This window comes from Branchiostoma belcheri, unplaced genomic scaffold (assembly GCF_001625305.1).
Source record: "Branchiostoma belcheri isolate BF01 breed outbred unplaced genomic scaffold, Haploidv18h27 scaffold162, whole genome shotgun sequence".
In the NCBI taxonomy this organism is placed as follows: Eukaryota; Metazoa; Chordata; class Leptocardii; order Amphioxiformes; family Branchiostomatidae; genus Branchiostoma; species Branchiostoma belcheri.
Genome location: NW_017803069.1, coordinates 153,585 through 225,673, shown reverse-complemented (window position 1 = coordinate 225,673; position 72,089 = coordinate 153,585). Strand labels below are relative to the sequence as shown.

Genomic DNA, 72,089 nt, shown 5'->3' with positions numbered 1-72,089 from the left:
TTCTGTAAGTTCTGTGCGCCCATTTCTGGTGTAAACTGGACTTTTGTAAGTCGGTCATTTTTGCCCCGTTCTCTGGACATTTTCCATGTGTGGAGTTCTTGTTGAGTATTAAATGTATGCGTATATGTTATTTATCAACAATACAACGTTTTGAGTTTATATTGTAAAGAAAGAATACCTTAACAAAAAGAAAACTGTATTTTGTTTGTATCCACGTGGTTAAAAATCACCCTTTGGAATGTGCACGTGTGTATTATTGAATCAGTCACAGACTTGCATATAACAAAGCTTGATGATGCTCCAAGTTTATTTCTATTGCACATATATACAACATGATGAAGTGGTTTCATTTTTAATTGTTGTTTTTATCCTGGTTTTACGTCACTTGGTGCAGTTTTTTGGTGCAGTTCGTGAGTTTTGAAGTGAAGAGATTTTTAAGAAAATAATGTTCAATTAATATATAGTTAATCCCAGATTTCAAACCTCTTGTCACTAAGTTTGATCAATTTAAATGTCATCTGTGTCGTTGTCAATGTTAATGCTGTCCTGCATGCTTGGTCATTACTGGCCAACTCATGACCTGGAGTTCTTGCATATTTCTTGTTCACTGAATAAAGAATGATTTACACACAGGTTTGAAACCTTAAATTTTGTGTTGCTAGCCTTGGTGTGACAAACCTTATGTTTTGTACAGTCTTAAGTTAGAAATCACTAGTAGGGCATAAAACGCTAGCCTAACGCAAACGGAGAAATGCGTTTCCAGATTATCGCTTCTCAGGAAGCATTGTTCTACAAATTACGCCTTGCTATCGCTTTAGAAATGCTTCATTACCGCTACCTTAACGCTACTGGCCTATCAAACTCGCGGCAACGCAAACATCAACGGAAGGCCATTTCATTTTATAGTTTGCAGCAGGTGGCATCATGAAGTATTCTTTGCATGGGCTGTTGGGGGAAGACCAGCGGACGGCACTATTCAAACTCTGCGACGTGATTGGAGCATTGACTCACCCCGTCATCCGGCCAGAGATGGTTCCTCGCATCCATGCTGCTTTAGACGAGTGTCTATGTCTCGTGGAGAGGTACCTCCCCAGTCACGTCATGGTAAGATACCAACAAATCAATGTTGTGTGGCCATTTGATCCGCAATTCACCTTATTGTATTATTTAACCCGTGAAGGAGGTCATGACCTCCGGATGGCTGGAGTATTGTGGCCGGTTGAGTTAGGCCATGTTGATTTGATTATATGGATGACATCCTCCGGGAACCCCAAAATTGATGCGCGCGTGCGATTAAAAAAAAAGTTTTGCAAAAAAAAAAAAAGTTGTTTTCATTATGAAATCTACGTGGTCATGAGGGTTGAACAAATGGGACAGAATATGCTTTGGCGAATAATCTAGTCTTCAAGTTCATTTCTTTACAATTTCGTCTTTTTTCGTTTGATTTTGCCATTCTACGACATTGGTTTTTTTTTTTTGTAACTTACGGTATATTTTTTGCTCATTTTGCAACTATTTTGTATGATTTACAGTATGGTTGAAAACTTTTTTTTTGTTGAAACGGCCGAAAATTCATGCGCGCGCGGATGTCATCCATATAATCAAATCAACATGGCCTTATCTACATTACAAATTTACCTCTTTTACCTGTAGGTAATGGTACTTCACCAGCTAACTCATCTGCCCGAGTACCTCGCGAGATACAGACCCCGTACGGGACTATTGGATGTTTGTATTAGAACAGCTCATGCATATGCATCTGGTCACTAACCGAGTAACCAACAACAGGTACCCTGAGGCCTCAGCCATGAAAGCTTACTTGGTGAGTCTCTGTTTTTATCAATATTTTACCGTGTGTATTTGAATCCCATCATGTTAGGCTTACGTATACTTATTATTACTTCTCGATCAACAAATTGCAATACAAAAGATAATGGCACATTGGAAATCAATGTGTCGAGAGTTTCCATCATAAATAGTTGATATCAGGGGCATTGTAACCTTTTCTTATTGCTTATTGATATGCACGGTCCAACCACAGTGTGACTATTGTCTCCAAATGCAAATCACGACATCCTATTCAATACGACTAAATACGACTCGCGGGCCCGGTGTTTGGTTGTTTCTGCACTCTGAATAATTACTAATTATTTCATAGAAATTGAAGGAAATGCTAAAATACTGGTAACTAAACGAGTACCTATATTATACCTAAACAATGACTTTCACCACACGATTAAAGCTCCTTGACCTAATAGTGTTGTTTTAATCCTTTTTATTTATCACTCAGCTATCCAAGTTCTGCCAAGCGATGAACCTTTCTCAGCACTTACCCGACGGGGCCATTCCCACAACCTTGGCAATCAGTACTCTGAGAGGGCCTCAGCCAACAGAAACCGTCAACTCGTGCATCCTCCTCACAGAGAAGAAACGAAAACCAGAATCCTGTGAGTTGTCAGAGCAGCAGCGCGAGGACCTGGCCAAACACTTAACGTATCCACCAACCCCAGCTTCACAGCGATACTAAGGTAAAGTCTTCCTACAACTATACTTGTATAGTATGTGAATATTCTATGCCTTTATAATGATATTGTTGCAAAGTAACTTCACGCATTTTTTTTCTTTACTAAGGCCATGTTGATTTATGTGGATGACAGACGCTCGCATTAATTTTTGTCACACATAAAGTTTCTGACCATACTGTACATCAACCCATGCAAATTCAGGGTAATTGGGACGTCAACGTGAACTTGAAACGTCACACGAGTGGAACATTGAAACGACTGAGCAATTGTGTGGGGGGGACATCTTCCATGGTTTACAAAAGTGTCAAGCCAACCCCTTCCAGACGGTTGCTTTTACATGCGTATTAGCCGCTTTTATACTTATATTGTTTCACTGTTTTTTACCCATGTTATCTGGAAGCCTTTGGGCATGAACTTTTCAGAATGTTCGTATGGAGTTTTCCTATTACGTGTGTAAACATATTTATGACAGGTAATGAAATGCTGCGATTATTTTCCGTAGATCACTACAGAAAGAAAGAAGGCAGACTGGAAGTCACCTACCCCTAAAGTCCTGGAGACCAGACAGAACACTGTCAGCCAAGTAGCAGGAGACACTGCAGGGGCCATCCAGTCAGAGTACTAAGTATTTCGTGGCCCAGAGGATCACCGAAGGCAGGACAGCAGAGTGTAGGTAAGGTCATGGTGACAAACTCTAAATACCTGTACATCAACCCACAAATTTATGTCACCTGCTTATGTTACATTAATGATCACCGCAGGGTTCTCAGTGGAAAACAAAAGGCTATCTAAGGATGCTAACTTTGATCATGGAGGCATGGTCTTAGAGACTACCGGTAACTACGCTGGCAATAGAAGAATATACTAGTAATAAATTGCCAAGGAAGTTTGACCGCCTTGGGGTTTGATTGGCCACACAAAAGGGGAGAACTATAGTAAACTCTCTCACAGACTGACTCTCCTGGCCAAACATTTCCCTTTTTTACCGTTTTGCGTCTCCACCCCGTTTTAATTAAGTACAACTGTACTCTAGATCTCTAGTAAGTAAGTTCTGTGTTTTTTTTTTTCTTACAGGTGCAAAGCGGTGGAGGAAAAGTCGTGGGAGCACTCCTCCTTTGTGGCGAAGGACTGGGAAGGATTTGGTCCGTGCTTCGGCCGGATCCAGTTCTTCGGCCGTCACCGCTTCCTGGGTGTGGATTCAGACTTTGCGTACATCAAGAGAACCAACAAATTAACTTGGTGTGGCCTATTAGCTTTTCGGTCATGACAATTTATTATTTTGTTTTTTGGACATCACACTAATCATTCTTTGCAACATTAGGTTTGTTCCTGTCCTGACTGGGAGAAACCTGTGATGACGGGTGACTTCTGTACAAACCAGACCAGACAAACAGTCAGCAAACCAGTTGACTTGAAGACACCTGTGAGATGAAAAGTTAATGTACAGGTGAGACATTGCTCTCAGATATTACCTTATGATGTGTATTACTCTGATATGTTCTAGAGCCTAACATATTCCTATGTCTATCTAAGCAATGTTTTTTCAAAAATCTTTTTTTGTCCTTAAGTGTTGTTTGTAGAATAATTTTGCATCACTAAGTATAATGATTATTGTTTCATATTTAGGCGTGTCCTGATGTTCCTGTCTTGACTGGGAGAAACCTGTGATGATGAGAAACTCCTGTCCAAACAAGATGAGACAAACCAGTTGACTTGAAGACACCTAAGGGGAATCAAACTCTTTCTACAAGTAAGTTTGTACATGTATATCACTTCTTTACTTAACAAGGTATATCCAAAGTACCATGGCATAAGGAAGATTTATAGTTTTAAGTTTTGTCAGACTCTGTAGACAGTGAATACTCAGGCGTATTCCTTATTCTAAAGTTTGTAGTCACTTTGTTTTTTCAGATTTCAATTTGGAAATTTCTGTAGGAGTCGTATATTTTTCAGTTTTGACTGGAGAAAATGGATGTATGATGGGTGTATTTCTATTTCCACCTGTTTAAGTTTTCTGTGGTTAGGTTTTGAAGTTCATTTGAATGTGGAACAGCTCACTATTTTCTTTGGACAAGGTTGATGCAGGTGCAAAATTGTTCTGTTTGTTTTGCATCCAGTAGTTTATCATTCATGATGTATTTTATACTTCATGGCCACCAAAGTGGACAATCCATTATTGTCACTCACAACTGCTTCTGTCACTCATACTCAACTTATAAATAGAAATTTGGAATCTTTGTACATTGCCTTTTGTACATATTTTGGATGTTAATGTTGGGATCACAAAGGTTGAAAGATTTTATCAACATAATTTTTGGTGCAAGGCCACTGACTTTTGTTTCTCTATAATCTTAAGATGTGAACCTGGAGACCGGACTGAGTGGGAGGGAGAGCTAGACTTTTATTGGCAGAGCTGTGTGAAAGAAGATGGGGAGGTGTGAGTATGTTTTCTTCATTTACACGAGGCAACACTCCACATGCACACATACACTTGCATTTCTCTCTTCTTTTGCCCATTTCACTCTACTCTCAGGGTCGGCATGCCTTTTTTCTGTGAGGAGCCATTAAACGTTAATTCATAGCTGGCGACACAAAAAAAATCCTTTGTATCGTTAAGTTGACTGCCAAATTGAAAAAATCACTTTGGACCTTTACACTTAAATTCTCCGAACCCGTAGTTGATTGAAATTTTCCCTCCAAAAAAGTCACTGCTTAGATTCCATGTTGTTATCCTGAATTGTCAGTGAATGGTCAAAATCGCCCCAAAATTGTCGCTTGGACATTTACGCTTAAAATCTCCTGACACATACATTTTCCTATCAAAAAACTAGTATCTTAGCCGGCTGCTTTAATTCCACGTCACTGAAAAATTCTTCATATTGTGTAGTTGAATATGCCAAATTGCCCCAAATTGTCACTTTGAACCTTTACACTTAGATTCCCCCGCCAAAAACCTTATTATGCCGGCTGCTATGAGTCCACGTTGTAATCCTCTTATCGTCTAATTGAATGCCAAATTACTAGTACTCTAAAATTCGCTTTGGACTTAAATTTCGCCGCCAAAAAACTTGATATCTTAGCTGGCCACATGAATTTCACCCTGATTCCTTTTTAAGTTAATTTTCCCGCCAAAAAAAAGCTAATTGGGACCCTCACCTGTTTAATTAATTGGATTAAATTTTCCCGCCAAAAAACTTAGTATATACACCACTCTAACCTTGAACTTGTGCACCACTCTTCCTGACCACACCTACCTTCTCCCACCTCCCACAGTAGTTACACTCAGTTCCAACACTTCAGACTTCTTTGGACATGTCATGCACTTCTCCAAACATGTAGTCACCACACTCGAGCTCTGCTACCCCCATTTAACACCTACTTCATCGAGTGTAGTTTTTCAGTCACAGACTTCAGAATGATCTCTCGCTCTCCTCCCGTGTCAATTGCACTGGTATACTGATGTTTCGAAGCATCAATGTCTCCCAAAAAGACATCCCCCGGGGAGTACACTTAGTGCATTAACCGACAAGGAGAGCAAGAGATCATTCTTAATTCTAATGTGACTGAAAAACTACACTCGATGAAGTAAGTGTTTGGGTAGCAGAGTGTGGTGACTACATGTTTGGAGAAGTGACATGTCCAAAGAAGTCTGAAGTGTTGGAACTGTGTAACTACTGTGGGAGAAGGTAGGTGTGGGCAGGAAGAGTGGGGAGGGGGGTGCACAAGTTCAAGGTTAGAGTGGTGTATATACTAAGTTTTTTGGCGGGAAAACCTAATCCAATTAATTAACCAGGTGAGGGTGCCAATTGGCTTTTTTTTGGCGGGAAAATTTACATGAAAAAGAATCTGATTCAGCAAAACTTAACACAAGAATGTTTGGGGCATAAATTTCACTTGATTATCCAAAGCAAAACTTTGTGGGCAGTCTGGCATTGAAGAACAAGAAGAATCTTGTGATGGCAATTTTTGGCTGGAAATTTAACTCAGTTAAATGTTTGGGAAGGTTGGCCTTATATAGCTGATGAGTGTTAAGTGTAAGGGTGGTGGAAAAGTGTGACAAACACACAAGTAGAAAGAGAGGAATAAATTGTGTTTTGTCATGTAGTGATAGAAACTGTTATTTACAAACTTTGTTATCACTGTGAACAATTCAACTCTCCTGTTCCAAAATCCAGGCCGTCTCAACATTAACCTCATGAAATAAAGTCTGTCAGTATTACATCACTGTCAAACTGTATGAGATCAACATGAGACAAGCCAGCCCTAAATTTTGCATCAGGAGGTTTAAGTTACAAGTCCATAAACAGTGATAACAAAGTTTGGAATCTACATGACTTCACAAGGAATCAGCAAAACAAAACTACACCCATTTTTTTCCTTACAATATTAACTTTGTACAAGTTCTAAACTTCATTCTATGAAGATAAACTACCTATTATATGTTTAAGTTACAAGTCCATAAACAATGATAACATTAAGTTTGGAATCTACATGACTTCATAAGGAATCAGCAAAAGTCCCATTTTTTTCCTTACAATGTTTGTACAAGTTCTAAACTTCATTCTATGAAGAATAAACTACCTATTATATATTATATATAACTTCCGCAACTTACAATTAGTTACATGCGGGCTACATTTCATATGCAAGCTTTTACATAATGTGTCAACCTATCACTGAATGTTTAAGTTACACTAACTTGCTACAATTCACTGCAACTGTTTTCAGTTACATAATTATACTACATATCACCTAATACAGTGTAGTAATAAATGACAAAAATTTTAAGCCACTTGAGAGTATGCAATTCTCTTAAAAACAAGGCTTGGTGGTCTCATTCAATTTGTGAAAAATGCTGTTGCCACTCTTTACAACTAGATATGTCCCAAATCAGAGACCGCATCATTGCTTTCTTCACTATCCCACTTCACTTACTAATTGTTTCACCCAAAATGTACTGCAACGTTTGGTGATGACTTGGAAGGAATTGCAGTTGCGGGTTTTGAGGTTCTGTAACTTGTTACAGTAACTACACTGTGAAGTAAGACGATCATAAAGTTTAGATGCAGCCGCATGTTGTGCCAATAAAGTTCAATCATTATAAAAGACAAGAAATTGTCATTTTGACGATGTTTTGACAATTTTTCTGGGCTTCTAATGGAACACAAAATGAGTGTTTGCGGCCATTTTATTGCTGAACAAAATGTTTTATTAGAGTCATGACTTTAGTAAAATTCACCTGGTATAACAAAGTTGCACACTTTTAAAATATCTGTACTTTAAAATGCTCCCTTGCTCCTAGAACATGAACTTCAAGGTAAAAGCTGTAGATCTTTTGGGAGAAAACAAGCCAAAGTGAGATGTTGATTTAAATGTTTTGGAATTTGGTCATCTTTTGCAGAGACCATGAAGTGTAGGGGAAGGAGATCCACCTCACCATCATGGCCGTGCCTGCTGGACACTGGAATTTCATCAACCCTCACTGGAACTTAAGAGACCTGTCTACGGTTTTGTTTATTGTTAAACTACATTAAAGTAAAGCCAACTTAACTGTATTTTAATCCTTGCAAAATAAACAGAATGCAATTTTATCTGCTGATTCCTAGTATTACTCAATTCCTCTCTTTCAAACATCACACACAGCTTACCTGTAGTACATTCATTTTACAGAAAGAAAGCACTGTCAACATTTGCCCTCTACATTTTCTGTAAGGAAATGGCACATATTTCTAGCAATCATTACGCAACCAATGTATTTTCCCCGAAATCCACTCCATCATGGACAAAATTGGACTGATGATATACAATGTATTGTGTGCATCACTCACAATATTGTTCCCACATTGTCTAAAATGTTTGTGGAATATCTTGTGCTTTTGTAAATTATGTTGATATACGTAAAAATATCTTGCTTTTTTATTGTGCTTAACCTATATTTCAGAAATGGTTTTAAAAAGGGTGCATGGATGTGGATCATGATGAAGAGGGTATCAGGGAAAGCAATTTGATCACAAATGCTGCTGAAAAATATCCCATTGCTATACAGAATGAGACAACAGACAATATTGAAAGTGCAGACTCTTCAATAGGAAAATGTACTGTGTTCACCAGCATATCAAGCAGCAATAAAATGTTAGTCACAACCTTAACCTAGATTTAGTAAATGTGAACTCTTTCAGAAATGACAATAAATAGCAGGGATGGTCAGTTTCAACAATGCTGTTTTGAACTAAAAATTCAGAGGATCGCAAACATGCCATTTCCCAACATCTTTCATTGTCATTTTTAGGGGTCATGGCAGGTCCCGATCATGCTTTGCCCTCAGTTCAGGGAAGGCAGCAACCACGATTTACTCTTCATTCATTCATGCATTTGTTGTTAAATCAGAGTTGTTTGACTTTGAATTATGCAAAATCAAAATGACAAGGAGCAAAATTCTGCAAAGCATCGACGCTTCACTTCTATACTGACTGGACATTTTGCACAGATTACGTTTAACATTATTCAGAACAACCCGGCTTCGCATCATGCAAAACTTCCTAACGACTGATTACGCATTGCGGCATGCAGACCCCATTTTTGAAAGAGTTCTATAAAGAAAGCACACTCACATTTATAGTCTGATGTTCTCTTTTCTCATAGCTTGATGATAGGTCCCTCATCAGAAACGCCATCTGAACATGCTACCTTCCAGGATATTGGACAGGATTGTGTAGAGGTACACAGGATAGCTGACAGGTCCCACAGCACACACAGGAGCATGGACAGGTCCCACATCCACCAGTATTAGCTTCCCAAGCCTAGGGCATAAACGAAATTCATAAAAATCACAGGCCAGACTTACATACATATACATCAAGTCATAGAACATGCATGTTATATAATAAGATACATGTACGTATTCATACATTCTAAATTTGTTAAAAGAATATCCTGACCAAACAAAAATCACATAACATACATAATCTTTTTATCACATAACTATCACATCAAAACAATCCATATGACAAGTTTTCAAAACACATCTACTGTGGCACATCAAGAAAAATATGAATAATACATAAGGGAGCAAAAATGCTTCACTCCTCGGGAATGGGAGCGTAGCCACGGGAGCTCGCTCTCAACAGGGATGACGTCATCCTCTGCCCCTCCGCATACTTCCCCCAGTACTTGAAGAGCTTCCCCTGCACACTGGCGTGCCGGGGCTCGTTGGTACCTCTTCAGCTTCTTGAAGCTGACTTGCTGGACCTGGAGAGTCACAAAGTCGGCTTCTCTCTGAACCAGCAGGTACAGCGGTAGGTGGGGATGGGGGGACGGGGGTTACCACTCACCAGGCGGTAAATTTTTCCTTTTTTCATATGACATATAGTGTACTTGGCCACCAGTCACGAGCCATCGGACATAATCAGTTGCAGAGTACACTAAGTTGCTACATAGTTTTCATCAGCCCCCCATGTATGAACAAGACAATCAAATATTTCATTTATAATAGGTTTATACTCATTTTCACAACACCTTGATACCGTCTACAGTCGAGTAAGGCTTCTTCCCGCCAGTGTTGTGGACTGATCTTAGACGCCTTCTTCGTACTTCAGATGCTCCCAGTGTCGATCCAATCTTGTTTTAAACTGGTTGACTGTTTCACTGGATACTACAGTCGACGGCAGCGAATTCCAGTCTTTGATGACCCTCACACTGAATACATGTTGTCTACTCCTTGACTTCGCCAATGGTACCTTCAACTTGAAGTTGTGGCCTCTGCTAACTCGAAGAAGTTGTCTGCTTGTACCCTTTCTTGCCCAGTCAGGAACTTGAACACCTGAATCATATCTCCCCTTCTTCTTCTATACCCCAGGGACGGTAGTCTAAGCCTCTTTAGTCTCTCACTGTAGGGGAGCTCCCTGAGCCCAGACACTAGTTTTGTAGCTCTTCTCTGCACCGCCTCCACTTTGTGCTGGTCGAGGGAGTAGTGGGGTCCCCAGATTACATTCCCATATTCCGTGTGGGGGCGTACCATGGTCTTGAAGAGTGTGGGGACTGTGTCTTTATCCAAGTTGTAAAAAGTCCTCTTAATCAAACCCAAGACTTGGTTTCCTTTGTTTGCCGCTTTTGCTGTGTGTGAATGGAATGAGAGCTGGTTGTCTATTGTTACGCCAAGATCTTTCTCCTCCACCGTTTCTTCAATGGTTTGTCCTCCCAGACTGTAGCTGTTTTTCTGGTTGGTTCTCCCTAAGTGGAGTACTTTGCACTTGGTAACGTTAAAAAGTAACTGCCATGTCACTGTTTGTTTATTTCATTAAGGCTTAAAAAGTGTTTTAAATTTGCCTCATCATTGAACACATATTCGTTGTCTTTTATTCCTCTAAAGCACTGCAATGGGGTAGCTGTTCTAAAGGTTTCTATAACTTCTTTTGCCATTGTCTCCATGTTTTTATAATAATCTGTAGAATAATCTTCTGCATCTTTAGGTCAGACAAATAATTTTGATTCCATCACTATTTTCTACTGCATGCACTCTTTCTACATAATTTCGTTTACTATGGTATTCAGCAAATGATTTATGGACAACTTTGTCTATGTTAAGAAACTTTACGAGCCTAATATCCCACATCTGGCACAGCTCACTTGCTGGTGCTTCCGCAGGCCCATTATCGACAAGAAATGTAAACATTGATTGACTTCAATAAACCAGTTTTAGGATTCCTGAAAAATCTATCTAAAGCTGGGATTCTCATTAACAGATTAACAATTCATTATAAGCTCTAAAAGTTTTGCTGGGTTCTGTTGCTGAGATTGATTAATGTTACTGCTGACCCTGATCTTGAGATGTGCAAAACTGATTCTTCTGTAATCGGCATGTCTATGTTGTTCAGAGAATGTTCTAATATTGATTTCTTTACTAATTTTGTTTCTACAAACAAATGTGTCATAGGCCTTTCGGCGTATGTGCGGCTTTGATCCCAGTCATAATCAGGAGGAACTACATCCGACCTCCAAGTGTCCTAGTGTTGGCTATGTTCGCGACTATAATTTTTTAGCATCTTTTGAATCTATCATGTATTCTGCTGGATTTTCTGCTGCTAGATCTGCAGGGAAATTGGCATTTGCAGTGGCCCAATGTAAATTAACAACAAATTGCGGTACGCCTAGCCTAGGTGGTGCATGGAGTGATACACATTAACGTTAGCGTTTACCCCCCTACCATGATGGTGATATTTTGCACGGCGGCTATTAACTCTATAGTTTTGGATATAATTATAGCAGCAAGAAAGAGAAATATCAAAATCACGTGGAGAACATGCAAGTAGTTAATTCTCTGCACTGGATCATTGTTGTGGTGTTGTCCGCCCTCGTGTATGCCGCGCCACATGCTCATAATTTTCTGTGGTGTTACGGCGTCTTTCCACGCAAGACTGCTCAAAAGTGGTCACAAGGATACAGAGAACAAAATTACGCACTACTTACCAACTAAAACAGTCGTTTGTCGTCTTCCAGAGACGACGTTTTAGCAGAAGTTTCTCCCGCTCCACGTTCTGCCGCCATCTTGGAACTTGTGAGTTCCCATGGCCTCATGGGTACTTCCCACCTGTTGGTCCTCAGCTGATAATTTGAATATTTGAATAAAAATAATGCAATCATTTCTGGGTAGAAGCGCACATTTTTTCTTTATTTCTGTAACGTTTAAACAGAAACTGTGGCGTGCCACTGGGTAGAACATTGATGCCAACACTCTCATGGAAGGGGAATACAAGGACACGTCAAAAGTGTGGCAGTTATAACTTAACGTTAACCAGTAACCAAGTTAACGTTATTAAGTTAAGTAGTTAAGTTATGCAGTGCCAGTCCTTGGTGCTGAACGCCATCCACACATAAAGCCAAACATTCCTGTTCCTGAATATACATGTATTTGGCTACAAATAGCCAAACAGTCTTGTCCCTGGTCACCATATCTAGATGGTTAACATGGTAAATACCTGTCCTTGGTGCTGAATGACATCCAAGCACAGCAAACATTAATATTTTGGCAACTCGCCTTCCTGAATGGTAATTACTCGTTTGGGAATGTTTGCAACGGAGTAGGGTTGATTCAACTTACTTTGTAAAAAGAATTACCAGAAAATTGATGTTTTTGTATCGTCGCAATGTTACATGATTAGCTTTAATAACGTTATATCAGCACCATGCGGATGTTCCCTCGCCTGGTATCCAGTCTAATCGTGGTTGGGGTATAGTAGTTGGGGCAGGCTGTGTCTTCGGGGCTCTAATAGTTTCCGCCCGATCAGCAATACGACAGGCCACCCGGTAGGAGTGCAACGTTACCCCGCTAATAGTGAGGGCACGCTGGGGAGTTGACTTGCCCCACCACCGCAAAATACCTACCGGGAAACCTATAGCTGTGGCGGGCGGGAAAGAGCTCCTGCAGCCCCGAGGAAAACCCGACCCAACCCCGAGGAGACTTGATACTGGGCTAGATGTTCCCTGGTTGGCGGATAGAAAAGGCAATATGTGTAGAACAGATAAAATAGAAAAAAATAGAAAAAAATCAGAAAAATAGAATAAAAGAAAAAAAAATAAAATGAATTGAAATAAAATAAAATAAAATAAAATAAAATGAAATAAAATGAAAAAGAACATCTATGTAGTGGTTACTTAGTATTCTGCATTTAATTTAGTATTTAGTAATGATCTTGTAGCAAAAATTACTCAGTACTGGTACAACGTAAATTATATGCTACTGGTACTCCTGTACAGAATCAGGCACAGGTCCCGACCTGGCCCTGATCCTCTGGACCTGGACCTGAATTAGCCGGACAGGTACTCACCCATAATTTGTTGGATTACTTTGGAAAAAAAGTGAACCCCTACCTACCGACCCTATTTTTTCTGAACCGTAATAGGAAACACAACATTTATTTTCCTAGCTATAGGCCTTATACCGCCTGCACACAACCCAACCATCGCACACGTCACGGGATCTCGTTTAGAAAACATACCTGACCTTTCCATAGCTCTGCGTGCAGGCAGATGGAAAATTATACCCATCGATTTTCATCCGTAACGAGTGGGTTACTAAAATATTTTTATAACATGTAGTTCTGATCAAGTTGTTATTATCAAACACCATGTCCGGATTGTCCACGCTAGAGAGCTTATAGCTGAGAAATTGTTACATATCGATATCGTTCTCACTCCACCAGCTAGCGACCCAACCGACTGACAACCAAAAAGCACACTCATATATAGACACGCATGCACACATAAACACACACACACACACACACACACACACACACACACACACACACACACACACACACACACACACACACACACACACACACACACACAGAGATAGACACACAGACACACACACACACACACACACACACACACACACACACACACACACACACACACACACACACACACACACACACACACACAGAAACACGCACACACACACACACACACACACACACACACACACACACACACACACACACACACACACACACACACACACACCAAAAACAAAACCTCCATTATTCATGGAGGTAACAAACGTTTTGAACTGCCAATGATTTTATTAAACTCAGTAGTTTTCTTTTGCGCGGTAATATTACATAGTCTGTTCTAAACCGAGCTGTATATCATAACAGTTATTATCGTAAATTGCAGTGATTATGATGACATTTTAAAAGCAATTTCATAGGCATCATAATGGTGACTTTAACTACTGTACTAAGAGGATCTGCCGTGTGTAAAAGAGCTGCCTTGTTTACAACGTTAGATATAAAATAACGTAATGGCGATATTTTACAACTTGTCACTTGTTTGTCGCGTGACTTTAACTATAGCTAGGCCACAGCAAGTAATTTTTGGATGGCATCTGAGCGCGCTTTCGATTTTGAAAAATAAACCCAAGAAATTTTGTTGCCCTCTGACAGTAGTCAACATGCCGAAAATGGGCAAAGATGTCTGTTGCCATGCCGGAACGTGGATGGCAGATAGATATGAAGAGAGGAGACAAGAAAAGGCTCTGATTTATTATTCACATTGTCTTTTACTTTCATGTAGTGAACTATTTCTTTCCTTTTATATGTGATGACATTTGTGCAATGATTGAAAACTTGTTTTTCAAAGTTTTTTTAGTGACAAATGGATGTTGTTACAGTAATGGTTGGCAGTAAACTTACCACAATATATGCATCATTTAATTTCTTATGATGCCAAAATTTGAAACTGTAGGAATCTTGTTTTTTTCGCCCTATCGCATTAGATTTCATCCATAGAATTTACATGCTGCGGCCCTATGCATAAATATGCGTTTAACTGGGTGCATGGGTACCGAGATAAACGTACTTCATCTCATGGCAGACAAGCACGCTGCGTTTTTGCCCATCCATAGTTACGATAAAGGTAAAGACGAACGTACTGGCACGCGTGAGCCTCTCAGTATAATAATAATTCTTTCTTTGCAAAATAATGCCCACAGGCTAATTGCACGTAGGGTCAAAGAAGTATGGTAGTTACTAGAAAGGTAACATTTGCAAAATAAACATTAACGCATAATGTTCACCGGTACCTTCGCATATGGCTTGTTCTGTTAATTCTCAACATGATGTAATCGAACACTAGTTACCATGGTGACAGACGTCTGGTACAGGTCATTGACCTCATTTGTTTGGAGCAGAAGAAGAAGATGAAACAGAGCAAAACGATATGTTTTTCGGCTTCGGCCGGTAAACATGCTAGTAATAAGCAAGAGAACACACAACTACATGACTATTGTATAGTCTGATCAACCTGTATAATAGTTAATACTACCATGTTTTCTATTATGAAGTTTGACTTCTTTAAAGGCATTACGTGGATAATAAATAGCCCCGCGTTCTGCATAACGAGTGGGTTTTGTGATCTTAGTACATTTTTAGTAACTTAGTACTTAGTAGTTTTTGGTGATCTTCTAGATGGTAAAAGGATCCTGGCAGAACAGAATCTTTACAGTATTCACGGTTACAGACTACACCTAGCGGGTTAACTAGGTGTTGTATAATCAAACCTTTCTTCAAGCCGAGTGTTGGCAGATGTTGGGTTGGGTGGCCAATAGATACAGTCTGGCCAATGGATACGGTCTTTTGCGGCCACCTAAACATCTGCTTGGAGATTAGGTCTTACTCAAACTCAAGCAATGCAGTAGCGCCTCCCTTTGATAAGACTACCAACTGCAGACTCCCTATTTTAACGCGGTCAAGGGTCAACGCGCGTCCAGGATGCTGACGCCATAGATTTACTCCGCCTGATCCAGCCTGGAGAGTTTCTTCTCTCCCCACCAGTCCACAAGCCGCTAGCTTCAAACCCACACCAACATCTGTGCCAGTGTCATGACGACTTCAGCCCGCAAAGTTTACCGAGCGGTTCAGCTGTGTTAAACCCTGGTCTGTGGAGGCCGAAAGTTCGACAGTCGAGTGCCGAGATTTGTGGCGTTTTAGTTGCCACGTCAGGGATTTTGTTTGGGGTGTAAAAAAAACTTGGTAGCGTCGTGAGTGTTACAGCGATTCCGTCCCGGGACCGGAGCTGTTGTGCTACCATGCCGTCTGCTGTCCTTGCGCTTTTCGCTGCCGCTCTTTGTGCGGTAAGCCTGCGGACTGTGGCCGCGGAGGGCCCGAGGGTTTACCGGAACGAGTGGGCCCTTCACGTGGAGGGCGGGACTGAGGCGGCGAACAGGCTTGCCTTCAAGCACGGATTCATCAACAAAGGACAGGTATTAAAAGACTTCTTTGTACTTACTTTATCTAAGAGCTTTCATCTCAATTTACATTGATTGAATGTATCTCGTATTTCTGGAATATTTACCTGATAGTTATGGTCAGTGACCGTAACCGTAACTTTATGTAGGAAGTTCAGGTACCAAAATGTGCGACGTAACTTGATACAAAAGCAAGGGTGAAGTTTATTTATACAACGTTATGTACCTTATTCACTTGAGGTAGGCCGCATACTTCCAGGTCTGGTACCTGGGGACTTAGCGGGTGGGGGGAGGTCAGGGTCAGGCAGAGTTAGACGCTCAATTAGGTACTCTCAGGGATTATAAACATTCAGATAGGCGGTCTGTTGGTAAGGAAAATAATTATGAAAATCCCTGAAAAAACTTTTGTCACATATTGCTCAGGAAGAATGTGTTTATGTTTAAAACACTCCCCAAACATCAAAGTTTAGAGCAGATTATATTCAACTAGAGTTCCACGATCTCATACCTTCGCCAAATGATGTTAGCCTTTATGACTAAGAAATAATAGATTAATCCCCCTGATTGTGCAAATAGGATCCTATATTGCATCAATTATATCTGCTGATCATATTCTATACCAGAAGACAGTCTTATCTTATCAATGCATGCCATTATAGCATGTCCTCATAAATTATGCAAATGAGGTCCTTATTTGAATAAGTTATGTTTAATTATGTTCACCTTCACATAACTTTAAAATATCCCAAGTATGAAATTCCAGACATTACCAATATGTAATTATAACATTTTCTCACTAAATTATGCAAATTAAGTCTTCATTTGCATAATCAATATCTTCCTGTATTTCTGACGTTCTGAATTACATATGTCACAAGCTTGAATAGTCCTATCATGGAATGCAGCTGATTTATAGAATTTCCTCATTAATTATGCAAATTACATTAATATTTGCATAATTGTAATATTATTATGTCATGCATCACTTCAGCTACCTACATGCCAAAACTCAGGACGATCCATCAATCGGTTCTTGAATTATCCGCCTTTAAACAGTTTTCAACTAACACCCCTGCAGTTCCAGAGCAAGCAGCTAGGGAGCCCAAACTCACGTCACTTCTTCCCTATCACAAGAGCTACCTACCATCCAAATTTCGTCAGCCTAGCATGTCTAGATCACAAGATATCAAAACCGGAAGTTCAGCTGCAGTACCATAACAAACCGCTAGGTGGCCCAAAATCTAATCAGTTCCACGTCTCATCAAGACCTACCCACCTACTAAATATCAAGACAATCCATCCAGGCGTTCTCGAGTTATCGTGCTCACACACACACACACACACACACACACAGACACACGAACGCCTCTGAAAACATAACCTTCTTGGCGAAGGTAATAATAATACCTTTCAATTAGAGCTGTGTACCTAAACAAATTTTAGGTACAGGTACAGGTACAGGTACACAGGTTTAGGTACAGGTCCGGACCTGAACCTGTACCTGAACAATTCGACCAATTTATATGCTCTTCTGAACTCCTTCAATAACAAAAAAACATAAATAAACTTGATAGTTAAGGTTTATTCTTTGTTTATGGCGAATGCTCAGATGAAATATAGGCAAAACTAAGTTGTTTTTGTTTTCATGAACACACTGTCCTTACACAGGGACCCATTGTGGACCAGCTATTTACACATTTGAGGTCACAAATAGGCATAAAATTAGTGTGAAATTGTTTAGGAACAGTACCGGTACTGAGGGATTAGGTATTTTGGACCTGTACCTAATCAATTTTTCCGGTACAGTATCGGTACTGCGTACCGGTACACAGCTCTACTTTCAATACTTGATTATGCAGTTTGCTATTTTTTTCTTCCTCTGATTGCTGTTATTTAAATTAATGTTACAGTTATTGTCCAAATTAAAAACATACATTGTTTGTGTAAATTGGACTACAATGTGTCTGACAAAAGCCATTAGAAAATTAAAGGTGTGAAAGATCAACTACAAAAGGATAAAAGGCAATGACTACATAATGTATCTAATTGACCTTTATTTCATGTAAATATAGCAAGTCAGTCTAACATAAATGTCACTCACTGGCAAATAAATTACTGTACAGTACTTGGCAAATTCAGAGCTGTAAGATTATTGTTCTACTTTCATCATCCTTGCAGAGAGAGACTGACGATTTGAATTTCAATTTGTGAACAGTACTAGTGTTGATGGTGTTCATGTTAAAAAAAAATCAAATTCAATTTTGCAATACAGAAAAATGAATCTGCTGGTCCCAAACAGTGTGTGTTATTTCACCCTAAATATGAATACAGGGTACAATGTTTTCAAAGCAATCAGTACAATAGCTAGCATATTCAAAAAAATTTGGCTATAGGATTAGGAGTATGGATATAAATGGCATATTGGCAATGATGTAATTTTAAACATTTCTGTCTGTTTCAATACATTCTCTCTTTCTTCTGTGTAAAATACTACATACTAAATTAGCCTGGGTACCATCCGGATTTTCGCTACGCAACGCTCGAAAAGATTTTTTCGAGCGTTGCGTAGCGAAAATCCGGATGGTACCCAGGCTAATACTAAATGACTTGTTACACCTAGCCTAAATCAAGTAAATGCACATCTAACTGACTTACTCTATTCATCACCTAGCCTAAATGCCTAATTGCACATCTAACTCTTTTCATGGAGGTACATGGGACATGTACAATGAATATGGTCTATTACACTGTGAAACTTTAAAGCTATCTAGTGGTGATGCCCCTACTGTACTTGGTGGCAGAGAGTTCCACTCTACGATAGTTCAATACATTGTGAAGTCTTTTAAATGTTCCCTTTTGTCCCAAATTGCAAAGGGACCCTATAGGAATAGATTACAGATACATGTAAAACCTACTAAAAATCTGGTATTGTGTGGTCAGCGTTACATGACTAGACAAGCATAAGGGCCAGTATTAGTAACCTGATACTATTTCAAGTTGTTACGGGCTTTTCATGGATCAATTGTTGTATTCTCTGCAATCAATCCACGCTTTATAGTTGGTCAGACCATATTGGCACATGATCATTGATCATTTGACGTATGTGTAAAGGCGATGCAGACTACATTTAATGGATAGTGATTAGTGTTTGGTCTCAAAAATTAAATCAGTTCAGTGTAGAGTCTTATAAAGGCAGCTTATAGAACTAGAAAGAGGTTAAAGGTTATACGTAGTTAATAATTGACAGGAGGAAGGCACCTACAACCAGAAGTGGTTAGTCACACAAAGTTAGTGCCAGTCACCTTGTAATGTTTGTTTTGTAGGGTCATGGTAGTCTAGCTTGGCCTGGCTTTCTTTAGAAGTTAGGGTAATTTGTTCGTTCTTTTTTTTTTAGAAAAAAATGTGAATTTGTGACAGGGCAAAATAATAAAAAAAGCAGGCTAAAAACCTATGATAGCCCCAAAAGGTACAATAGGAGCCCTGAAGTCAAAATAACAGGCTGGTTTGTAATTCAAACAAGTAACTTTTTAACTTTTAATCAAACCACTACATAAATAGATGAAAACAAGTAAAATCTGAGATTTTATACCTCCGGGCTTTTTATTGTATATTTTTGTATGTTGTTTGTTATTTGAGCATTTTGGAGTTGATTCAGAACTTGAATTTCAAAATCAGAAAAAAAAAATGAAGCGGGTGAATCCGAGAATCAATTGATTAAACTGGTATGGCCTTAGGATGTCTAATAGCAAAACCCAGCTTGAATTGAGTCTTTGAAGTAGCAGGAATTTGGAGCATCAGGAGACTGAATGAGAGTGCCTGAGCCATAGGAGGCAGGAAGTAAAACCTGGGTATAGAAAAGGTTTGATGTCTTTTGGGTACTACTAATGACAACATGCCAGAGGTTCTTTACATTATTGCAACAGAATAATCACCTGCTGACTTGATTGTCTACATGGACACTCTACTCTGCTTACACTGAGCCATATGAAATTGAATATCGTCCTCCTTTCAATAAATCATAATTGCTACCAGTACCTCATACAAAGACAGAGATACTAGAAATAAAAAGACTAGTAATTGCTCACCGCCCTTGTCCATTATATATCCTTAGAAAGAACTATACAGCTTGCTGCAAAAATGAGACTGCTCTCCTTTTTTTAAACACTTTTAAACACCTCTAAAATATTCTAATCAGAAGTCGTGAACTCAAAGACACATACATTTTGTAATACCATTAAAACAATGATCCGTGATGGTGTAATAAACTCTGACATGTTAACAGTGAAAATTAATTATACTAATTTATAGGCTAATGCATCGTTTAAAAACTTGGTCATGAAATAGATTGGGCTCTTTATAAATCTTTCCGTTGAAGCTTTGAAAGTCTGGTTACTCCTGGTACTGCACCTATAATTCTTTCTGTAGGAATGATACTATGTGACACTGTGTGGTAATGATCCTCTTGATTGTTCTGATTTTCCCCAGATTGGATCTTTGGAGGATCACTACTTGTTTGTTCACCGGCGGACGTGGAAACGCTCCCTACGGTCCAGCAGCCACAGACATGCACTGTTACAGAGAGAACCGGAGGTAAGTACAGGATTTCATACTGGGCCAATTAGGACTGTTCTCAGAGAAAGTTATGCTAAAAACTGTGTCCTCTCCTAAACCTCGGTCCTAAATTTCCCCACAGACATGAGGACCTGCATGTGGGGGTAGTGATTACGAATTACGCAAAATTTTCGCCGCCGATTAGGAATTACGTTAAGTTTCAGAGCTGATTATGACTTAACGTTTTGCGGCTAATGTACTGATTATGAATTACGTTGATTTTTGGGGAGGCTGCCTACGGATTACAGAGACTAAAATGGCCTGATTACGCCATACGAAAAAGGGCATGTAGGCCCCCAGACATCTCTATCCACAGATATCATTTGGGGAGAGATGTCTGTGGGAAAATTTAGCTGCTTCTGCTCCCTATACTAGACTATAGTGAGTCATAGTAATGCTAGGAAATCTACTCATAGGAAATGTATAATACAATACAATGCCATGTACATGTAAGTTGTTTAATCTATAGCAATATTCAGACAATTTCATTTCTTTTCATTTCATTTCTTTCTATAGATCTCTTTTCACCTCCTTTAAAGTTCGTTTGATTACTTTTAGTACTTTTATTGACTCTCAAATTTACCCATTTCCCTTTTTTCCATTCTTCCACACCCCCAGAATCTGATACAGTTTGATCCCAGCACTCTTGCTGTAATAAAACTCCCATTGCTGTATGAAAGCACTGCCAGTAAAGGCCATTCCATCAACACTATCCACCTATACCGCATATTAAATAATGTGCAAATACACATCTGTCACAGTGTTCCATTTGTGTCACCCCACAAAAGGCAATGATATTAAGGTTATGGGCGTGCAAATATCTTTTATCCCTAAGGCCACGCTGACTTAATCTTATGGATGACATCCGTGCTCTCATTGATTTTTGCCTGTTTAAAAAAAAATTATATCCTCTGAGGCTGTATGGAACCCAGGAAAGTGGTATTCAAATCAAATGCTACAATAAGATTTTGCATTTTGCAGAGACATTTTCTAGCCTGGGTACCATCCTACTCTTCTTAGGGAAGCGAGTGTGGGAGCCCCGGCATATAAGTAGGATGGTACCCAGGCTAGACATTTTCAATATTGCAGAAGAAAAATTAAGCAACCTGAATTTTGCAAACTGAAAAAATCAGGCTAGAGGTCCAATGGTGTTTAAGAGCTGTTGTGTTTACTACCGACTCTATATTTTGCATGTCAAATTGCATTCAAAATGTTTGTATGTCAACATACAATTTTGTATATGCCATGGATTTAGATCTGGACTTTTAAGAATTTGCAGGAAGTATTTCTGAATTGCAGAACAAAATTTTGACATTGCAGAACACTGAAAAAAAAGTATTTCTACCAATGGTATACATCCTTGGTCTGTGAACAACATGTCAGACTTTGACCTAGTACACATACATCCTTTGATCATCTACATTGTATATATACTATGTACATGTACCAGGTAGTACAAAATTAGTATAGACTTCTTGCTTGCTTGATACATGTAGTATTCCATCATGGTTCACTTTGCATCATCAATTTTTTTTTCCCTCTTGCATTAGTTTGGGGGGTTTCCAAAAGCTGTCATCCATAAAATTAAGTCAGTGTGGCCTAATGTTCAGATCCAAAGGTGATACAATCGCAGAGTATATAGGGACTGCCTTCTCGCGTAGTGAGCAGTTCTGTGGGAATTTTGTTCTGTGAAATTGATCCCAAGGTGCTAGAAGGCAATATCGCAATCTAGATGAGAAATAACGTCTGCCACATCCAATCTATAATAAGTGGACCAAGGAGACCTTGAGGTGACAAGTGAGTTTTGATTGCTTTATGTTTCTGCGATACCCGGTACTGTACATACATGTGGGACTAAATACATGTGGGACGTCAGAACTTTCACAGAATCAATGGACAGGAGCTGTAAGGCCAAGGAAAAAATTAAAAAAATGTTGTTTCCTGTTTCCCGACCGACCCTTGCTAGAAAAAGTTGCCGACCCGTAGCCTTTTTTTATGGACCCCAGAAAGGGATGACACTGCAAATGTGTATTTCCATTGTATCAGAAATCACTGACAGTAATTTTCACATTGTAAATGTATGTACAAATGTAGAATGTCAAAAAGATCTGCCTATCCCTATGTACAGCAAATTGAAATTGCCTCGAACATAAATGAATTACAGTAATTACTGTACATTACTGTAAAAGCTGTAAAAATTCTGTTAGTTGTAACCTGAGAGTAGACCTAACTTCTGACTTGCCTGACGTGTTGCTTTGTCATCCGTACATAAGAAATGTTTGCACAAAATTGGAAAATCGATAACCCGATCAGGATAACTCATTGACTGACGTATAGTGTAGTTAGGGATATTGGCCTTCTGGGCATTCTACCTGCGTCAGTGCAAACAGGATAGTTTATCTAAACGGACATTTTCATCGGCAGTCCACTGCATAGAGCTATCGATCTCCTTTCTCTTATGCTTTTTCTTTTACTGTGTGTGTGTCAGAAATTCTCTGTAATTTAATTTGTTGCTTCTAAGATTTGCCCACTTCATATTTTTCTGATTTGGAGAAGAAAAAGAAAAAGAGATTCCTAAAACTTGGATAAAATTTTTCCTGGAACAACAGGAAAGACCTGGTTACCATCCTGTGTGTCTTCGTTCCATATGCCACCACACGGTGTCAGAGGACAAGCTGAATGTTGTATAACAGCTGCCAAACAAGTTGACCTTCTGCCAGCATCCTGTGATAATACCAGTATAAGCCCAGTACAAACAGCTGTAGGTTGTCAGGCCTTAGGCCTAGGAAAAAAATGTTGTGTTTCCTGACTGACCCTAGTAGAAAAACCTGCCTAACCTAGACTTTTTTGAGGTGGACCCCTGCAAGGGACATACATGACTGTGTAAATGATTTTTCAAGCTGATCAACTTTTTCTAGCTCCATGATCTGACACCAGAGTGATAAAATGTTGTACAATTTGTTTTCATTGAAAATAAATTAGTGTCCTCATGCAAGTTTTACTTTGTTAAACTGTGTTGTATAAGTTGGACCCCTATAAAGATATCACTGAAGTCTGAAAAAAAAAGCGAAGATAATCCCTACGTATACCTATCGACCATAATTTTTTCAGGACTGAAACAGGAAATACAACATTTTTTTTCCTAGGCCTAGGGAAGCCCTGTTTAAGTTCTGAAAAAAAAGTAGGGTACTGTAGGTAGGTAAGGGATTTATCTTTTTTCTGTCTTTTTTTTATTTATTACTAATATTAGACTTTGGCAATCTCTTGTGATCTAACAGTATACAATACAGTTTAACAAGGTAAAACTTGCATAACAGGACACTTATAGTTTCAATGTCAATGTTAGAAAAACGATTGTAAAATGTGTCATCACTCAGGTGTCAGATCATGGAGCTAGAAAGAGTTGATCAGGTTGAAAAATTTAATATTGCGGGGATCCACAAAAAAAAAAGGCTAGGGTCGGCAGTTTTTTCTAGGGCCAGTCGGGAAACAGGAAACACAACGTTTTTTTTCCTAGGCCCCAGTCAGGTCAGCAGTCCCATCTCTGGGGGCTCCGTGACTCACACTTCTCCACAGGAGCTAAGACTTAACAAACATTTAACGGAAATGTCAAAAGCCATCTTCAGTGGAAACAGATCCCCGTGCCAGAGGCCATCCTGATGTCATAACTAACAAGACAGGAAATCGCCTATATCGGACGTACTTTCAAACTGTTAGTCAGTAAGAGATCATTCTCAATGACATTAGCACATGTAACTATTGTAAGATTTTAGAAATAGAACTCTGATGTTGTTAGTACTTGAATGTAAATATTGTTACAGGAAATGTATATACCGGGTTAGTTACCTTTGCCAGACTGCCAGAAAAGGTGGAGTAGTGTAACAGTGGGGTTCAAGTGCCACCAAATGGCCAGTCCTATATAGCTTCTACTATGCCTTCCTCCAGGGGTATGGGTCCTAGAATTTAGTAAAAAAAAGGAAATAGTTATAGGAGAGTCAGTATGTGAGAGGGTATGCGGGCAAATGACCTCTTTGCTGGCAAAATTCCCCATGTTGATTATTCTCCCTATTGGCTAAATTTTACTTTTTTTTTATCCCGCATTGTCCACCGTACCTGGATCTTTTAGCCTGGTGGTTAGTGCATAGGCTTCGTGTGCTGGTGGTGCAGGTTTTTGTTCGACTGTTTCACAGTCTGCAGATTTAATCTGTCCTCTAGGATACAGGAGTTTTCTTTTACACAACCAAGATTTCTCACCTAAGTGCTGATGTTTCGGTGTCTATCAGACACCTTCCTCAGCGCTTCTGACTAGAGTTCTGCTTCTCGCCGCTATATGTGGCCAATGTAGGTGGCACTTTTTCAGCGAGACCACATTTCGTAAACCTGATAACCTGATAGACACCTAAAGGTTAGCACTTAGGTGAGAAATCTTGTAATTGGTAGTGTAAAATAAAACTCCTGTATCCTACACTTTACCAACCTGATGAAACTATTTTTGGTTGATATGTTCTCTGTTCCCACTCCAGGTGAGATGGTTACAACAGCAGGTTGTGAAGAGGAGAGTGAAGAGAAGAGTGAAGAGGGTGTACAGCATGAACCCCTGGGAGCACAGGGTTATGGAGAACGCCCCGCAGGTCAACGACCCTGAACCTGCCCAGCCGGACAACCACTGGGATCCGCACTTTAATGACGACAAATGGGACAAGATGTGGTACCTGGTGAGTTATGTCGTTAATGACCACCTAAGGCCGAGGAAAATTAATGTTGTGTTTCCAGTTTTAGTCCTGAAAAAACTAGAGCAGGCAAGTAGGGATTATGAAATAAAGACTAAACTTTTCTTCCAACACTGGAATAAATTGGGACTTTCCCAAATTTTCGGCTGACTCCTTCAACCTTGTTCACGGAATGGACTCATCTACTCTTGGAACATGACGTCAGAGAGACATGGGCGTAGTACTGGGTCATACATGTACGTGCCAGATGTGTCGAAAATTTGGGGTAACTCCCAGTTCATTCCAGTGTTGGAAGGAAAGTTTAGTCTTTATTTCATAATGATTTGTACCAACACAGATGAACTTTCATGCTATTAGTAGAGATTATGTTTTTCATTTTTTTTTATAGATTTTGGCAAAAATGATTCAACAAATAAAGATTACTAAAATGCATCAGGATTCAGGACCTGTTTGCTTGTGGACAAATATTTCACCTCATTTACTGAAGAAAAAATTCCTTCTGAAAATGCATTGAATGGACTTTTCAGACTTCAGAGGGTTTGAAATTCAGATGTCAGATTGAAAATTTTATAGCTCACCATCGGTCGATCAAAAAAAGGCTAGGTCAGCAGATTTTAGAATTATGCAGATAGTCTAGTGAACCATAGAGTACACTTACAGGTGCCAAACTAATTCCACTTTTGAATTCCCCAATACCCTTGAGATACAATGCTTTTGCTACCAGCAAGAGGACATATCTTTGCCAAAAATAAATTTCCTGCGTCACACGATTATCAGAGCACACTACTTCACAGAGAGTCGTGGTCATAAGAGGGATGCCACCGCTAAAAATATAATATTGTACAAACAGGACATTCTACATTGAGTGTACCTGACATGGTGCAAGCTTCTTGGGAACTAGAAACAATAAACAAGAAGCTCTTAAAACTGCCAAATGAGGAAAAAAACTGGCAAAAAAATAAGGCATTGCATCTGTAGTGCTACTGGCACTACTGCACATAGCATATGCATGATGCAGCATTGTGGAAATTCAATGTGTTTAGGCTTACATGTAGCTAGGAAAAAAAACGTTGTGTTTCCTGGTTTGCGACCGTCCCTAGAAAAAACTGCCGACCCTAGCCTTTTTTGGGTGTACCCCTGCAAGGGGCACAAATTTTTCAAGCTGATCGACAGATTTCTAGCTTCATGATCTGACCCCTGAATGGTGAAAATTGTACAATCAGTTGGATCATTAGAAATCACCAAAGTCTAAAAAAAAAGAAGAAAAAAAAGGTAATCCCTACCTACCGACCCAAATTTTTTTCAGGACTGAAACAGGAAACACAACTTTTTTTTCCCTGGCCCTAGGCTTTTTATGTGACACACCACATTCTGCCACACTTAGATCAACTCAGCAAGGGTGTGCTGCACTGTAAGAGCCACTACAGGGTACTTGTGAGAAAGTCAGCACTTCATCTATTCTCTTCAAACAACGATACAGTTCACGCATGTTAGTTACGTCAACTCTAACATTAGAAAGACCATCCCAGTTTTTTTATTTATTGATCGAAATTGACAATACGGTACAACCCAGTTTACACCCTAATTTTACCAGCAAACAGTCCTTGTTTTTCTTGGTTTCACAACTTTTAGTGCTCAGGATTTGGAAGCTTATTGGATGAAGTCTCAAAGAAATTGCACACAAATTAGGATCACAGATTATTTATGAGACATGGTAAGATACATTGTACATGTTGTGTATGGACCCAAGTATATATCAGTAGTGGAATAAATGTTCTATTATGAATCTATGGAATTGCTTAAAACATTCAATATTCACAATATGGTGTATAACTGTGTATAATACAACTTAAATGTGCCTAAATCTGTACATGTTTGTTTGCTGACTAGTGAAATACTTCTCAGTATTTCGTCACTTTTAAGTGTTGACACTTGAGAATGCAGGTTGTATTTATAGAGCCTCACAATTTACAAGTGCATATTTGAGGGCATGTTGAACAAGTAGGGATGTTTGTCTTGGAATACTGACACCTACTTCACAGCAGTGCACAGATTACCAAGTGGCAGAATCTGGCATCTTCTATACTGCCTGCACTTCCTCAAATTATCACAAGGTGGCACTGTTACTGGCAAACCTGGGTTTTGCAAACTTCATTTTGAAAGACCATAGAGTTAGAATACAATCATACAACCTCCTTGGTAAGACGTGTTGCTAGCTTAGCAAAAGCATTTCAGTTAAGGTACTTCAAGGATATAATGACATGATTGCTTGCATGCTAGTCCAATGTTATTTGAAAAAGAGGGCAACATCATTTGCAGTATTCTACAGGTTTTCTGACTTTAATCTTTCAATTTACGTATCTTTCAAGATAAACCTGAAGATATAACTTGTTGTCATTCAGCACTGGGCAAATGTGTGGCAACGTAATTTATGGAGGCCGACACTTGACGATGCCAAATGCCAATGTTTTCTTCACTTTGCAGTGCAAAGTTTTGACTATTGAAGATTTCAGGTGGTTTAGAACAAAAAGGGGAATGTGACATGATTTCTTTTAGTAAGTCTGGAACTGGTTGCAGATGTTCAGTTTTTTTGGATTTGAACCTAAACATTTTTACAAGTCTGGAACTAGTTCCAGCAAACTGGTACACAGTACTTAATGCTATCCTGAACCACCTGTTGTTCCCCCCAGCATTGTGACCGCCCCGGCTTCGCCTGCCAGTCTTCAGACATGAATGTGGAGGCAGCCTGGAAGAAGGGGTACACGGGGAAGGGGGTCGTGGTCTCGATTCTCGACGACGGGATTGAAACTGACCATCCCGACCTGGCTGGGAACTATGTAAGTCTTTTTCTTTCCCTTTTTTTATGCATATGATGGCATCAACTGATACAGTAACTACACAGTCATTTATTATGTTATAAGTTCAAATCACGATATTGTTCAACAGTGAGTGAACCTAATATTGTTAGCCTCTACTAGCTTTCAGAAGTGGCTGGAAAGAGAAGAAATTGGCCAAAATACAGAAGACAGACAGATACATGCCAGGGAAGTTGGTCTCTTGAAGGAGCACATTTGACTTTTTAAAAGCGGATCAACTCCGGTGGCATGACATTATCTCTCTATTTGGCCAATTTCTATGCTTTCTATCTGAAGCATTGTAGAGGCTAGACATATTCTTGCTAGTCATATTTGGTCTTTTCTCCGTAAAGTTTTGTATGCTTCTTGTTTTAATAGCTTGTACCATCTTTATTTTAGATTTTACGTAGCTAGCCTCTTTGTCATTTAATTGTTACAGTAGCATATTTGACAGACTGATTTCATAGTCACTATTAGCCCGACTGACTATATATGACAGACTGACAAAAACCGTGACTTCCCTTCAACTTACTGACTAACTGACTGACTAACAAATGCCCTGACTGACGTATGACCTGACAGGACCCGAGGGCCAGTTATAACGTAATCACCCACAGCCCTGATCCAACCCCACCTTACGACCTCATCAACTCCTGCAAGTAAGACCACAGGATGTCTGAACAGTACTAACTTGTACCCAGTGTTCTAGCCAGCCTGAAATCTTTTTCCGCCCTCTCAATTTTGTTTGACATAACATCATGTTGAGCACCAGGTGTAACAATTCTGGGGCTAGGGACATGATCCCTTGGGAAAATTTTAAAATCTTGACCATCTTCAAAAGGTATTTTTTTGCAACGTGAGGGGAAAATTTTGCTGAAAAGTAAGCTTTCCATATCTTTACATGCTGATTTTCATCTATCATTGACAAAGATAATGGATTGGATAAAATTTGTGTACGTCGTGAGCGGCAAAATTTCATCAAATGATGGAAAGACGGATGCTGGCTAGAACACTGTTTGCCATAGAATTAGATTCTCTTAGAATTGGATATACCGGTATTTCTATTACTAGGTAGTATTACATGTAAGTGAAAGTCTAGAGCAGTTTGCTAATATTGTAGGCATTGCTACAACCACAGACAAACTGCACGGTGTTTTGAAAAACTGGCACAATTCCTTTTCGCCCCACCAACACAAAATCTAGTTGGAAATAATAGATGAAAGAAGCCAGCAAGACAATTGTACGATGCAGCATGTCTGTGATTCAACAGTACTGTTCTGTAGTATTGTAGATGTTAGGCATTTTCCTTTATTCTGTAGGATCCAGATGCTAGTAGCGACATTAATGGTGGTACCCTGGACCCAACCCCCAGATATGAGTATACCAATGAGAATAGGTAAAAATAGATTTCTATCTCCATCACTTGAATATACAGGGAGCTGTATAATGAACTTTTGCCCAATAATTAGTTCTTTTGTGCTTTTCATGTGCTAGCTAAACTTGTAATTGACAAAATGCTTGTCTGTAATATTTATCTTTTTTACTGTGCGTGTTCATTTTGTATACTTTGCATCTGGAATTCATGGAGGAACATACATGTATATACACTTTGGGAGAACATGTTAAAAATAAAAAAAATGTACTTTGCAAGTTAGTATTTTCTGCCAGTGTGGTGATATTTGGCAGTATCTTTTACGTCATACATGTAGATGCCAATACACTGCTAGACATACATGTTGTACATGTTGTATTGTAATACATGAACATGCATCTTTTAAAGTTCCAAAGCAGAAAACAAGTTCTCCTTTCTGCTATCTATTTTTGACTTGTACTACAATATACATGTACAATATAGTTCATGACGTGTGTATATAAATAAACTTGAAACTTATACAATCATGCACACCTGATTCAGACTAATATAGACTTTTTCTGTCAGACATGGTACCAGGTGTGCAGGGGAGGTGGCAGCAATGGGAAACAACTCCTTCTGTAGTGTTGGTGTGGCCTACAAGGCAAGAATAGGTGGTAAGGCAACTCCTCAGTTAGCATCACATGCAAAGAGAACTACTATAAGCGGATTAAGACTGTTTTAATGGAATTTCCAGAAGATAGGACCAATAAAATTCAGAGAATATTTCTTTAGGATAGTTGGAAAGTACATCATAAAATTAATCCAACTTCCTAAAGCAGTAAGAAAATTCCAATATTGTAGCCAGCCTAAAATTTATTTCTGTCATCTCAATTTTGTCTTTGTGTAACATCATGTTCATTGCCAAAGGCGGGACAATCCAAGGGGGGTCCTGGGGATCAAAAGTTTTGAATCTGGACCCTCTGAAACACTCCATGTACGTCTGCATTTTGAGGGGCAAATTTTGCTGGCAGACTATTTATTAAGCTTAGTTTGATGATATCTCTTTTCATGTATCTACATGCTGATTTTGATCTATCAAAGATGACGGACTAGGCAAATTTTTTGTCTATCATATTGAGCAGCAAAATTCCATCAAATGATAGAAAGACGGATACTGACTTGAACATTAGAAAGTTGAGTTCCCAAGTTGTTCTGCCTTGCAGGAGTGCGGATGTTGGATGGAGATGTGACAGACTCGGTGGAGGCGGCCTCCCTCGGTCTGAACCCGCAGCACATCATGATCTACAGTGCCTCCTGGGGACCTGATGACGATGGGAAAACCGTGGACGGGCCCGCCAATCTGGCCACAAAAACCTTCGCACAAGGGGCGGAAAGGGTCAGCAAACTCTGTTATGTACAATTTTTTTGTGGCATCACATGGCACAATGGTAGAAGCGTTCGTCTCAGAACCAAAAGGTCCAGGTTTCGATCCCCCGACATGCCCAATGTTATGCCCGATGTTAGACCAACGTGACTGGTTGAAAGCTCTAGGTGAGAGAACTTTTTGTGTTGGATCTAAAGTTTTAACTCTAAACATGTAACAGTACTACACATGTAACACATGAACTTTCATGATAGTGATTTCGATGTTGTGCCTTAACACTACTTTCTATACCAGGGTAGAGACGGGCTGGGCTCCATCTTCGTTTGGGCATCAGGCAATGGAGGCCGTACATACGACAGCTGTGGCTGTGACGGTTACACCAACAGTATCTACACGATATCTGTAAGCAGCGCATCAGAACAGGGCAAGGTGCCGTGGTACCTGGAACCCTGCGCCTCAACACTGGCCACAACCTACAGCAGTGGAGCTCCACACGAGAGGAAAGTGGTAAGTCTTACGGAAGGTTTAAGTCTCTCTTGTGTGGCCCCGTGTGACGTAATGGTAGAGCATTTATCACGGAACCCACGCGTCCTGGGTTTGATTCCACCTATATGCACCAACGTCGTACCCTTGGGAAAGGCACTTATCACGAATTTTCTCACTTCACTCAGGTGTAAATGAGTACTAACTAGCTTCAGTTAGGGACGTCCCTTGGATAGAACGTTAAATGGAGGTCCAGTGTATGGGAGAGCCACACCCCACGCACATTAAAGAACCCACCACACTTATCAAAAAGAGTAGGCCGAATGGCAGCCACTCCAGATCCGATAATTTTAATCTCCAGACCTCATAATTCAGCCCACCCAATACAATACAATACAATACAATATAAATTTGATACGAATTGAATTTGAGTCAAAGTTGACTAACAACCATGGCCAGGACAATTTGCAAACATCAGTTAACCACCAGACAACCATAGCCAAACCTCCCATCAACATTCGAATGCTTATTATATTTAAACATTTTGAAACGACCTTGCTCCCGACCTACTCCTAACCATAGTTTGGGGAAGTTTGACTAGTGTTCGGCAGGCTATATTCAGCTATGTGTGACAGTGGCTTTACTCTAACTCCCCATTTTTCCCCTCTGTTCCTCCATAGATCACCACAGACTTGAGGAAAGGCTGTACAGAGTCGCACACAGGGACATCTGCCTCTGCACCAATGGCTGCTGGGATATGTGCTCTAGCGCTGGAGGCAAAGTAAGTTTTAATCCATAGTATAAAATCTATTTCCCTATTACTTACAGTCTTAAAAGGACTGTAAAAAAACTCCTAATTCAACTAGACAAACCTTCCATTGAAATGCAAAGTACTGGTTCTTTTACATGTATCTCTACTATAAACGAAAAGCAAGACGTTGAATTGGTTTAAATATTGTTACTTTTATTTCATATCTGTTAACTGTGTCTGTTAATCATGATTGTTTTTTTGTGACATGAACTTATCCCAGTATGGTTAAAATGTGCAACAAGATGCGTTCAAGATGGCGGACTCCAGACTCGAGAGAATTTGGACCGTTCTCGTAGATAGACATTAGACAAATCAGAAAAAAATGAAGCGGGCGAATCCGTGAACCATCAAATTGAATTGTTGTGTCCTTGGTGCTACATGTAAGCCCTGGAATGTGGTGAAGAAGAAGAAATTCCTTTCTAATGAATATGTTTGTTCCTGCAGCCCCATGCTGACATGGAGAGACATGCAGTACATCGTGGTGATGGCAGCCAACCCCGTCCCTCTGGACAAGGACTCGGAGTCGTACCCACGAGACCCACGCAAGGAGAGCGACTTCGTGACCAACGGCGCCGGGCTGCGCGTCAGCCACAACTTCGGCTTTGGCCTGATGGACGCGGGGAAGATGGTGGAGCTGGCGGAAAGCTGGAGGAAAGTTCCAGAACAACACGTGTGTGAGGAACAACCAAGTTCACAGCAAAGGTACATGTAACATGATGCATGTGCCAGAAACTTACTTGTAAACTTGCTTACAGGCATCCAATGCAAAAATGGAACATTTTGAATAAGGAAAGCTGTATCATATTGACACAAACTGTCCAACATTAGCACTTTTGCCTCTGAGTTATTTCATATTTAAGGCATTTAGAACTGTGCAGAAGCAAGCCCCCAAGATGAGTCCTTTGTTTCCTGCATTGGGTGGTACCCCAAAAATGAGCCAAGGATCTTAGCAGTAGCCGTTTTGTGTCACAATTTTCAGCATTTTTGATCAACGAATGTCTATATACATGTATATCAGGATAGTGTTGTTTCATTTTAGCATCATGTAGACATTTGACTTAAAATATTGACTTAAATTTAAAAAATTCTGGTTTTCATGGCCTAAAAACTGCATTGGGTACCTTTAAAGCTTTTTGGTAATGGTAAACTAAGAAAACTGTCTAACAGGTAATAATAGTATCTACTACATTATGTTTTATGAAATTTTTTATGAAAGTTTTTCATAATGTTCTGGAGCATTTTTCGTTGGAAGAAGGTAGGAAAATTTCGTACAGTCCCTATTTCTTACTGAACATGTTTTCCTCCAAGGGCGATAACCAAGGGTCAGATGATCGTGGACACCAAGACCACGGGCGGATGTAATGGGACTGACCGCCATGTGAGGTTCCTGGAGCACGTGGTGGTACAGATGACCCTGGACCACCCCTGCAGGGGTGACCTGTCCATACACATCACATCACCCGCAGGGACGCGGTCAACACTGCTGCCGCAGAGGCAGTTTGACTCATCATCAGATGTAAGACATTTTGTTGTATATTAGGCCACACCAATTTAATTCTATGGATGACATCCTCTGAAGACCTTCAAATTAGTGCACGTGGGCGAATAAAAAAAATGCTACTAAACGACAGGAATACAAAGCTGGTATTGTGAATTTGCGGGAGTACTTAGCGACGTATACGACAAGCCGGCACATTTTTGCGGAATTTATGAATCGGCACTGTACGTATGTACTGAGTTCTTGAGTTGTGGAGCTTTGGTAGCCTGGGTGGCATCCTCCAGAGTTACCACAGGCTCCGTATTGTCGCTAACTACCATGGACTACCCAAGCCTAGAGCCAGACCAGAGCCTTGGTGGACGTGACTTTTTTTTTTTGAGAACAGGCGAAAATCAATGTGCGCGTACATGGTACCATGAAGTGTGGTGTGAAATGAATGTTTATCCATCTCTTGTGTACAGGGTCTAAAGGACTGGTCTTTCATGACAACTCACTGCTGGGGAGAACAACCATATGGAGACTGGGTTCTGGAAGTTAGAGACCTGGGGAGGACAAACTGCCAAAGATACGGCCTTCGCTCTGTACTGCGTAAGTTTCCAATGTCATCCTCCCCCTTGCATCTGTGTGCAGCTCACATTTTTGTATCGAGTTTGCCCCGTGCAAAGCCACATGTGCCACGTCTAGGCACTGGCCTAACACTCACTGAAGCAGTCTGACAGTCTGTTTCTTAGTGTCTTTTAGGGGAGGGGGAGTGTACACACAGTTGATAAATGCATATGAAACCTCAGCAATTTAAAGGCATTAGTACAATGTATCTGGAAAGGTAATTGATTTTTCTTGTTCCCATATTTTTATGTTAACTGAAGGAAAACATTTTGTTTTGCTCTGTTTCCTCTTCTTCTTCTCCTCCAAACCAATAAGGTCAATGACCTGAACCAGACATCTGTCACCATGGTAGCTAGTGTTGGGCTACATCATGTTGCAATTTTATAGCAGGAGGGATTTACACTCCTGTCTGACCGTATGAACAGAGCAGACCATATGAGAAGGTGAACATTATGCATTTGCTAAATGCAAATGTTATCCTTCTACAATGTAGTTGTGTATTTTTTCACTAAGATGTGTAGGTACACTACTTCCTACATAGTGCCAGTAGGAAGCTTGTAAGCTAACAGGAGTGTAAATGTTCCAAAGCTGTAATGTTGTGATGTTCCCCGCCAGCTGTTCTGAGGAAGTGGAAGCTGATTCTGTACGGCACTGAGGAACATCCGCTGTACAAACGGGACGAGGAGTCCAGGATTCACACACCTCAGACTCGGGAGGAGCCTACTGATGAAGGTAACTGAGTGTTCTTTTAGCTTCTCATCAACAGTTGTATGTTGATCATCAAAATCGGTGTGTAGAGGTATGCAAAGAGCTGTCATTTAACTAAGCTTAGTCTGCTACTCAAAATGCAGTAAATAGTTTTTCAAGAGGTCAACATTTACAATTTTGGCACTTGATATGATGTTATGTCTAACAAAATTGAGATGACCGAAAAAAAATTAGGCTGGATAGAATACTGTGCAAGTCACAAAGTACATAATATAAAATTGTATTGCACAACAATTGTACAGGGTGCAAGGTATCGGCATCTACTAGACTGAGTGCATAACTACGCTTCCATAAAGGCTAACCTAACTAATACAGAGTGTATGGCTAGTATGGAATAACTTTTACAATCATTGGAGGAATTTCTCCTTGTCTAATGATACAGTCATGTAACTTCATGAAACATTGTGGATTATCATTTAGGTCTCATCTAGTAACTGGATATGTGTTTTGTGACTACAGACGACTGTGAGGACGGGTACTTCTATGACCACAAACACCACCACTGTCGCCACTGTGATAGTTCCTGTGCCACCTGCCATGGCAGACGGGACACCCAGTGTCTGTCCTGTCACGAAGGCTTCTACTTAGTACAGGACGAGGGAACATGTGAGGAGGAATGTGGACAGGGCTATTACAAGGATGAGGGTAGGAGACAGTTGGCATCCAATGCAATTTCAGGGCAGCAAAACTGGATTGAATTTCTCAAAGTCAATTTTCTGGTCAATCTTTTAATGTAGTAAGTTGAAACAGGTGTTGCTGCAGCTATAGAATAACATACATGTAGCTGCTATAGTGCAATGCGCACCAGTCAGAATTGCCCCGAGGAAGGTGACAGGTGGTCACCGAAACGTCAGCCGTGAAAAGAACACTAAATGTCTTGGTTGTGTAAAAAGAGTCTCTTTAGGCCTAGGAAAAAAATGTTGTGTTTCCTGTTTCAGTGTTGGAAAAATTAGGGTCTGAAAGTGGGGATTTTCTTTTTTTTCTCCTTTTTTTATTAGTCTTTGACAATCTCCAGTGATCCAACTTGTGGTCCAACATAATACATGTACATGTATATACAATACATTAACAAAGTAAAACTTGCATGAGGACACTAATATGCCAATGTTGGAAAACAGCTACTGATTGTACAACGTTTCATCACTCTGGTTTCAGTGCAATCTAAAAAAGATTGATCAGCTTGAAATATGCAGGGGACCACCCAAAAAAAGGCTTAGGTCGGCAGTTTTTTCTAGGGGAGTCAGGAAACTGGAAACACACTCAGCATTTTTTTCCTAGACCTTACTCAAGTTTGAATGTGTGCTACATATAAGTCTTGATATCTTGCAGAACAGAGAAAGTGTCTGGACTGCTTTGCGGACTGCCTGACGTGTGAGGGGAGCGCGGACCGCTGCACCAGCTGTGATGAGGAGGACGGATTGAAGCTGTTTGAGAACACGTGCGTGGCGCAGTGCGCGGAGGGACGGTACATGGACGAACACGACGTGTGTCAGGACTGTCACGAGTCCTGTGAAACATGCACAGGTGAGAAACAGTCAAGGACTAGCAGGCTGTGTGTGGAATTCACTTCCAGTCTTGTTTTTTTTTTCTGTTAGTGCTAAATAAATGTGAACACTTTCAAGATTGCAGTTAACTTATACGGAGTGCTTTTCAACTCCTCTTACAAATGTACATGTAGATCTACATTTTTTTTGTATCATGGTAACGTAACGTTAAAACTGAAATATGTAAATCAGAAAATCTTTGTTATTGTACTTTTACATGTACTTTTAAACATATTTGTGCAATATATGTATCTTACATATCTGATATTTATGGTTGGTTCTAAATCAACCCACGCGAGGTACATGTACACTAAGTCTTACATGTACATGTAGTTTGAGGTGCCACCACAAACTACATTGTACCAGAATGTACAGATTTTAAACACACTTGTAAGACATCACATTTCGGCAGCTCTACTTACTCCATGGCACTTTCTTGTACATGGAGTAACTTTGATTCAACTAACTTTGTAAAAGAGACTTTCCAGAAATTTACTTTCTGTGTTGTCCTAATGTTACATAATGCAGCTTTAACCATTTAATGGCTCTGTGTGTTGTTTCAGGTCCTGATGCCACCGACTGTGTGACCTGTGCAGATGAGGACCTCCTCCAGGAGTCCCAGTGTGTGGAGACTTGTTCCTCTGGCTTCTTCAAACAGCACTATGAATGTCTCAAGTCAGTCAGTTTCTTACATTTGCCTCTTTTTACACCAACAAGTGGTTTCAGCTGATGTTTCGGTGATCTTCTGTCACTTTCCTCAGGGCAATTCTGACTGGTTGAACTTACACAGCACAGTTGTCTCTGCTTGTGCATGTACATGGACATGTAAATGCATTCCAAAATACAGTTACAGGGAATGGTATCTAATGGTATCACATTTGGGACCCCATTCATTAATATGTCTAAAAAGAGTCTTTTATTCAGTGACTTAAAACCTTATTAAACTATTGACGTAATGGAATGTGACTTTCTTTCTTTCCTTGTGACTGTGACTTTTGAGAGAAGTTGAAAAGTGATTCATGTAATCACATTTTTTTTATAAGATTGATGGAAAAATGTTTTGTGCACCCAATGTTTAAGGTTGGGTGCACCAGTGCACTTATTCCCAAAAATTAATTTCGATTCCTGTTCTATGTCATTGTCACACTTCAGGTGCCATGCCACCTGCGCATCTTGCTCAGGGCCGAGAGACGACCAGTGCCTCACCTGCTCAGGACACCTGCAGCTGGATGACGACACCAGCAGGTGCATCACCTTGTGTGAAGATGGTGAGTTTTCTTGGTATTTTCTATTATAGATTTCTATACTGTGTATTACTAACCTTTATGCCAGTGTCATCAGAATACATTCACAGCTCTTTCCATAGTTACAAAATGTATGTTTACCAAAGGAATTTGCTCCCATGCAGACTGTTTCCTCTACTTCTTATTCTTCAAACCAATAAGGTCAATGACCTGAACCAAAGGTCTGTCACCATGGTAACCGGTGTTGCAACATCATGTTGCAATTTTATAGCAGGAGGGATTTAGACTCCTATCTGATCATATGGATGTTTTTGAATAATAACAGCAAACCATGTGCGAAGATAAACATTATGCATTTTGCTTTGCAAATGTTTCCTTTCAAACATTAGTTATGTTCTGCACCTGTGTACAGGTGAGTATGGAACAGAGGAGGGCAGGTGTGAGGAGTGTAACACCATCTGCAAGAAGTGCAACGGCTCACGAGCTGACCAGTGCTTGGAGTGTCATCACGACAAGTGAGAAACATCTTTTAATCATTATATTCAATTTAAGCCACACCAAATTGTTTCAGTCTTTGGTTCTCGAACATTTTAAGTTCAAACTATAGCAAGTAGACATCGTAGAATCAGAGTGCTAAGACTTGAATATGTCAAACACTAGATGTCTTTCTGGCTACAGAGTAGTACAAAATGTAGTTTCACTAGTTTGGCCATTGAGCAGAAGAGTAGAAGCAGTTCTAAAGCACTGTTACCACTTTCCAAGGGAGTATCATTCAGCACCAGGGACAGTGACATAAAACTAAGTGCACCAAGGCATCAACCTGGTTCTCAAGCTTTGTTTCATTGGGGTTTTCCAGAGACCTGAACCTAAACCTCTTGAGTTAAATCTGGACTAGTGCTGAATCCTTGCTCCCCCCCCCCCGGTACATGTACCTGTATGACACGTCGTGTGGAGTACTGTGGGAACAGACATTACCCTGAGAACTAGTAACAATACTTACAGTGCTGAATCCTTGCTGTAGGTACCTATATGACACGACATGTGTGGAGTACTGTGGGAACAGACATTACCCTGAGAACCAGTAACAATACTTACAGTGCTGAATCCTTGCTGTAGGTACCTGTATGACACGACGTGTGTGGAGTACTGTGGGAACAGACATTACCCTGAGAACCAGTAACAATACTTACAGTGTTGAATCCTTGCTGTAGGTACCTGTATGACACGACATGTGTGGAGTACTGTGGGTCCAACAGACATTACCCTGAGAACCAGTAACAATACTTACATGTACAGTGTTGAATCCTTGCTGTAGGTACCTGTATGACACGACGTGCACAGTACTGTGGGAACAGACATTACCCTGAGAACCAGTAACAATACTTACAGTGCTGAATCCTTGCTGTAGGTACCTGTATGACACGACGTGTACAGTACTATGGGAACAGACATTACCCTGAGAACCAGTAACAATACTTACAGTGCTGAATCCTTGCTGTAGGTACCTATATGACACGACATGTGTGGAGTACTGTGGGAACAGGCATTACCCTGAGAACGGGGAGTGCCATCCCTGCCACCCCTCCTGTCTGGGCTGCATCGGGGGAGAGATCAACCAGTGCAACCAGTGTAACCAAGGTCAGTGGACAACCAGTAACAATCCTTAGTAACAGGAAGAATTTTAAACCAATACACACGACTTACAGTAACTGTTATAAAGCATAGAAACTTTCAGAGGGCATCCACCATTTTTCTTCAGTGTAGTTTGAAGCGTCTTGGAAGAAAAGTCACATAGAGTGAATGTTCATCTGTACATTGTATGTACATGTTAGTCAACTTATAAGAACTGTTACTACTTGACATTGTATAACAGTTTACAATGTTCAGAATGTTACTAACTGTGACTAGGCAGCATTTTCAAATGAAGTACATGTAGTATGCTTAGAAGTTGTGTCTTGTAATATTTAGATTATGAAAAGTGAATGTTCATGTCAGTCATGTGTACATGTTTTTGAATATTCTGTCAGCTTTTAGGAAGATAGTAATAACAGTTGTGTGCAGCATTTTCAAATGAAGCTGGTATGCTTACAAATTGTGTCTTTTAATATGTAGATTATGAAGGAGAGGACCACTTCTTGTACCAGGGCACCTGCCATGTGGTGTGTCCCCCCGGGCTGTTTGGAGACAAGACAGACCAGGTGTGTAAGGCGTGTGCTCCCGGGTGTATCGCCTGTGACGGTCCCGCTGACGACCAGTGTACGCTGTGCGAGGAAGAGAAAACTCCGACAGACGGACGGTGTCAGAGCGAAGGCAGCCAGGCACAGGAGGAGGAATGTGCAGAGGGGTGCCACTCTTGTGAAGAAGGTTGGAAAATCATACTACATGTACATGTACACATGCCAGGCACACTACTTGGAATTGCATAACAGCAGCTGTACTTCAGTGGATCAAATTTTTGTTGTTTGGGCCAATCCCCCCAAAAATGTATCTACATGTACACTTTAAGCATATTAGTCACACTAAATTCTTTCAAATACTGGGAATATTTAAGGAATTTGTATGAGATAGTTTCCCTTTGGCCTAGGAAAAAAATGTTGTGTTTCCTGTTTTCCAACTAGTACTGACTCTGGCCATTTTTTGTGTGAATCCCAGCAAGTACATATAGTTTTTGAGCTGATCGACCTTTTCTAGCAACATTGAAAATATACTTTGAAATTGCAAACAAGTTGGGTCACTAGAGATTGCCGAAATCTAAAAAAAGAAGGGGAAAAAAAAAGAAAATCCCTACCTACCGACCCTTATTTTTTTCTGGACTGAAACAGGAAACACAACATTTTTTTAGGCCTTCACTGAAGTCTATTTCGTATCACAGGCCCTGACGTCTGTGACAGTTGTGATGAGAATTACTACCTGACAGAAGACAGCTGTGTGAGAGGACGGGACTGCCCGTCGTTCACGTACGCTGATGACCAGGAGAGGGAGTGTCGTCCCTGTCAGGAGAACTGCGAGGCGTGCGACGGGCCAAACATCGACGACTGTAACTCCTGCAAGGAGGGGTTCTATAAGGTAAGGCCACACCAATTTAGTTTGTTGGTTCTCGGATTTTCTCAGAAAAAAATATGCACTTTCTTCAAGAGAAAACTTAACCAACCTGCAATTTTGCACACTGAAAAAATCAGACTAGGGGTTCAATGGTGTTGAAGAGCTTTTGTGTTTACTACTGACTCATATTTTTAAAATTGCATGAGAAAATTGTTTGCTAACATGCAATTTTGTATACGTTTACATATCTGTACAATGTATGCCATGGATTTAGATCCAGACTTTTAAGTTGTGTATTTGCAGAAAGTATATACAAACTGCAGAACAATATTGCATATCACTGAAAAAAGGACTTTACCACTGAATTCTGTATAATATCTCATGTTGAAGTCTTCAAATAATATATAATAATATGCTGTTTTTCCAGACCCCCGATGGCTGTGGCACAGGGTGTCCCAACAGGTACTACAAGGATGACACCAACAAGGAGTGTAAGCCCTGTGACTCCAGCTGTTTCACCTGCAGTGGTGCTGCCTCCTTCCACTGTCTCTCATGTGAGGATGGGGCCTTTCTACATGGTAGGGATCGTTATGCCATACCTGGCTGCAATTACGTTCGATATAGGTGTTCCGGCCCATGTGATAACTAGCAGTACGGCCTGGGGTTCTATTTTTCGATCTTACAAGGTTTCAAATGTTCCATAGAATAATTCGAACGCGTTTCGCGTGCACCGAAACTTCGAACACCGAATTCGGATGTTGGAATTGGTGCTGTTACACTTTTTCTTTAGACACATCAAATTTTGGCACATTTCACATTGAACTGTCTGTTTTCTTGGGTGGGAATGACTAATAATATACTACACGGTGTCAGATCAAAAGGTCGATCAGTTCCAAAAATCACCCCAAGGCTAGGGTCGTCAGGTTTTTGTAGGGTCAGTTCCTAGGCCCTGATATTACTAAATCTGTTTTGTTGCACAATGTCATGTTTAAACTTGCTCTTATTCAGACCACTACAGTGTTTCTTTAGTAGTAAAATATGGTGCAGAACCAATTAATTGCACTGTGTTCTATTCTTGCCTTATAGAAAGCAGGTGTGAGTCGACGTGCCCAGCAGGGTACATAGCCAATGCGGAGTCCCATGAGTGTGTGGAGTCCAGCTGTGCCCAGGACCAGTACTACAGCAGTGAGACAGGCAGGTGTGAGGACTGCCCCTCCAACTGTCGGGCTTGTGACAATGATGGAGACTGCACAGGTACATTGTACATAACAAACTACTGAACGAGATGCTTGTCTGGGCAAGCAGTGACAGGAGAAAATGTTGATCTAATTGATGCGCCAGAGATCGTTAAACGTTTTAAACATTACAGTAAAATGCAGGCAAGATCAATGTTCTTTCGGCCATTCCAGCAGTGTGTATCGGTAATTTCCCACCCCGCATGAGGTAAATTAGTACTCCTCCCACTATCCTTCGATATTACCATGACCTGCATATGAATGCACAAATCTAACGAGAACCAAACCTCTGGACTGGAATCCAGACCCAAACCTAAATGTGGGTTTACGTACACAGCACTAAAGTAGCGGTGGTTGTTTTTAATGTATTTAACTCCTGTTTTCTCCCATGTTAGAGTGTGCCCCCACCTATATTGTTGTGGATGGGCGGTGTAGACCAGAGGAGACCTGTAAAGATGGGGAATACCAGGACAGGGTAGGTACAAATCACATCTCTTAGTAACCCTAACTATAAGACCACCTTACCTCATACATGTATTTATGTTTGTTTTACTCTGTTTCTTCTTCCTCTTCTCTTCTTCTTCAAACAAGTAAGGTCAATGTCCTGAACCAGACGTCTGTCACCATGGTAACTAGTGTTGGGTTACATCATGTTGCAATTTTATAGCAGGAGGTATTTAGACTCTTGTCACCATATATAAGTAAGAATTAGCAGAGCAGAGATAATGTATGCAAAGATAAACATTATGCATTTGCTTTGCAAATGTTACCTTTCTAGTTTGTATTTTATACTCAAGCCTTGCCTGTGCCCACAGGACAGAGACACAGCTGAGTTGTCGTGCCGACCGTGTCACCAGTCCTGTAAGACCTGCAGCGGTCCCTCCGGCTCCGACTGTGACAGCTGCAGGGGGGATGATACCATTCTGGACAGGGGGGAGTGCATCACCAGCTGTGGACCTGGAGAGTACATGGACAGAAGGGAGAAGAAATGCAAAGGTAAGACTCTCAATATGTCTGTCAGTGAATATATAATAATCTGATTCAATATTGTTTTGTACTGCATATACTTTATAACATTTACTTCAAAATCATCTCACATCGATGACTGTAGACCTAATGGCATCCAGCGCAATTTCAGGGAAAAGCATGCAACTGTTCAGTTATGATTCTATAAATTGTACTTTAGACTGCTTTGAAAATGTTTGGCACTGTAACAGTTCCCCTTGACTCTACATAGTTTCTACGCATGTATCTCCGGTGTTAATATCTTCCTGCCTTTCTCCTATCGTCAGCCATAGCTCGGTGTGTTGACCGGCGTGACAGGAGTTGGTGTGATCTGGTTCTCAGGTTTAATTTCTGTGTGAGGCCCTACTTTGTCAAGCGCTGCTGCGGCACATGCAAAATCTACATGGAGGACAGACCCATGCGTAGGGGTAGCTCCCGACATGCTCATGGAAGAAATTAACACATGCAGTCCCAAATGTGCCACATAACAGTGGACCAACTAACAAATGAGATTCCCATATTCCATTGTTGCAAAAATGTAATCATTTATGTCAGCGACCAAAACTACCAAACAACCGAACTGACACACATTCCAGGAACCAATTTTGATATCTTTTTTGGCTGTACTGCATTCCACTGTAAAATACTGGGCCTGGCCAGTTTTGAGTCTTTTTTCTCCATTTTACACATTCCTCTGAAAATGATTGTTTCCATTGACATAGTATCTGTGGGAACCATGTGCCTGTCCTTGGTGCTGAAATGTGTGTTGTTAGCCAAGCCTTCCAACTGGCTACATCCCACACCATTTCATGGACAAAATGTAATAGCTAATACTGTTGAGTCTTGAACTTACCGGACATTTCTGTGCAGAAAAGCATTTTGAAATTATCTACATACAAAATATACTCCTCGATCATTTTCAAAAACAATATACCTCTATCTACAGAGTGATAAAGTCCGTATTACAATGTAAGGGGACTGTATTTCCATTATTTTTACATGTAAGTGCAAGACTTTGTGTAGGAAAGGACTGAAAAGGTTTCCATCATTATAGGAAGCCATACATACCTCGATGTCTTCACTCCATATCCCTTGTTACCTCATTCAACTACATGTAGAATCTGATGTAGTTAGCTAGAGTGACAGGCAGCTAGTGTATCTGAAATCCCCTCTTCCTTGTGAAATCTGATAGCCACATAATGTACATGTCACATAGCACTTCATAACTATTTTTAGAAGATATTTTCCTACCTTGTAGATAATAATATATATTTTAGTACATTTTGATACCAAAGTGTCTTGATAACTTTTCAATCAACTTTATTCCCATGACAGATTTTAACAACATTTTAGGACACTGTGAGGAGAGTTTTCTCACAAAGACCATTTTTTTATACATTGTAACTTTTTTAACTGAAGTTTGTGCCAAAGTTTGCATGGACAAATCATTGTACAGTACCTACATGTATTTATTGTGTAGTTAATGTAGAATTTGTTTTGCTTTTGTTTTGCATCAAAACATTAGCTACTCATAGAATTGTGATAAGCAGGAAGGCCTGTTCTAGAAAAGATCTTTGAATCTCAAATTTTCACTATGTTTTCAGAACTGCAAAATAAGGTAAGTGTATACTGTAGCCTGTTTTCCAAACTTCCTTGCTTATTTGGCTTTTCCGCTAAAGTCTGTATGTGCCTTCTTTCAATCTGATCTTTTCTAGAACACTTCTGATGTACAATATAATTATGTAATTTTCTACAAGATGTAATATAGTAAGAAGATCTAAATGAAAAGTACACTGGACTGCTGTGTCTGGGTGCTACTTGTCCTTTGTACTTCTTTTCACTTATAGTTTTTACACCTTTTGTAGTCAATCAATATTGCTGATTAAACTAGCTTTCTGGGATCTTCTGCTTTGATTTCTTGGGTCTGTCATTTCTGAGTGGTCTCCTTACTTAAACTTTATCATGCTATGATCAAGACTGCTTTTACTGTTCCAGCTACACCAGTGTTCTAGCCAGTGTCTGCGTCTTTCCATCATTTAACGGAACTTTGCTGCTCATGATGGACCATAATTTTGCCCAATCCCTCATTTTTGACATACAAAAATCATCGTTATTCTGAAGATAATAGAATGATTGTTATCAAAATAAGTTGAGTCTACCAGCAAAATTTGCCCCTCAAGATGCAAAAAAAAAGTGTTTAAGAGGGTAAAGATTTCCACATTTTCTTTTGCCCGATGCCTTGCACCTTCAGCACTTGACACGATATTACGTCAAACAAAATTGCGATGACAGAAAAAATGTCATACTGGCTAGAACACTGAGCTACAGCAATCTCCAATCTTTAGGTAACTGTTCTGAACATCTATAAGACAGTAGTCCTAACCGCATGGCAGTCCAGTTTACTTTTCCATATAGTCACATAGAAATTGCCTTAGATTAGAAATAAAGCTGCACTAACACTGAAGGCCCTGTCACATTTAGAATACGGACTCCCAAACACTAGCTGAACTCCCCCCCAACCATGGTTAGGAGTAGGTCAGGAGCAAGGTCGGCTGGTGTTCCGCCAGGTCGGCTACTGTTCGGCTGCACCAGCCAAATGTTTCAAAATGTGTAGAAGGTTTGAGTGCAGATAGGAGGATGAGAGGCATGAGAATGGTCAGACTGCTCCCTTACGTCAGCCAACCTTGGTCAGCTGGTGTTCAGGGGGAAGATTTTGAATGTGTGACAGGATTAAGGGGCAAACTAGGATCAAAGGAAAATGAAAAAAGAAAATTTGATAAGCGATGCAGAGGAGAAAGAAGAGCTTAATGAGCATGTACATCACTTTTAGCTGAAAAGGTCTACTAATGTTCATGCCTAAGACTAATTGCAGGAAAACTATGTTTGCAGGGTTTGAGTTTTTAGTCATTAAAATAATATGTAAGTCATGGAAGGCATAATAGGAGAGCTAAAAAGATTTCAGTAAAACTGCAGTATACAGGACACCGCATTCACGTTGAAATTCTTACTTCTCTTTTCAGCAAAAGATTGAATAATGATAAGATATTTGACAATGTAGGTTAATGTGTTGAATAAAGAAACGATCACTGCATGTTCCACTAGCCTGTCACCCAACGTGTAAGGAGTGTACAGACGAGTATGACGACACGTGTACAGACTGCGATGACGGGTTCCTGCTGACGGACAGTGGGTCCTGCGAGGCGGGCTGTCCCCCGGGACAGTTCCTCCACCACCGGGACTGTCAGTCCTGTCACAGGGAGTGTCAGACATGTGATGGGCCGCACCACGACAACTGTCTGTCATGTCCGGAGGGATCATATCTCACTGGTGAGTACATGTACATGGAATGTGTCAGTGGTTTGAAGTGTACAGTTTCTTCACTTAGAAGAATGGGTCACATCATGTTGCAATTTTATAGCAGAAGGGATTTAGACTCCTGTCACCATATATATGATGACATTGTGTTTGAGTAAGAATTAACAGAGCAGACCATATGCGATGCTAAACATTATGCCTTTGCTTTGCAAATGTTATCTTAAACTAGTAACTGTTATGGGTTGATTTCTAGACAAGCAGTGCTCGAGCCACTGTCCTGAAGGTACGTTTGAGGAGACGTATGAAGATGACAGCGGGGCGACGGTGATGGAGTGTCGTCTGTGTCACGTCAACTGTAAGACCTGTCAGGGGGACGGGGAGAAGGATTGTATTGAATGTGCCAACGACATCAAGTACAAACAGGATGGAAAATGTGTGACGGAATGTGAGGAAGGGTGAGTGACTAGTTTTTTTTTGAATTGTAAAGTTTACTGTAACTGTTCTTAGTGCCAAATGTGCAGATCACATAGGCAACAACACCAAATCTGTCTGTGTCCTAACCAGTGTTTGGACACTATCAACAATAAGCCAAAAGGCTGAGGGTCATCACTCCACTGAACAGTGAGGAAAGTTGTGCAAAGTGCCTTTCCCAAGGATACAACATCAGGCATGTCAGAGGATTGAACTTGGGACCTCTTGATTCTGAGCCATGCTCTTTTACCATAATGACACACGATGCCACGCTTTATAATGTAGCTTTGCTGAGAAAGGCACTTAACATCACTAGTGTATGTCCTTTGAACAGAACCTAGAAAAAAACAATATCTGGACAAAGTCCATTGAAGATTTTTAGTCCAATAAAAAAAGGCCAAATTAGCAATGTTTTGTAAGAAAGCTGTAATGATGAACTACGAATTGACAAATGTTTTAATTTTTATAAATCAATCCATGAATCTCCTTGATCAATCAATGGCCTGGTTCCTGACTGAACACCAGGTTGTTTAGACACCAATTTGAAAATATACATTGTCAATTTGATTTATTAATAACCATTACGCAACGTTAGTGAGAGAGTTTTCTACTTACTCCCTTATAAGTGACCACATGTTATCCTTAACAGGCACTATCCTGACCTGACCAATGAATGCCAGGCATGCTCCAGTGAGTGTGAGACGTGTGACGGACCGCGCAGTGACCAGTGTGTGACGTGTCCTTACGACTACTACCTGGTCCAGGGCCAGTGTCTGGAGAAATGTCCAGATGGTTATTATGACACGATGAGGCAGGAGAAGGAATGTGGAGAGTGTCACCCTTCCTGTGCCACATGCAATGGTAAGGAGATTACATGTACATGTACATCCAAAAATAATTTCATCTGGTTGGTTAACACATTGGATATTGTGGGTTTCTTTCTACACGACCGGTAGAGAATCTCATCTACTTAATTTTGTTTCGATGTCTATCAGACACCTTCCTCAGAGCTTCTGACTGTAGTACCATTTCTCGTATGTAGCTGATGTAGGTGGCGCTTTCGGGGAGAACAGTCCTTATCCAGACCGATTAACATTACACTAAACAAAAGATGCTCATTAATACAAATGTAACTGTTCTATGTGATGGTTATTTGACAGTTGTGTAAGAAATAGACAGTCCAACTTTGATGTGGGCTACATAAGTTACAAATCATTTTCTTTTTTACCATAAAAGAAGTATACAATTATAATTGTGATACAAAATGCTGAATCAGATACATTATCAGTCATTGTGTCATATGACAACATGGCGACTATGACTAATAAGAGTTTGTATGCACTTTCCTTACACAGAGGGTGGGAACTACAACTGCCTGTCGTGCCCGTTTGGGTCCAAGCTGGTGAAAGGTGTCTGTTACCCGATGTGTGAGGAACACGAATTCTTTGTTGAGGATACCCAGGTCAGAACTACATGACATTGTATACATTGTGTACATTAGTCAAGTATGGTGTATTCAGAATGACTTGACGTACCAGTCCGACTGCCTGTCGAATCGCCTGTGCGGGTGAAGGCCAGAGGGAGATCCAACCAGCGGGAGAGCTGTGACTGAGGATGATGTGAAATACACCGTGTTGCATTTTACTATTTTTGCTGTATACACACAAGAGAAAACACACATTTCAATGGAAAATTTGCCAAAATTTCTAGTCCCTAAACAACGAATTGTGTTACCTGGTATCAATCTCAACATCCGAAATCAGTATTCACAATAGCGGCGCACATGAAGGATTCAAATTATGATTCTAACATTTGGAAGCCCGCATGATGATTTAAAACCCCATGTGATACTGCTAATTACGGGCCGGATCGTACATTATAATTGCACACCAGCTTTAAGCTTCTTACTGTAACATTTTTTAGAATCTATGTATTTCACTAATGTTGTGACCCAAGCTTGATCTGTCCTGTATATTTTCTGCAGAAATGTGATGAGTGTGATGTCTCGTGTAAGACCTGCCGTGGCAGCACGTCCCATGACTGCCTGTCCTGCGAGGCCCCGTACGGGTACCACGCCATGAAGCACCTCTGTACGGCCTGCTGTGAGCCGGGCTCACCGGAAAGCGAGTACTGCTGCATCTGTCATGAGTCCACACGTGAGTACATACAGTAGTGTATCCCAGTCAGCACAAAGTTTTCTGTCAATTGCTGGATCTTTGTGGCATGTAAAAGTGTAACTAATCAGTCAACCATGAACGAAAAAATTTACAAAAATCTTGGGTAAAATTATAAAAACATCTAAATGACCACCAACCACTCTCAATCAATAAAACATTTGTTAACCTTGAAACTTGCAGTACTTAGGAATTTAACTTATTGCAAATCTTTTGGTTATATTCTCATTTTTGCATAGCAAAAAGATGTTTTACGCTTCAGAATCCCTTGCCGACAATAGAGGACATAAACACAACTGGAGAGTGTATATGGTTTGGCCGAGAACAAATAATTTATTCAGAAATCAAGACATCTGACAGCAACGTTACTAAATAACAAAAACACTTAGGCAGAAAATAGCCGGGGACATATAAGACAATTGCAGGTACAATAAAGGCACTGAATCCCCTTGGGACTTGTATGACGTATACGTATACATGATATGATATAACCGGTCAACGCATTTTTGAGAAGGTCAGATAAGATCAAGTAGCGTTGATAAACGTCTTATAAAGTGAACAAAGTAGTTTGTAACATACAGAAATCATCAAAAACCACAAAGCAAGCAAACATAAAGTATACCGAGAAAAGCGGGAAGTGACAAAGGGTCGAAAAAACGTAAAGCAATGCCAATGTACAAACTGGTAGATGCTAGCATAAACAGATGAGGTTAAGGCGAAGCTAAACAAAGCATACATGGAAAGATAAAGCTAAGCTAGACAATGCTATGCTAAGCAAATTTTTATACATGTACAAGGAAAGATAAAGCTAAGCTAAACAAAGCAAAACTAAGCAAATTATACATGGAAAGATAAAGCTAAGCTAAACTATGCTGTACTAAGCAAATTACACAAGGAAAGATAAAACTAAGCTAAACAATGCTATGCTAAGCAAGTTATACATGGAAAGATAAAGCTAAGCTAAACAATGCTATACTAAGCAAGTTATACATGGAAAGATAAAGCTAAGCTAAACAATGCTATACTAAGCAAGTTATACATGGAAAGATAAAGCTAAGCTAAACAATGTTATACTAAGCAAGTTATACATGGAAAGATAAAGCTAAGTTAAACAATGTTATACTAAGCAAGTTATACATGGAAAGATAAAGCTAAGCTAAACAATGTTATACTAAGCAAGTTATACATGGAAAGATAAAGCTAAGCTAAACAAAGCTATACTAAGCAAGTTATACATGGAAAGATAAAGTTAAGCTAAACAATGCTGTACTAAGCAAAGTATACAAGGAAAGATAAAGCTAAACTAAACTAAGCAAAGTATACATGGAAAGATAAAGCTAAGCTAAACAATGCTTTACAAAGTAAACAACTTGCCTGATACGGGTGCTAATAAGTGTAAAAATGTACTAAAGACAACGACAATATGTTTAAAGCTTGAAACGTTGTCAAATACGGTTACCTGTACAGAATGGAAGCTAATGTATTTGGACCCGCTAAGGCTTTTAATACATACAGTCACGCATATCACCTATGATACATATGAAGCTAGGGGCGTATGTAGGATCTGAATGCGTCTGAGGACCAACGCCCTAGTGCTCGCAGCTGTGCGTCAGGGACGCCGCTAAGGGCTGCTTGAGTGGCGGCTCCAATTCGGAAAGAGTGCACAGTGAACTTGTGTGGGTCCAAGTGGACGTGAGTTACGCATTTACGAAGGATTTGGGAGAAGAAGTCACTGGACACAGGGCGACCGTTTTGACGGAGGAAAAGGCAACCTGCGCAGTTCCCCCGGAGGGCTAGGTATGAGGTCATATTGGTAACTGGACAGTACGAACTGCCAGTGTGAGGGGAGATGGAAATGGTTGCTGGGCGGGAGGGGACACCGTGTTTGTAGGTGCGATAAGTCACAACTAAGGAGCAGGAGCTATAGGGAGGTATAATCTGAGTTTGTACGTCTGAAAGCTGCAGGGTATGGTTAGACGCGCCGGTGACGGTGACTTCACCGACGCGAGAAAGCGAATGGTAGCTAAACAGGAAAAGGGCCTTGAATAGTTGTTGGTCGTAGACAGACGCGACTACAGTGGGCAATGAGTCGAGTAAGGACTTAAGAATACTGGGGTTTATTGGTCTCCTAGTGTCAGGGCGCTGGGACTTTCGAGCGGCCTGCACAACTTTCTTAATGAGGAATGATTGGGTTGGGTCTGGGAGGTTTATCAGCTTATGAATAAAACTAATGGCGGAGAGTTTTGAGGAGATGGAAGACGCCGCGAAACCTTTGATGTGCATGTACGCCGTGAACTGCGAGACAAGGTTGGTAGACAGTGGTGGGACGGCTAAATCTTCGTTGTATGTGTCTAAGGTAAATTGGCGGAACAATTGCCATGACTGACGGTAAGCACGTAAAGTAGAAGGGGCAAGGGAGGAGGCTAGAAGGTCTGTCACGGTCTGATTAAGGTGTTCGGCAGCAGGTGGGGTGGCACGGGTGTCGGGCTGGGGTCCATGTGTGGAAAGGTCTGTCGGAACCGGGCGACCTGCAAGCGAGATAGGGTGTCAGCCATGATGTTTTGGGAGCCTGGTACATGGGTAGCCCGGCAGAGGGTGTTATGGCGTAGGGAGGTCAAAACAAACTGACGAACCAAAGGCATGATTAGAGGGTTTTTGGAAGTCTGACGGTTGATAATGTGGACTAGGGCAGCGTTGTCTGTGTGAAAGAGGATGCTGCGATTGGCCCAAAGATGACCCCAGAGGTGCAGGGCTACGACAATTGGGTAGAATTCTAATATCGTTATGTTTCTGGTACATAGAGAGGAGGGCCAGGAGCCGAAAAACCAGGCCGTCCCGCAGACCCCCCCGAAACCTAGGGAAGCAGCTGCGTCCGTGAATAAGTGTAGGGTTGAGTTAGAGGCGAAAACGTCGTCGAGAAAGAATGACCGCCCATTAAAATCGTTCAAAAATGTGAGCCATAGGCGTAGATCTTGGTGAATTGCACGGGATAAGGGAATGCGACTATTGTTCGATTTGGGGGACTTGGTAAGGTCAATGAGTCGTCGTAGAAAGGCACGACCCGGGGGAACTACCTGGCAAACGTGGTTTAGAAGACCAATGAGGGACTGTATTTGTTTGAGGGTGGCGCTGTTAAGGTCTAAAAAGGCTACAATTAGATCCTGACATTTAGCTAGTTTATCCAAAGGGAGCCTTGCCTCCATGGAGACCGTGTCTAGCTCGATCCCTAGGAAAGACATAACCGTGTTGGGTGCAAATGTCTTGTCCTCCGCTAGCGGGACCCCCACGTCAAGGCACATGGTCGAGAATGCGGTAAGGTCGCTGTTACATTGTGCAAATGTGTTGTTGGCAAACAGAAAATCATCAAGAATGTGAGTAGGATACTTAATGTTTAATTTGTTACGGGCGATCCATTCGAGGGCGGAACTAAAGGACTCGAAAATGGCACAGGATGTAGAGCACCCCATTGGCAAGCACCTGTCATAGTAGAATTGACCGTTCCAGAAAAAACCTAACAGGTGATGGTCATTGGGGTGGACGGGGATTAAACGAAAGGCTGATTCAATGTCAGTTTTAGCTAGGAAACAACCAGGGCCAAGAAATTTAATGTGTTGGATGGCATCGTCAATCGTAGCGTAAGACACTGAAGAAAGATCTGGAGGAATACCGTCATTGACGGACAACCCTGGCGGAAAGGAAAGGTCGTGTATAATGCGGAATTTGCCGGGCGATTTTTTGGGAACCGCGTACAAGGGGGACAAAAACAGGTTTGGAAACGGAGGGGAAGAGAAGGGTCCAGCAACCCGCTTAGACGCCAGCTCTTGTTGGAGTTTGGCGTGGATTACAGTAAAGTCAGAATCTTTTGGGTGGGGAGGGGAGGTTGGGGGTCGGGACCTGGGTCCGAAATATTCTAGCGGAAAGCCAAAAGTGAAGCCATCTAAAAGATATGCTTTGTCCAGGTGGGGGTAGTCGTGAAGGTATTTAGCTAGGGCATCGGCTCTAACGGGGGTTGGCAAATGTGCAGATTGTCGTAGGAGCTTAGCGTTTGTTGTTAGGGTAGGAGGAAGGGCGTGAGTTGGGAACGGTTTGGGGGCACTGGGGCGCTTTGTGTGCCCGGGAACAGTGGAAGCACGAGTGCTTCCAGGGGCAATCGTGCTTAAAGCACTGTCCGTTTGGCCTGTGGTATTGAAAACAATACCCTGAGGGGATGTTGGAAGTCAGTTTTGGTTTGGGAGCATGAGCGGGAGATGAGACAGTAGGTGTTGGGGAAGGGGCGGTGTGGAGAGCATCGACATAGAGTTGCAAGTGTGGAGTGGCCCAAGATGTGGTAGGGGACCCCTCCCTGAATTGGCGGAAGGACTCATCGTAGCGGAGCCAGTCAGCTTTGCGCGAGGCTAGGGTACGGATGAGGTGGTGATATGCGAGGAGCTGGGAGCTGTGCTGAGGGTGGCGTTGTATATACACAAACTGGTAGATTAAGAAGGCAGTGGACCATTGGTCCAGGGAGAGGTTTTGTTTCGGATCGGCGGTGCGGTTCGCCAAGGTCAAAGTGGGTGTCAGGGAGTCAGACAGAGAGACGGTGTACTGTGGGGCTGATTTCAGGGAGGGGATGAGATTTTTGAAATTAACATACTTATGTTGCCAAATCTTCTCCTTAACCTGCTCTGGAATGCCTGTGTCTAGCGGGACATGTATGTTACTGCCAGCGAGGGGGAAAGGATTAGGAGGGATGAGCTGGTGTAGGGCGTTGGTCTCAGAGCCTGCGGGAAGCTTATCGCTATCGCTACCTAGTACAGACTTATCACTAACGTTACCTAGTACGGACGCCGCGAGGGCGCCGGCTGGAGTTCCTGGGACAGTGTCCAGGTGGGTCGGTGGCAGGGCGGGGTGGCCAGATGTGGAGGTGTTGAGCGCCTGCTGCGAGGCAGGAGGCTGGGCGCCAGGTGCTCCCCGGGGCATGATGGCGGCGAGGTTCCGCTGGATGGTTTGGGTGGCCGACGTGAGCTCCGCCAACTGCCGCTGGAGGGTCTGGATGTCTGTCGGCGGGGGTGGTGGTGGGGGAGGCGGTGGTGGTGGTGGCGGGTTCTCCTCGTGGTCGGTTCCGCCACCTCCTGTCGCGTTCTCCGTTGAGCGTTTGCTGCGCCGTGTTCTCGGCATCGCTAGGGCTCAAGGGGAGGAAAACGGCAATTAGAGCGATAAGGTGTGAATTGGATGATGGAGTCTCTGCGTCCGGAAGGAGCAGATGTGCCCTAAATTATGAATTGTCAAGACATAGTGCCTGACCGAAAGGTTATACAAAAGCTAGCTGTACCACACAACAAATGTTCCACACGGTGCAAAGTTATACAAAAACTCGCCCAAAGTAAAAACTCGCCCGACAGTTCCAATATTAACATTGAACCGCACGCCGGGACGAGGAAAACAAAATAGCCGTCAGCGCAACCATTTCTATGATTGGACGGCGCCACACGACGGGAAAGTAACGCCCGACAGTCCAATTATTAATTGAACCGCACGCCGGGACGAAATACATAAAATGTCCGTCAGCACAAATATGAATAACGGTTGATTGTGCCACGCGACGGTAATAAGTAAAGTAAACAGATTGTCCGTCAGTACAAACACGAATGCTTGCACCACACGACGGTAAGTAAACAGATTGTCCGTCAGTACAAACACAAATGCTTGCACCACACGACGGTAAGTAAACAGATTGTCCGTCAGTACAAACACAAATGCTTGCACCACACGACGGTAAGTAAACAGATTGTCCGTCAGTACAGACACAATTGTGCGTACCACACGACGAAGAACACCAATGAGAAGTACACGGGTTACTAGACACTAGGCGAATATATTTATTTCCTGTTAAGAGTAACTTATGCTTTGTTGAAGGTCGTGGAGAAGAGATGTAATTTCCCGTGCTTCTAGTAAAACTTGTAAGGTGCGGGCGGGTGGGTAAAAAACTTAGGCCGAATCGAAACGGTGTGGTCAACACGAAAGTCAGTGCCCAAGTGAATTGAGAGCCGAGACCCGAATTCTTATGCTCAAAGTCAAGTACCACGTGGTGCGATCTGGATCAGCCAATAACCGTCACGCAATGTAAATCATAACAGCCACAGATTGCGACGCGGTCTGGAGATTGTCAAGGGCGATCAAAGGGGGGGCCGACACAGGCGGCACCAGCGTCAAAGAATTTGGAGATTCACACCTTGGGTGCAGTTGGACCACATGGAGCCGTTTTCGGCAAAGACAGGACCTTTGATCTTGGCGATTATGACACGTTGAATTTACATCGGCTAGACAAACCAATTAGTCTGGCGGCATCCTTTTCGCTCAAAACTTTATTTTTGCATAGCAAAAAGATGTTTTACGCTTCAGAATCCCTTGCCGACAATAGAGGACATAAACACAACTGGAGAGTGTATATGGTTTGGCCGAGAACAAATAATTTATTCAGAAATCAAGACATCTGACAGCAACGTTACTAAATAACAAAAACACTTAGGCAGAAAATAGCCGGGGACATATAAGACAATTGCAGGTACAATAAAGGCACTGAATCCCCTTGGGACTTGTATGACGTATACGTATACATGATATGATATAACCGGTCAACGCATTTTTGAGAAGGTCAGATAAGATCAAGTAGCGTTGATAAACGTCTTATAAAGTGAACAAAGTAGTTTGTAACATACAGAAATCATCAAAAACCACCAAGTAGCTCACTAAACTGTGAGCAAAACATGAACCGCCCAGAAAGACGCTAAATGCGGCGAAATCCAACGAAAGACTAGGGGAAAAGGTATGGACTGTTCAAAGACAAAGACCGGAACAAAAAGTGTTTTGGCGGGATGGCAAATGAGGGATTAGAGCTCCTCTTACGCTTCTGAAATATTGTAGGTTGCCGAAGTCGCTAAGATGAAGGCCATCCGAAACAAAGTAATTTGGATTCTTTTGCCACAGCCGAGCGTGGTACCATGTGTGGACTGAGGGAGTCGCGTCAACGAGGGGACGGAATGCTGTTCGGAAGGCGTCGACGCGTGTGTGGAAGTCGGGCATATAACGAGGCAGTTTGTTCCTCCACAAGGGTTCTGCTGCAATTACGGCGCGGACGGATGGGATGTCAGAAATTTGCTGGGTCAGCGTCAATAGGTCACGGGCAATTTGTTCTGGCGTCAGGTAGTGTTTACAAAGGTCATTGTGAGCTAGCTCCAAATAAACGATATGGGGATTCCCCGCTTCAAGGGTGGGAAGTATGTGCGAGTAGTACTTGGGGATCGTGCAGCCTGGTACACCATAGAATTGAATGTCAGCGTTAGAAATCCAGAAATTTGGAGAGACGGCACGCCCGGAGGCTGTGGTGGTTCGGCGCCGGACAAAAGAATCGAGACGAGAAACAAAAGAATGTCCCGTAATGGCAATGCGTGTTGGCGGGCAGTCCATGACAAAGAAACAGAAAGTAGAGCAGCTCACCAGAAAAGTTTGATACTGGGCGAGGAGATGCGGGTTGGTCGCCGAGCGTGTTGTCTGGAGCGGGGAGTGGCGGGACGGCGTCAGGCTGTTGGAACGGACGCCGAGGTCCTGGGTGCTTCCGTCCGAGGATGATAGCGGGCCTGGTGACCGGAACGACGGATGGGGCGGCGACGGGCTGCCGGGAACTTCAGCGTCGACCGGGTCGACTTCAGCGTTGGACGGGGCGGTCACCGCTCGGGAGTGGGAACGAACGCTCGTGTACTGGATGTTTCCGTAGAACGAAACTAGCGGGTCTGCTGAGATGAACACGATGAAATAAACTTAGGCCGAATCGAAACGGTGTGGTCAACACGAAAGTCAGTGCCCAAGTGAATTGAGAGCCGAGACCCGAATTCTTATGCTCAAAGTCAAGTACCACGTGGTGCGATCTGGATCAGCCAATAACCGTCACGCAATGTAAATCATAACAGCCACAGATTGCGACGCGGTCTGGAGATTGTCAAGGGCGATCAAAGGGGGGGCCGACACAGGCGGCACCAGCGTCAAAGAATTTGGAGATTCACACCTTGGGTGCAGTTGGACCACATGGAGCCGTTTTCGGCAAAGACAGGACCTTTGATCTTGGCGATTATGACACGTTGAATTTACATCGGCTAGACAAACCAATTAGTCTGGCGGCATCCTTTTCGCTCAAAACTTTATTTCTTCTTTATTTCTAAATCTGAATTCAGTACTATGAAAAACAGGCTATATACACACAAAACTTACATGTAAGGACCTAAGAATTTAATGTACATGTACAAACTAAGCATTTTAGAAGATGTCTGATTTCACCAAGGCTAACATTTAATGATTTGCAGTTTTGGGAGGAGAGAAACCCGTTTAAGATTGTTGTTTGAAGAATAGTTATGCTTTAGGGAATGTGAAGACAGTTACAACTGGTGTTGAAGTGATGTAATTATCTCCCTGCTGTTCCAGGAGTGTGTATCACAGATCGTGAGGCAGACTCCGGAGGTGTCCAGTTTTCCTCCACCGGCTCAATCCCCACTAACGTGGCGTACATCGCCGTGGCAACCTTCATCTGTGTCGTGATCGTCGTCCTGTTCTTCGTGGTGTTCGGGTTGTTACAGGCGCGCAGCAACGGAAGCCTCTGCTGGGCACACAAGTACCAACAGGTCTGACTCAAACCATCTTTCTTCTAAGTAAAGAGACTCTTTTTACACAACCAGGTGTTTTATTCACAGCCGACGTTTTGCTTACCATCCGTCACCTTCCTCAGTCCTAGGAAAAAAAATTATTTCCTGTATCCTGTTTCAGTCCTGAAAAAAAAAATAGGATTGGTAGGTAAAGGGATTATCTTTTTTCCTTTTTTCTTCGTAGACTTCAGAAGTGATATCTATGTAGGGGTCCATCTTATACATGAGGACACTTTTATTTTTAATGTCAGTGTTAGAAAACCAATTGTACAACTTGTACAGTATATCACATATAATTTGCTTTCTGTAATTTAAAAAATTGTACTCCATTGTACAATTGGTTTATTATATTGTAAATAATATGTAACAGACTGAATGTTCTCTTAAACCTTTTAGTTTCTCTGCAAAATCGATATTTCATTATAAATTAGCGATAATTAAGATTTTTTGAGTCTGCGAATGCTAATAAAGTTTCTTGTGTCTTAAGGTCCCCACCACCAGGTATGAGAAGATGAACGATCACGTCAACATCCTGTCACAGGAGGACTTCTATAACGAGGACTCTCTATCTGAGGATGAAATACACAACATCACCTCCAGACATTAAAGGCAGCTAGTGCAATTTCAGGGCGGCAAAACTGGATTTTCAAAGTCAATTTGTTGGACATTATTTTAATGTTACAGTTAGTACAAAAAATGTAGCACACGTAGGTTGAATTAAACCTATTTCATAGGATACTGATACCTGTGACTAGTGTGAGGCAAAAATTCCATGTTTGCATCATAGGCTGCATGGTTCTAGGTACAGTGTATTTATGGGTGGTACCCTTAAAAGAGTCATCGCATGGCTTGTTTTGGGCTATTTCAAACTCTTTGAGTATAATGATGAAAATGTGCTAAGAATTGGCAGTAAATGTCAATATCAGACAGATTTTCCTCATCTAAAATATTTTTTGTTTTGCCGCCCTGAAATTGCATTGGATGCCTTAGTCTTGTCTTGTGTTCAAGTCTTTTCTACCCAAACAGATAAGGGCAACCAAAGAGTTATCTGTATAAAGTTGTAGAAGTTCTTCTAGTATGTACTACATTGTACATTTTGCATTTTGTGAGCGCAATAATTACATGACTGTACTACTACTTGTTTTCTAACTGGGGCACCTTTTTCCCATTCTTTTTACTCACATTACTTGCACGTATGTTGTATATCTGCCAGGAAAATGTGAGAATGTGTTTTACTGTTACAGTACAATGATAAGCCACATATTTGTGTTAATAAGCTACTACTCAAGATAGAGGAGAGCTGATAGTGAGAAGTGCAGAATAATGAAAAAAGTGAAAATTTTCTATGGTGCTAAAACAACATCAAGGAATGGTAGACTAATAAATACGTTGACTTTATTTAATTTAACTATAATTATGTGACCCTTAGAATGTAAAGGCCTTAGCAGTTTTTATTCCCAGAGCGAAGCATTAAAACCAGACAAAATGGTAATTAAGATATCAGATAGGATAACCCATAATTTGATTGTTTTGATATCTATGGTACCAAAAAATAGTGGGAAACCTAAGGATTTTCATTAAGTGCCAATTTTCCTTGTCCAGAGGGTCAATGTCATGTTGAAAGATAAACAGGAGTAGATGGTATGTGTGGTGCGTTCTTTGAGTATCCCTGGTTTGAATGTGTGCCAAATCAACACCTTACGTTCTCTGGAATGCTATCTGAAAGGTTCTATATTCAGATCACATTCCTGTAATGCCCTGTAATGTCTATAGAGCTAGCTTTCATTTTAGGTCATCCACCAAAATAACTCTCAAGTGCATTCTTTAACTGGGTACTGTTGTCATGAAGGACATATTGTTGACACCCAGGAAATGCTGATTTAGCCATGACCTGACCTATGTACTGAGTAACTGTTCACTGTTGAAACAGATGTTGTCAGCTGTCTCATGAATATGATTGTTAATCAGAAAATTGGTATAGTATTTTGTGTAGCAGTTTTAATGTATTGTAGTGTATAGTACACTTAATTGCACAGGATATGTTGTGCCTTAGCTTGCTCTTGCAGAAAAGTTTGTTGACAATCAATATGCTATGTTTCAGGAGTATGTATTTATGTATCTTCTTATAGTCTAGAAATTGTGCTAAAACTTTGTCGGAGTGTTTTTGTATATTTAGCTTCTGTGATTATGTACATGAATGACTGTAAATAATCATGTTTGATCCTGAAAGATATTGAAGAAAAATGATGTTAAATATAAAAGTTATTTGAAGCTTGCTGAAGAAAGAGTGCCTTAAACCATTCTCCACTACAAATTGTGGCTGTGCAAGCACAAACTATTCTAGGAAGGGCTTTTCGAAACAGAAATCATAGTGGGCCAGGAATTGGTGAAATTAAATAATGGGCCCATTTGCAATCATGTAGCTTGTACGTACATGGAACAGAAATTGCATGCATGAAATTGATTAATTTAGAAATGTCACCATTGAGAGCTCTTCAGAATCTTGCATATTATTATGAATTTAGAAGAAACCGATTAGTAATATAGAAAGAGAGTGGCCCTAATCTAGAAGCAGATTATTTTGGGGGCAGGGGACGATCAAATTGGCCACCCGAGTTACCTTTTGCCCCTGTGGGTGGCGTCTTGGGTACTACCTGGCCAATTTGAAACTGTCTGCCAATTTGATACTGTAACAGTATTGCAGCCACCAAAAGTTCTGCTTGGAGATTAGGGAGGCACTTCAACTACATTGTATGTTGAGGTACTTCTGTTAAGAAATATGACAGGAACAGCCTTGGCTATCTTCTCATTAATGATGTAAAGCTCACATCAAGCCATATTAATACAAACTTAGAGATGCATATTTTTGTAATCCGGTTATTGTAGTAGATCTACATATTATATCCTTGTCATGTTTTCATGATGTAAAAATGATTACTGAATCAAAGAATGGGAACTAGAGGACAAAAATCTCACACCTTTGTTATTTGTGTTGGCTTTTCTATAGTACAGTAATTATGCAATGTATGATCATTGTAGATTGCTTTGGCTCAAAACAACCTTTTACAGTATGTGGACGGAGCAGTATTTGATAGCTACATTTAGCATAGGTGCTGTTTGGATTGTTAGACCGTACTGTTTTTTTACGATATTATAAGGTCAACAACCTGTGACCACAAATATACAGAACAAATAATCAAATAAGCAGATCATACATTTTTTTATACCGAGACCCAAAAGAATCCATCCAGACCACTGTGAGTTACAGCAGCTGCTGTGAACACACAAACATCGACCAAATACAAAACCCTTCCGAGGAAGGATGTCTCCTTTCCCGAAGGCAAAAAGTTTTATCAAATGTGCAAATACAGTGTCCTTTATTGTGCATAACCGGCATTCAGATACAAGTGGCAACAGATGAAATACATGTATGTATGTTAACTTTGTGATGTCTCGAGCCTCAAAGAAATCAGAGCAGTGACAAAGGAGTTGGTCCCAACATATTCTAGCCTGGTGTCTAGTCTATTGTGTTTGGGGTGGGTTCTCTTCGGGGCTGCAGAAGCTCTTCGCCACATGCCACAGCTACATGTAGGTTCCGTGGTAGGCTTTGGGCAACGGGAGTTTAATTTAGCCCTACCACAATCAATTCCTGGCGTGAAAAACTCTACTAGCAAACCCCCCAAAGGTGTAACACTCCCCCTCCGGGTGGCCAGAGCCCCAACTGCGATAGACTGGACACTTCAGGCTTAATACATTCATGTGACACAGACTAGTACTGCATGCAAGCAACCATATCAGCCTTTGGAATACTTCTAATCAGAAACTCCAACAAGAAGCAATTCAATGTGGAGAAGTTTAACATACATTGTACAGTAAATTTAGTATTTTAAGTTAAATGGTACTGTAACATCAGCCCCAAGGTAAATCAGCAAAAGACATAAGCCATTTCACTTAATTATTATAATGTGTGTTCCCTGAAACAGTTCATGCCAAAAAGTAAATTCTTCACTGATGTCGTTTTTTTCTCCCAATTCAATAATATTTGGACTTCCTGAGTGTAGATATATATTAGGTTTGTAAATGTCACTACATAGTACATGTAATATGTGACTGTACAATGTATAACCAGTGCAATGGCCATTGTTTTTTTTTTGCTCGCCTTGCATTCGGTACAAACATGTACTAGGTAGTGAGTTTGATCCCTAGCCTGGCCAAGTCATACCAAAGACTTACAAAATGGTACATACTTCTTTCTCTGCTTAGCACTCGGTATTCTTAAGACTGTAACAGTTTGTAGTTAACACATGCGCCCCTCTACCAGTAGACTATCCCCCTGCTGTAATGATTGCACTACTGTGTGGCCCAACGGCTTAACTGAACTACAGATCAGTGCTGCTAGGAAAGGACTAACAGTAACTAAATTAAACAATTATATTTAACATGTGAGTGTACATATTTTGTGCGACTACAGACTCTGAGAACAAATAGTAAATATTTGTTACTACTTAGAGGATAACCTTCTCTTCAAGGTAAGCCTCTAAACTTTATATTACTAGACAAGTGGAAGCTCATTTTCCATTATTTCATTTAGTGTTCTAGCCAGACTGAAATTTCTTTGTCATCTCAAGTTATATGATAATCATGACTGTCAAGTGTGCTGTGTACATGTACATGACATTGTACATGTAGGACAATCCTAAGGGTTCAGGGGGCATGCTTCCCTAATATAATTTGAAATCTTGACCCCCTGAAATGCTATTTTCTGCATTTTGAGGGGCAAATTTTGCTGGTAGACCAAACTTACTTACTATTTTTGACAACACTTTTCATATCTTTACACGCCGATTTTTGTTGATTGGGCAAAATTTTTGTCCGTCACCTGCCGTAAAAGTCTGTCAAATGACAGAAAGACAGATGCTGGCTAGAACATCGGATTTGATTTGTTGACAACAAAACATTCTGACAACACCACTGAACCCATTAATTAAATAAAGCAGTAATTTAAAATGACACATACTAAAAGTTAGGTCTAACTCAAAAGACAATATTAGGCAAGCATTTGGCACCACAGCAGCAAATAATAATTAATAAATAACAAGAAGCATCTCTCAGCTCATAATATGACAACTACCATTTTTGGTAACAAATTGTCTAATGTCAGACTTGCAAGTTGTATGTTGTTAACAAAGACAAACAGAATTTTGTTATATTCCAGCCAATACAAGATCTTGGAATGAAGAAGAAAACAACTGTGACGACTTCATACTTTGATGACAAACCTTCACTTACCAATAAAAAGAGTTAAAACATCACCAACAAATCTAAAATAACATTAATTTTGCACTAGATCCACATTGTGTAGTACCTGTACTTGCATTTGTTCAGGTCAGAAAGGATCTTTACATTAACCTTAGGCTAGTTCAGCCAGAGGATGATTGTGGACAAGTTTAATTTATAAACTTGTGGAGAGCCACACTTCTGGTTTTGCACATAGATGTATCTAAGGCCACACCAATTTAATTTGTTGGTTCTCGGATTTTTTCAGGAAAAATATGAAGCGACAGGGCAAAAAAAATAAAAATAAAAACAGATCTAGGCATCCTAATATAGCCCCAAATGCTACGATAGGAGGTATGAAGTCAACACAAAAGGCTGGTTCAAAATTTAAACGATGAATTTTGAACTTCTAATGATACCACTGCATTGAAAGATGGAATAACTGTAACGACTAGGAAGAAAAGGACTGTTTTCAACTGTTCAGGGCAAAATATGAGTATTTTGCAGTTGATTCTGAAATTTTTTTTTTTTGCAAATCAGGAAAAAATGAAGAGGCGAATCCGAGAACCAACAAATTAAATTGGTGTGGCCTAAACTGTGAAATACACACAACAGTCACGTGAATTATCAGTATTGCCAATGCCTACATGTATAAAGAACAAAAGGCAAAATGTTTCCTGGCACAATCTTACCTTGCAATTTTTTGGACGTATACTTACATTGTACTTCAAGGCCGAGAAGAACAATGTCATGTGTAATCATGCCCTAAAGTACAAATTAATGTAACTACATGTACATGTACATGTACCTATTGTCAGTAAATGTACTTCTAGTACCCTGTAAAGCCTCTGTCACACTCTTACGAATATGACCTCTGGAACACTACCTGAAATCCTCAACAATGGTAACCGTTATGACTTAGGAGTAGGCCTGCAGCAAGGTAAGGTTGGCTGGTGTTCGGCCAGGCAGGCTACTGTTTGGAGGTACCAGTCAAATGTTTCAAGTTCGGCCATGGTTGGCTGGTGTTCAAGAGTAGTTCGGGGTGCAGATGACATTCAAATTTGACTATATTTAACTCAAGTTTGATTTGATTTGTATAAAGAAAGAGGTAGACATGGACTAAATCTGGTCAGACTGCTCCCAAACTTCAGCCAACCTTGATCGGCTGTTGTTCGAGGAAAGGTCCCCGAAAGGGGCTTTAAAACCAGTATCTACTGATACATTTGACCTGTGACCTATGCCCTGACCTGTGACCTATGCCCCTAACCTTTAGCTACTGGTGACCCTTGCCCTGTGCCTGCCCTCCAGGGCCCACTGCATGGCCCAGATGGCCAGAGGTCGCATGTAGCCCAGCGAGCGGTAGAAGTCCTTCTCCAGGTAGGCTTCCGGAGTTTGGAAGGCGAAGCCACACTGGCGGTAACACATGTTGTACACACCATAGGCTGTCTGGAAACCCTCCTCCAACATACCCTGGAGACACAATTATTGTATTAACCATTAACCATCTCTTTCCATATACCTTTTTACACAAGTGACAATCATGGATTTTTGTCTGTCAAAGATTGGGCGTATTTGAGTCCATCATTAATGATGAAATTCCGTCAAACAACAGAAATATGTATGCTGGGTAGAGCACTGGAACACACTGTCAATTCAGAATTTATACATCCAATAATATACATACATGCCAGGCTCAAAATTCATTTTTGGAAATAGGTGCACTAGTGCACCCAAAGAAAAAATTTGAGTGTACAGCTCCAATTTTGGGTGCACTAAGATACACAAGCACCCAGTATTTTGAGCCCTATATAATACAAATGTACTACATTCTGTGCGTACCTCCTGTATCATACTGGCTGCCAGTGCGTACGTGATGCCGGTCCAAACCTCCTCACTCTGCATGCTGGTCAGGTCCTTCTTCCCGCTGGGGCGCATCCCGTTCACAGCTCCCATGGTGCCCTGGTGGAACTGCATCACGTTGAAGTCGTACACTTTCCTCAGCGAACTCGCCACGTGGTCCAATGGCAGCACCTGTTTCAAACAACACTGTAACTGTACTAGGTACTCTATTGCAACAATAGAGTACCTAGTACATGTACATTGTATGTGACTGTGTACACAAATGTATGTGTCAGTGCCATATGGGAAGGGAACAATGATATATAATCAAGACTTAGTTGTTGAATACACCGATTTATGTCATTCCTGGGCCACAATAACGGTTGATACGGGTATACCGTTATCTAACGGCGGGGGTTCTATTTGGTTATCACACAGGATTCAAATATCTTGATCCAATGCATATGGTAGCACCTGGTTCAAACATATTTTTGGAGACCTCAGACCTCAATAAAATATTTAGATCTAGTGGATGGTCAATGTGTCCTAATTCACCATGGTGTCTTTCTTTATCATGAAAGGAAAATAACACCGGCTGTTTAGCTGTCAAGGAGGTCATGTAACGAAAAACACCTTTGAAAACAGCTACCAGATGTAGACGAGATTAATGACTTTCTCCCTCTGTGACAAAACACAAACATGGACACACACACACACATATTCCCAGTTCCACATATTATTAACAAATCAGCTACAATGTATTGCAGTTTCACAGCTCACATTGAAACTGATAACTAAAGGAAACTTCAGTCTGAGCGTTGTACATGTACATGATTGTCCATACCTCCCTGTCTGAGTCCATGACTTCGTTGTCCTCTGGCACCAGCCCGCAGGCGCGGATGTACCAGTGTCCCGACCCGGCCCCCGCCATGATGGAGTTGGAGTAGGACCTCCCACTGCAGTCATAGTTGTAATACTCCCCTGGGACATATAAAAATATATTACTTTATTGCACACTTGAATACTAGTAGTAAAAATCATTTAACCAAATATATATATACTGTATTAGCACATTGGCAGCACGTACTGCACCTGCGCAAAACCTGTATAATGTATTTGCATGGTACTTTGGCAGAACGTCTCATATAAGGTCGTATCCGTGTATATAAGTTTAACATCCCGTCTGTAGTTTCCAAATGTTCTGTCAGAAAAGATATTGTCTGCTTGTCCGCAACAGATGAAATTCTGATGCAATGTTGACCAAACAAAGTAACGAAAACCATGAAAAATCAGGGCTTTGCGCAGGCGCAGTGCGTTCTGCCAATGTGCCTACTGTATCATATAATTATAATAAAAAAACTAGAAAGGCCAATATTTGCTTTGGAGCAAATACAGCGATGGGTTCACCACATTTTACGACATGGCAGGGAAAGAATGAGAAATACAAGGGAAAACAATGATTTACATTGATATAACTATAATATGAAGTAACATACAACTAAAACAACAGTTGGATAGCTATTCCCTACTTTATTGGTTAGGATTTTTAATTGCATAATGCAAACTGTTGATTTTCAAAATGAAAAAAAAAGTTCATGCCCCGCATTCCAATGCTGGAGCAGAAAAGCTTGAAATACCTACCAAAACACTTGACAAATGAATAAAGACATACTGTCAGTATGGAAATGCTCTGTGCAGGTGTTAATCAAGTTAAATCCCAACAGCCAATCAGCAAGAAATGCTCTGTGCAGGTGGAAATGCTCTGTGCAGGTGTTAATCAAGTTAAATCCCAACAGCCAATCAGCAAGAAGTATAGAGGAAAGCTGCATGCCTATTGGTTGATGCCCTGCATTCCATTGTGATGACTCATGCCCAGACGTGGTAAACACGGCACACTAACACAGTAATACATTTGCTATAACACAGCCAAAAAACTCAAATAAAACCATTCTAAAAGCCTGTATCAACAAAAATTTAAAAAATGCCTAGGGGTATTTGCCCACTGTACCTCCATACCAAATTTCAGGACCTTAGGCCCTAAAATGAAGAAGCTGAATCCATTTAAAAAATGGCAGGAGAAGAAGAAGAAGAAGAAGAAGAAACATCAGAAAAAGCAATATGGGTTCACCACCACTTCGTGGTGTGGTGAACCCATAATGACAGTTTTAAAGCTAAAAATAAAGCACCACCGAAGTCTCTCTTTACAATAGGTACAATGAATAAAGTACAGAAAATACAGAAATGTACCATTCCAAAGTTTCTCTTCATAAGCAGTTTTGGCCCTCTGCATGACTGCCAGGTAATGTTGTTCCTCCTCCTCCTTCCCCAGGATGTGAGATATCTCCACCATACACCTCAGGGCAGCCAGCCACAGCCCACCACAGTACGCACTACAGAAACATACAGTGGACACTTTCATGTACATGTACAATAGGATATACAACATATGGCATGGTGGTCTTGTGGTAAGGAAAAAATGTTGTGCTTTCTGTTTCAGTCCTTAAAAAAAATACAGTAGGTAGGTAGGGATTATCTTTTTTTCGTTCTTTTTTTTGTCAGACCTTGGCAATCTTTAGTGATCCAACTTATACAATACAGTAAAACAAGTAAAACTTGGCAATGCATGAGGCCAATTATATTTTCAATGTTGCTGTTGGGAAACCGTTTGTACAAAGTTTCATCACACAGGTGTAAGATCATGGAGCTACAATGTAGAAAACATTGCGGAAAAATTTATGTCCCTTGCAGGGGTCCACACAAAAAAAGGCAAGGGTCAGCAGTTTTTACTAGGGTCGGTCAGGAAACACAGCATTTTTTTCTAGGCCTTGGGGTTGTTGACTCGGAATCCAAAGGTTGTGGGTTCAAATCCCTGGCATGGCCCATTAGAGCCCACTGAGGGACTGACCTTGCTCCTGTTACAATCCAGGCATCGTACGTCTGGTCGGCTGCCCCCACTGTTGTCTATCATCCCATCTTCATCTGTGTCCCATGTCAGGGCTTTGGTCATAACAGCCTGAAAGGTATCAAGAGTTATCATGCACCTTATAGTTAGGGAAAGTAGCACTTGACATGTAGAGTGCACCCATGGCACCAATGAAAAGTACAAAAAGCATGACAACAATTCAGAAACCCCACCAAAATTTCACCCATTTTACAATAAACTGCCCAACTGATCCAAAGTGACCCCGCAGGTGCCATTTTACATTGCACAAAGACTGTCATGCTGTCAAAATTAGTGGCAAACTGGCCGATTCCATCAAGACTTCTCACTTGTTATAAAATATAAAAAATAATTTTCCAATACACGCTTGAATTTGACAGCATTTTGCAGTCATCATACTTGTAAGCAGAGATTGGGCCATGGGTGGTCCCAAATATTGCCAGTCCTGGTCACATACATGTAGGACATTGTGAGTGGTCGGGTTTGGCAGGTCCATGGCGAAAAAAATCGGGACCGAGAAAAAGAAGTCGTTATAGCAAGATGGCCGGCTTACAGAGGTGGTTGCTTGGGCAAGTCTGACTATCATGACAAAAATAGTTGAATGGCAGCTCTTTCATACAACCTGCTAAGTTGGACCTTAGTACCGTAGAAAAAAAATTATATTACCTGGGCTCTTGGCCACATGAAGGCTAGAAAGTCCTTATCACGACCAACAAAGTAGTCCCTGAAGACTTGTAACACAAACTTCAGGTTCAGATCCCTCCAGTCGGATGTGTCGTGGATCATGTAGGCATTGACGTGGACAAATGGCTCATCAACTGTTAAATCACACAAATACAAAATTAATACATGATTTAACCATGTTTAAAAATGTATACAAAGCAAAGATTATTTCAGTGCAAGTAAATGTAAGTGGGATCATGTACATGCAGCATAAAAGCTTGGTGTTTGGTCGAGAACCCATAGGTCCTGGGTTCGAATCCTGCAATAGCCAATGTTGTGCACTTGGGAAAGGCATTTTACACTACTTTTCTCACTTCACTCAAAAAATAGGGTACCCAGCTTTGGTTAGGGACACCCCATGTTTGGGGAGAGCCACACGCCATGCACGCATTTAACGCTTTTGACAAAGAGTCGGGTACACCCTGGTGTGTGATGGTCCAAATACTATCTAGCAGTTGGTGACTCACTACAAATCACCCAGATGGGCCTGGCAACCACCTGTCTTGTTTATCACAAGGTGATTTACATGTACATCATCACTCTCCGCGAGCTATAGTAAAGCCACATTAACACTTATTCAAGTATAGGCACTGGAGGAACTAAGGCGCTAAGGTAAGGTAAGCATAGAAAAAACATGATTTTTTTGTTGACATCATTGTCTTTGCTTCCTGTCTGTTTGAACTTACATGGATCGCCGAGGTCGTGAGGTACAGCGTTGATGGCCTTCCTGTGCATCCAGCCACCATGCCACAACTCTGGCTGCCAACTTCTGTCCTCCTCCAGGATAGTCAGTGCTGTTTCAACACAACCATGGCAGCATCACTGATCTGGGCTCAAAATAGGCTCAAAATATAGGTGTGGTTGTGTGTGCATGGTGTTCAGTACCAAGAACAAGTGTGTTTGTGTGTGGATGGTGTTCAGCACCAAGGACAGGTGTGTTTGTGCGAGGATAGTGTTCAGCACCTAGGACAGTTGTCTTTGTGTGCAGATGGTGTTCAGCACCAAGGACAGGTGTGATTATGTGTTCAGCACCAAGGGCAGGTGTGGTTGTGTGCAGATGGTGTTCAGCACCAAGGACAAGTGTGTTTGTGTTCGAATGGTGTTCAGCACCAAGGACAGATGTGTTTGTGTGCAGATGGTGTTCAGCACCAGGGACAGGTGTGTTTATATTTGGATGGTGTTCAGCACCAAGGACAGGGTGTTAACCTGTGTGTTTATGTGTTCAGCACCAAGGACATGTGTGTTTATGTGCAGATGGTGTTCAGCACCAGGGACAGGTGTGTTTGTGTGCAGATGGTGTTCAGCACCAAGGACAGGCTGTTAACCTGTGTGTTTATGTGTTCAGCACCAAGGATAAGTGTGTTTGTGTTTGAATGGTGTTCAGCACCAAGGACAGGGTGTTAACCTGGGTGTTTATGTGTTCAGCACCAAGGACAGGTGTGTTTGTGTGTGGATGGTGTTCAGCACCAAGGACAGGGTGTTAACCTGGGTGTTTATGTGTTCAGCACCAAGGACAGGTGTGTTTGTGTGTGGATGGTGTTCAGCACCAAGGACAAGTGTGTCTGTGTGTGTGGATGGTGTTCAGTATGTTTCAGTGGATAGTACATTTCATGTTACCACACATTGATCCTTGGTTATGTTGTTAAAATATGACTTCTTTTAGGGGCATTCTTTAGCCCTTTGGTGTATGCACAGGTCTCATTAGACTATGATTTTCTCTCAACAGTTTACCATCTACATGTACCCTGTACCAATCCAATGGGCTTTTCCTCAAGGGAAGTTGTTGAAACTGATAAGAAGCTGAGTCTACTATACCATAGTCATATTGGATGCTGTATTCCAGCTGAGGCCACAGCATGGCTAAGGCAAAGGATGCATAGTGGTGGACGTCATAGGTGTTGTACATTCTGTACTCATGGCCTGGAACAGACACAAAATAGGACGGCAAAGTCAGAGAAAGTAGTCTGAAAAGGTTAAACACTAGGCAATATCTAAGGCCACACCAATTTAATTTGTTGGTTCTTGGATTTGCCTCTAATTTTTTCTGATTTGCAAAAAAAAAGATTTTGTTTCTGAATCAACTCAAATATGCTCATATTTTACCCCCCAACAGTTCCTAGTTGTTACAGTTTTTCATCTATCAATGCTATGTGATTAAAAGTTCAAAATTAATTGTTTAAATATTACTCCAGCCTTTTGTGTTGACTTCATGGCTCATAGGATTAGGGGCTATAATAGGATGCCTAGACCTGTTTTTATTTTCATTTTTTTTGCTGTGTCACTTCGTTTTTTTTTCAAATCCGAAAACCAACAAATTAAATTGGTGTGGCCTAATAGGAACATACATGTCCTTAATCCTTGGGCTTGGCTGTTATATCCTTCTAAGTAGCCATGACAAAGACAATTTTTATGACTGTTCAATTCTTAGAAATCTTTTGTAAACATGACATTGTACCTTCCAGATATCCGAACCTGCCATACTCCATGATGTGAGCAGGAGTTTTCTGCCTGAGCCATGGCGGCAGGTTGTTCTCCACATGTCCGTCACTACTGTCCTCCGCCACCAGCCAGATGGTCCCTCCATCCGACATGTAGTACAGCTCATTGAACAGGGCAGACCTGTACCAGTCAGGGTACGACCTGGACAGGCACACACATGTAGCAGGCCATGTACAATCAACCAGATAGATAGCATTATGTGGCTTAGCTGTCATAATGACAAGTATATATATACAGTCAAACCTGTCAAAGCTGGCCAGGTACATTTATATTTTGTGTATGTCTATATTTGGTCAGACTGCTCCCAAAGTTCAGTCGGCTGGTGTGTTGGGGGAAGTTTCCGAATGTGTGACACTGGGGGCTTAAACACCTAACTAGTCATCACTCTTATACGTCCATCCACCCATCCATACTGGCCCTCTCAGGGGAGCATTGCACTTTAGACAATGAATTATGTATTCAAGACTGGTCTTTGTTTCTTTCGTTCTCTCTTTCTTTCTATCCTTTCTTTTTTCTTCTTTCTTTCTCTCTTTCTTTCTTTCTCCCTCTCTCTTCTTCTCTCTCTCTCTTTCTCTCTCTTTCTCCCTCTCTCTTTCTCTGTCTCTTTCGCTCTATCTAAGTTGAATGAGGAACTCACTGATTGTCCAGAACTGGCCTCTGCCACTCCTCTATGGTTCTCTCCCACTCCGTGTAGTGACTGAGGGCGTGTGCAGCAAGTCTGGGGGCGGCTGTC

At 41.1% G+C, this 72,089-nt stretch overlaps 3 protein-coding genes across 3 annotated transcripts in view; 1 reads left to right on the top strand and 2 right to left on the bottom strand.

Moving 5' to 3' along the window:
* The first annotated feature begins 15,769 nt into the window (after nucleotides 1-15,769).
* Nucleotides 15,770-61,038, top strand: LOC109466292 (proprotein convertase subtilisin/kexin type 5). The gene is made up of 32 exons (XM_019763999.1): nucleotides 15,770-16,290; nucleotides 20,761-20,865; nucleotides 25,410-25,601; nucleotides 28,307-28,453; nucleotides 29,791-29,867; nucleotides 30,411-30,499; nucleotides 31,049-31,221; nucleotides 31,504-31,716; nucleotides 32,373-32,473; nucleotides 32,948-33,205; nucleotides 33,812-34,019; nucleotides 34,463-34,589; nucleotides 35,223-35,339; nucleotides 35,835-36,020; nucleotides 36,705-36,899; nucleotides 37,483-37,594; nucleotides 38,072-38,187; nucleotides 38,576-38,678; nucleotides 39,665-39,801; nucleotides 40,276-40,527; nucleotides 41,036-41,229; nucleotides 41,633-41,783; nucleotides 42,292-42,459; nucleotides 42,836-42,915; nucleotides 43,256-43,436; nucleotides 46,548-46,772; nucleotides 47,014-47,215; nucleotides 47,881-48,092; nucleotides 48,587-48,693; nucleotides 49,216-49,387; nucleotides 57,860-58,056; nucleotides 58,565-61,038. The coding sequence occupies exons 1-32, from the start codon at nucleotides 16,117-16,119 to the stop codon at nucleotides 58,682-58,684; spliced, it is 5,091 nt and encodes a 1,696-aa protein (XP_019619558.1). The 5' UTR covers nucleotides 15,770-16,116; the 3' UTR covers nucleotides 58,685-61,038.
* On the bottom strand, nucleotides 53,422-57,172 carry LOC109466293 (unconventional myosin-XV-like). Its single transcript, XM_019764000.1, has 2 exons — nucleotides 56,882-57,172; nucleotides 53,422-54,570 (listed from the first exon to the last, which is right to left on the bottom strand). Exon 2 carries the CDS (start codon nucleotides 54,560-54,562, stop codon nucleotides 53,444-53,446), a length of 1,119 nt encoding a protein of 372 aa, XP_019619559.1. The 5' UTR covers nucleotides 54,563-54,570; nucleotides 56,882-57,172; the 3' UTR covers nucleotides 53,422-53,443.
* A 2,948-nt stretch (nucleotides 61,039-63,986) lies between the features above and the next one.
* The window catches only part of LOC109466294 (non-lysosomal glucosylceramidase-like), a 20,523-nt gene continuing 12,420 nt past the window's right edge, over nucleotides 63,987-72,089 (bottom strand). The window contains 11 exon segments of the mRNA XM_019764002.1: nucleotides 63,987-64,824; nucleotides 65,194-65,385; nucleotides 66,038-66,174; nucleotides 67,441-67,583; nucleotides 68,099-68,145; nucleotides 68,147-68,206; nucleotides 68,801-68,952; nucleotides 69,544-69,651; nucleotides 70,673-70,777; nucleotides 71,313-71,497; nucleotides 71,994-72,089. The exon segment at nucleotides 71,994-72,089 is cut by the window's right edge and continues 30 nt beyond it. Of these exon segments, the coding sequence (XP_019619561.1) occupies nucleotides 64,624-64,824; nucleotides 65,194-65,385; nucleotides 66,038-66,174; nucleotides 67,441-67,583; nucleotides 68,099-68,145; nucleotides 68,147-68,206; nucleotides 68,801-68,952; nucleotides 69,544-69,651; nucleotides 70,673-70,777; nucleotides 71,313-71,497; nucleotides 71,994-72,089 (1,426 nt within the window). The 3' untranslated portion in view covers nucleotides 63,987-64,623.

Coding starts and splice junctions, on each gene's coding strand:
- LOC109466292 (XM_019763999.1), top strand. CDS start 16,117: ATGCCGTCTGCTGTCCTTGCGCTTTTCGCTGCCGCTCTTTGTGCGGTA. Junction 34,590..35,222: donor CGGCCTTCGCTCTGTACTGC/GTAAGTTTCCAA, acceptor GTTCCCCGCCAG/CTGTTCTGAGGAAGTGGAAG. Junction 38,679..39,664: donor TTGGAGTGTCATCACGACAA/GTGAGAAACATC, acceptor TCCTTGCTGTAG/GTACCTATATGACACGACAT.
- LOC109466293 (XM_019764000.1), bottom strand. CDS start 54,562: ATGCCGAGAACACGGCGCAGCAAACGCTCAACGGAGAACGCGACAGGA.